This window comes from Sus scrofa, chromosome 5 (genome assembly GCF_054392235.1).
Source record: "Sus scrofa isolate SSC_HxYL_T2T_F1_AM1 chromosome 5, Sscrofa_HxYL_maternal_Yorkshire_Landrace_v2.0, whole genome shotgun sequence".
Lineage (NCBI taxonomy): Eukaryota > Metazoa > Chordata > Mammalia > Artiodactyla > Suidae > Sus > Sus scrofa.
The window spans coordinates 68,962,702-69,023,649 of NC_139387.1; the positions used below are offsets into that span (position 1 = coordinate 68,962,702).

The 60,948-nt window shown below is 40.9% G+C and overlaps 1 protein-coding gene and 1 long non-coding RNA gene across 2 annotated transcripts; one reads left to right on the forward strand and one right to left on the reverse strand.

The window, feature by feature from the left end:
• Positions 1-16,498: 16,498 nt before the first annotated feature.
• Positions 16,499-41,299, reverse strand: CLEC2D (C-type lectin domain family 2 member D). The gene is made up of 8 exons (XM_085024886.1): positions 41,269-41,299; positions 38,723-38,931; positions 33,990-34,131; positions 31,241-31,363; positions 28,059-28,234; positions 27,393-27,499; positions 19,781-19,872; positions 16,499-17,312 (listed from the first exon to the last, which is right to left on the reverse strand). The coding sequence occupies exons 1-8, from the start codon at positions 41,297-41,299 to the stop codon at positions 17,197-17,199; spliced, it is 996 nt and encodes a 331-aa protein (XP_084881012.1). The 3' UTR covers positions 16,499-17,196.
• A 3,356-nt stretch (positions 41,300-44,655) lies between these two features.
• LOC146403427 (uncharacterized) lies at positions 44,656-49,851 on the forward strand. Its single transcript, XR_014803863.1, has 2 exons — positions 44,656-46,363; positions 46,649-49,851. It is a non-coding gene; the product is annotated as an uncharacterized LOC146403427 (long non-coding RNA).
• Positions 49,852-60,948: the final 11,097 nt, after the last annotated feature.

Here is a 60,948-nt window from a genome sequence, read left to right on the forward strand (position 1 = left end):
TTTGTTCTTTCTCAAGATTGTTTTGGCTATTTGGGGTCTTTCGTGTTTTCTTACAATTTTTAGTATTATTTGTTCTAGTCTGTGCTATCTTGGTGAGTATTGCATTGAATCTGTGGATTGCCTTGGGTGGTATTTTCATTTTAGACAATCTTAATTTTTCCAATCTATGAACAAAGTATATTTTCCTTCTGTTCAGATTCTTTCATCAGTGTCTTAGAGTTTTCCGGGTATAGATCTTTACCTCCTTAGTTAAAGTTATTCCTAGTTATTTTATTTCTTTTTATACGACAGTAAACGAAATTGTTTTCTTAATTTCTCTTTCCGATAGCTCACTCTTAGTGTGTGAAATACAACAGATTTCTGTGCATTAATTTTGTACCCTGCAACTTTACCAATCATTGATGAGCTCTAGTAGTCTTTTGGTACCTCAGATACATGTATTATTAAATTATTCTTTCATTATCGGCATCTATCTTAATTCCACTATGGATGGTAAAAAATACTCTGAACTATTTTATCCCTTTAAAGTATATTAAAACTTGCTTTATAATAGCACAGAAAGGGAAATTTCTCTCTTTCTCTTTTTGAGTTCTTATGGCTGGATTGATTATAAAATTAACACATGACTTTAACAAGAGAAGGAATTATTTTTTGTTTGTTTGTTTGTTTGCTTTTCAGGCCTAATCTGTGGCATATGGTGTTTCCCAGGCTAAGGGTTGAATCAGACTCACAACTGCCGGCCTACCCCACGGCCACAGATGTGGGATCCAAGCCACATCTGTGACATATACCACACCTCATGGCAATGCCTGATCCTTAACCCATTGAGCAAAGCCAGGGATCTACCCTGCATCCTCCTGGATGCTAGTCAGGTTCATTTCTGCTAAGCCACAATGGGAACTCCTGTTTGATTTTAAAATGAGGGTATTTTTAGAGAGGAAGAAACTATTTCAATGGATATTAAATTACGACTCTGTTAATTGAGGACTTGCATTTACTGTTTTGAGGCCCATCTCCCGGATGGCTCCTTCCTCATAGCTGGAGCAGAGTGAGTCAAGCTACTTGTTTGATCTTATTCAGTAGAACAGTATAAGAACTCAGAATAATTATGATGCAGTTAGAAAATTAATAGGTATGGGAACTGGGACCAAAAGCCTATGTTCAATTACAAACTAGATGACAACAGAGCTAAGTCAGGTTCTAATAATTGTAGATAAAGAAGGAAAGAGAGGAGTTCCCATCATGGCTCAGTGGTTAACGTACCTGATTAGCATCCATGAGGATGCGGGTTCAATCTCTGGCCTCGCTCAGTGGGTTAAGGATCCAGCATTGCTGTGAGCTATGATATAGGTCACAGATGCGGCTTGGATCCTGCATTGTTGTGGCTGTGGCATAGGCCAGTGGCTACAGCTCCAATTGGGACCCCTAGCCTGGGAACCTCCATATGCCATGGTTATGGCCATAAAAAAAAAAAAAAAAAAAAAAAAAAAAAAAAGAAGAAAGAAAAGATAATTGTGCTATTTACTAAAGATTCTAAGAAACAGTCCCAGTCCAAGGCTGATGAGCTCTGTTCCACAATCACCCCTTATCACCCCAGTTCAGCAGGAAGTAGCCAGAAAGACCATCACCCCTTTTCCCACAAGACTGTGGAATGGACATGGACAGTGGGGAATTGTAGTAGGGAATAACAAATCCGATTCCATATTATATCCGTTTCTTTTCCTTTAACCTTTGTACAGCTTATAGTATATATAATTGCCCATTTCAGGGAACCTGCCCCACCCCCCAAGCTTGACTCTAAACTAAAATAACTTTGTTCAGCTCACAGAGAACATTCTAATCCAGCCCACCCATGAATAGCTGCAGGAAAGAAGAAATTAAAACATCCTCTCTGGAGTTCCCGTCGTGGCGCAGTGGTTAACGAATCCGACTAGGAACCATGAGGCTGCGGGTTCGATCCCTGCCCTTGCTCAGTGGGTCAAGGTTCCGGCGTTGCCGTGAGCTGTGGTGTAGGTCACAGACGCGGCTCGGATCCTGCGTTGCTGTGGCTCTGGCGTAGGCTGGCAGCTACAGCTCCGATTCGACCTCTAGCCCGGGAACCTCCATATGCCGCAGGAGCGGCCCAAGAAATGGCAAAAAAAAAAAAAAAAAAAAAAAAAAAAAAAAAAAAACATCCTCTCTGAAGCCAGGAGATATTTGCAACAACTTATGACATATTGCCTGTTTTAGAAAATTGTTGCTTCTTGCATTGACAAATGTGTGACTGAGCCTCTGATAATACATAGTTGCATATGAGATCCATGATTGTAATTGTGTAACTCTGGATATGGGAAGAAGCAACAAGAAGGACTATTTTCCTGAACCATAAAAGACTTGTAAGATAAGTGGTCTAGAGTTTTTTTGCTACTTTTTCTTTTTTTTTTTTTTTTCTTTTTTTTTTTTTTGGCTTTTTGCCATTTCCTTGGCCGCTCCCGCAGCACATGGAGGTTTCCAGGCTAGGGGCTGAATCGGAGATGTAGTCACTGGCCTACGCCAGAGCCACAGCAACACAGGATCCGAGCCGCGTCTGCAACCTACACCACAGCTCACAGCAACACCAGATCCTTAACCCACTGAGCGAGGCCAGGGATTGAACCTGAAACCTCATGGTTCCTAGTCAGATTCCTTAACCACTGAACCACGACGGGAACTCCTCTCCACTGTTAAATAAGGCCTAGTCCAGTAATAACACACTGAGTGGCCTTTCAAAGCAATGGTCACCTGACTTGGGAATGAGCACTCCTGGCACCATGGGATGAAAGGCCCCCCAAACCATGGTCAAGTTTATGACACTAAAGGGGCCCTGACAACTAAAATTTGGCACTTGTCATCTGCCTCTACAAGGATTTCGGTCACTAGCCACTGCAGTCGCTGACCTTCAACACCCCCTGAAGGGAATTCAGGGTGGGTATCAGGAATGAGGCACTCTGTGCGCTCAGAAGAACTGATAGAACCAGCCTTCAGATAGCTAGATAGTTTCAGGAGAAGATTTTATGAGCCCCAATTCTTGCATCTTCTCTTATCTAGAAAAGCACTAAAATCATCAATGGTAACATCTACTTTGGCCATTGAGGAGAGAAATGCATTTGGAAGTAAAAATGGAGTAGCTGTGTTAGACTCAGGTGCCACCAGCCACTCTCAAAGCAGTGTCTGCTGATAAAACGGAGCAGGACCCTATGCGTATCTCTGTCAGGTTTGTGATTAACTTCTTTACCTAAACTTGTATTCCCTTCCTTGTCCAACACTTGTTCTCAAGATTTACCTCAGCAGGACCCTATGGGGTTTCCCTGGGGCAGGCCCTTCCCACATTTCCTGTGCTTTAGCTCCTCTCTGAATCATAACCTGTATCCTGTCAGAGGTTGACAGGAACGGCCCGACCTGACCTCCTTGGACAGCGACAGGAACAAAGGATTTCTAAACCAGGAAGTTTGCAACAACCAACCATACCCTTCCCTTCCCTTGCCTTTAAAAATGCTTTGCAATTTTGGTTCAGGAAGTTCAAGATATTTGGGAGGCATAAGCCACCCATTTCCTTGCGTGGCTCTGCAATAAATTTTCTCTGCTCAAAACTCTGATGATTTGATTTGTTTGGCCTCACTGTGTGTCGGGCATACACAGGCTTGTGCTAACACTTCTGGGAAAGTATCTGCTAGTGTGGCCCTCTGCCCAGATTCTGAGCACTTAACCCATCCCCAAGGTACCACTATGAGAAGAGTGATTCCCCAAATGCTTACTTACTTCTCTCCTGTTTCTCCAGTTCCTTGAAAACTTTCCAGTCCCTTTAGAAACATCTTGTTTTTTTTGTTTTTGTTTTTGTTTTTTTTGGTTTTTTTTTTTTTTTTTTTGGTTTGTACCCAGCTCTTCTCAGTATCAACTTGGTCTCTCTCAATTTGTATTATTATAAACAGAAGTACATACAAACTTTCAGGTTTATCCTTTTAACATTATTTCCTGATTTCTTTCTTTTTTTTTTTTTTTTTTGGTTAAACCGAAAAGGAAGTAAATTTTGATAAATTGCATGTTTTCTTGGAATTCTCACACAGCTGACAGAATGAATAACATTACTTTTACTATCTTGATCATAGCATGAAAACATAAAGCTACAGTTTATCACTCACTGTGATCCAGAAATATTGCAAAAAGATTTCAATAGGTCTCATTTAATTGGTCCAGCTAGATAATGAGGCTGATATTATTACTTTTATTTTAAGATGAGCTCTTTGAGAGAGGGACCAAGTAAGCTTGTTCTAAGTTCACTGTTGTGACAAGAGCCCACAATTAAATGATTTGATGTGGAAATTAGTTTGAAATTAAGGTAAGAAAAATAAAGGTCAAGTGTTGGCTCATGTGACATTTCTGGGTTAGTCTGTTAGCATAAAATCCTAGATTTCTATTTTAAACTGTGTAAATGTCCTTATTAGATGGATTGTGTGAATCCTGAGGCATATCATCCTGCTTTCTCTAAGAATTCCCCTCTTTAAGAAAACTGAAAGCTGAGTGGAGTCACAATGATATGGTCACTCATGTACCATTTTGGTACATATTTTTGAAGCTTCATACCTTTGAATCACCATGCAAAGTCAGTTGCGAGTGCTGGAGAATGACAAGCTATGGTCTCTTTCAGGAAACCGAAAAGTTAAGTGGGTGTATATGATTCATTATGACAAAGTGCAAAAGGCAGCGAAAGGAATGATTATGAGAGCACGGAATGAGGTACTTACCCCGGGGACATTTTCCCACGGAAATGTTTAATAAATCTGCAAACTGAAGAACTGAATAGGAGATAGCTAAGAGAAAAAGTGAGGTGTTTGAGATGGAAGGAGAAGTGTTCCAGTTGAAGGACACTTGCATTAATTTATGCCCAAAGAAAAGAAACTCTGTCGTGTAGTTAGGAAACCATGGCTTGAGCACAAGTCATGAAAGGAGAAGTATGAGAAAATAACTTTCTAATGAACACAAGGGCTTTTTGTTATACTGTGTGGATTTAGATATCCTAACCCATATCCCTGTTAACTTATGAAGACCTGTATCTGATAGCTGATACCACACATAAGATACAGTCGTATGGTTTTACATGGTGTTTAGGGAGTTGCCATGTGAGGGGAGAGAGAGCACAGAGAGTTATTTTAATTCCACTGAGGAAAAGGGAATTTATTTTTCTTTTCCAAAAGAAAAACCCTTTTTCATTGGACCAATATTTAGTAGACAGAAATGAGTGACTCATTGACTGGATGTGAAAAGAGAAGAAAAAGCCCCTTCAAAGTCTCTTGAGACAGTCACTACGTCACTCAATAGAAGGAACTGTCTCAAGTGACTCATATAAAAGTAATATAATCAACGATATGAAATTACTCAAATGAGCTCATTGACAGCAATAGCTCATACACATGTATTCCCATTTGACCGCTGCCCACAGTCCCCTTGGACCTTTCTGCCTTTGACAACAGAATGGATAGTAGATGTATTTAATGAAAGAGGAATGCATTTGAGGAGAGAGATGGAAAAATAACACAGTCTTTGGAGCAAAATAAGCCAAATAAAATAACACGTCTTTAGCCTGGTAGTTGCTTGACTTTACATATATGTGGTAGACAGAACAGTGGTTCCCCCCAAATATGTGGTGTTCTAACCCTACAAACCTGTGGATATGTTACCTTACATGAAAAAAAAAATTAAAAAGAGTCTTTGAAAATGTAGCTAAATTAACAATCTTGAGATGGGGAGATTATCCTGGATTAGCTGGGTGGGCCTAATTTAATCACATGGCTCCTTCATAGAGGAAAGTGTAACTGAGCAGAATGCTGTGAGGGCTTCCCAGAGTGGATCCCCACTCGAGTCGTCCACCTGCCTTTTAATCTATAGAAAAACTTTAGTCAAAGAATCAATTTAATCAGACAAGTGAGAAAATACAAAGAAAAAGGAACACCACCAAGCAAGACAGATTAGTAGTTGAACCACTCCACAAAGTCAAGGACTTTAAGTAGTTCTTCTTCAAGGATTATAGGTAGGAGTTCCCATCGTGGCTCAGGGGTTAACGAATCTGGCTAGGAACCATGAGGTTGCAGGTTCGATCCCTGGCCTTGCTCAGTGGGTTAAAGATCCAGTGTTGCTGTGAGTTGTGGTGTAGGTCACAGACGCGGCTTGGATCCCACATTGCTGTGACTGTGGTGTAGGCCGGTGGCTGCAGCTCCGATTGGACCCCTAGCCTGGAAACCTCCATATGTGACAGGAGTGGTCCAAGAAAATGGAAAAAATACAAAAAAAAAAAAAAAAAGAGAGAGATTATAGGTAATATTCTAAGCCATGTCCTTGAAGTTGTTTTGCAGGTGCTAAAGCCCCCACTAGGCGGAAGAAGTTAACTGGATGCTACCCACAAACACATAGACGCTAGACCTTTGGAACCAGAAGGCTGATGCTGCTGACTCCCAATTACCTCACCACTAACCAGTCAGGGAAATATCCAGGAGCTTATCACACCCCGGTCCTTGAACACAGTAAGACTCCTCAGTGCCCCCTCCAAGGCGGGCACAGTCCTTTTTGCCTGGCAATTAAACTACATTTTCTGTTTCCTCCAACTCTGTCTCCATGTTTCTATTTGGCATCGGTGTACAGAGGCAGCTGATATTTCAGCAATAAAAGCAATAGTGTCACAGTCAGAGAGACGTGTGAAGATGTTATGCTATTGGCTTTGAAGATGGAGCAAAAGGCCACAGCTGAGGATTGCAGGTCACCTCTAGAAGCTGTGAAGGACAAGGAAACAGCTTCTGCACTGTGCTCTCCAGAAGGAACCCGGCTCTACCAATACCTTGACTTTTGCTCAATAAGATCCATTTTTAACCACTGACTTTCAGAACTACAATATAATAATTTGGGTTGGTTTTAGACCACAAAGTTTGGTAATTTATTATAGAAATTATCTCAGCCTATTAGTTAAATCCTCTCACAATCTATGGTGACAGGTATACACAGAAGGAGAAAACCCATGATTTAGGTAAAGGTATTCAAACAACTTCAGCTGTCAGCATACTTATTATTCAGCTACCAATAATGTTACCCAACCAAACTTGGGTCTGCTGGCCCATATGCATATGGTCAATCTATAAATACCACATTATGGAGGGAGGAAAGTACAGTGTTTATTGTAGGTGCCAGACAAGGGGTCTGGGGCTGCTAATGCTCAAAGAACCCAAACTCCCTGATGGGTTTCAGGAAAGCATTTTAAAGGCTGGGGTCATGTGATCTCAGCATGATACCCGTGGTCTTCTGGGTTATCATATCTTGATTTTTCCTAAAAGAAAAATACTTGCCAAAACGACATATTCATCAGAGATTAGAACAATCTAGGAAAGTCCCTTAAAAAAAATGCTTTTTCAGGAAAGCATTTTAAAGGCCAAGCATTTATCAGGCACAATGCTTGATAGTGAGGTCACAGGGCGGGTTCATGGGGGTTACCACTATGAATCCGCGTTTCCAGTAGGTCTGGGTGCTAAATGCTCATAGACTTCAAGTAGTTAACGTCTTCCATTTGGTGGAGATTTTAGTATCTATAAAACAACTCAGGAAATGTGCATTAGATACTGTTATCCAGGTATATAATATACTAGGAGTATCTAGTATGTTCCTACTTCAGAGAGGAATTGAAGGTTCTGTGACTGCCATATGGCTAATTTACTGAATGGGAAAAAGAGAAGAAAAAGCTCCTTCAGATTAACCATCACTCAATAGCAATGACTGTCTCAAGTGATTCATATAAAAGTAATATAATCAATGATATGGAATTGTACAAATGAGCTCACTCCCAGCAAAAGTTCATGCAAATTTATTCCCATTTGACCCCATTTGGTACCAGTTCTCTTGGACCAACTGCTACTTTTTGTAGTTATCACTGCATGTTTACATTCTTTCAGTCATTAGCTCTTGAGCCAGACTTTTGTGACTCAGGGGAGGCCTCGGAGACCATAGCTTTTCCACAAACAAGAGGTAGGCTGAGGACGAGGAGGAAGGCGTTGTTGCCAAAACAACTTGGCCTCTGTCCGCCACTGTGGAATAGAAACTCAGAGACAGAGTTTGGGGGGAAGGAGAAGAAAGTTTTTATTGCTTTGCCAGGCAAAGGAGGCCACGGCAGGCTAATGCCTTAAAGATTGCGTCCTCCATTGAAAGAATTGTAGGGAGTTTTACAGTAAAAAGGAGAAAAACAGGGTTCCAGATAACAATCAGGGTGAGGACAAATATGCATTTGTTGGGAGAATGTTAGTCATTAAAGCTGGGGTCATGTGATCTCAGCATGATACCCGTGGTCTTCTGGTTATCATATCTTGATTTTTCCTGAAAGAAAAATACTTGCCAAAAGGACATAGTCATCAGAGATTAGAACAATCTAGGAAAGTCCCTTAAGAAAAAATCATGTGCTTATAATCTTTGACCCAGAGACAGTTGTACTCAGGGCGCCTAATCTGTAGCTCATGGGTTGTTGTGTTTAGGGTGCAATTAAGCCAGGGAAGGGAAGCACAAGGAAGGGCTCTAAGCTATTTTTTAAACTGGTCGTTTCTAGAAGACACAGAAGGAAATATATGTATCTATTTACTTTTTAGGACTGCCCATGTGGCATATGGAGGTTTCCAGGCTAGAGGTAAAATCGTAGCTGCAGCCACTAGCCTAAACCACAGCCACAGCAATGGAGGATCCAAGCTGTGTCTGTGACCTACATCACAGTTCATGGCAACCCCGGATCCTTAGCCTGCTGAGCGAGGCCAGGGATCGAACCCACATCCTCATGGATACTAGTTGGATTCATTTCCACTGCGCTACACTGGGAACTCCTGGCATATATCTTTTCTCTTAGGTGTATGAGGTGCCTGCATCAGTGTATGTCCCAGGAAGGCTTTATAGGATCTTGCTCAGTTATAGTTATTCATACTTGCTTAAGGAAATGTTATGTACTTTAGTACCTAAAATCTTCCTGGTGAAGCTTTAATCTGGAGAATCAACCTTTTTTTTTTTTTTCCCAAGGCTCAGATAAAGATGTGCCCGCTAAGTGTACACTTGCAAGAGATTATTCTGATTGACCAGTGCCTGGGTTTAAATACTCTGAATACTAGTGTCTCTTCAAGCATAGCAGAAATGATACATTTCATCCTAGTGCATCATGAAAAGGATCTCAGAGAAATAAGTGAGGCCTGCTAAGGAAAGCGATACTATTAGGTAGCTCAGTAGAGAAAAGTACACTCTTCAAGAAGCAAGAACACAGAGCATGAACAGTCAGTGGGGAATTGTGACTAGGCTCAAAAATGATTCTGTGTGAAAGATCAGCTGGTTGGACATGCAGACGGTGCATGCACAGTTCTCCATGCTGAAAAGGACCCCCTACTTGCCTTAATGCCCTGCCATCAATGTCTTGGAATTATTAATAATTTTTCAACAAAGCACTCCACATTTTAAATTTTGCACTTGACCCTGCAAATTAGGTAGCTTGTTCTGACTCTATGTGCATGAAAGGGGTGGCCTGGTTTTTTGCTTCATCTAATAGAGATTTTATCATACACAGTTTTTGCAGGAAATACTTCATCTCAGATAGAGGTATCTGCTGGGTTTTTTTGACTTGTCACTAACCTCAAATGAGTCACCCCATGCTGTGTACATATCTGGCCCTAGCACACTTTTCAAATCTTTTGATCACACAATCTCTTGCCTAACCTATTGATCCTTTTTGTAGATCAAAAAAGTAGAAATGAGAAATAAGAAATTTAGCAGATAACCAGACTTTTCCCCTAACTTCCTTTTTCGTGACCTCAGGAACAAACTGTGTGAACAAGAAGTCGACCAGCCTGTCCAGAGTAGAGGACTCTGACTCCCATCTCAATGAATAACTGAGATAACTTCACTTTTTCATCTTCAAAACTCTCATGGCGGTTGCGGGTTCGGTCCCTGGCCTTGCTCAGTGGGTTAAGGATCCGGTGTTGCCGTGAGCTGAGGTGTAGGTGGCAGACACGGCTCAGATCCCTCATGGCTGTGGCATAGGCCAGCAGCTACAGCTCCGATTAGACCCCTAGCCTGGGAACATCCATGTGCTGTGGGAGCAGCCCTAGAAAAGGCAAAAGGACAAAAACCCTCTCATGGCTGAGCAGAATCTTTGGTGGTGGTTTTACAGGCACACTGTGTCCACCCTCATCCCAGACTGCTGGCATTCTGATGAAGAGCAGCTTTCCTTTCCCCCAACATTTGCCTCCCTTGAATATTGAGTTTTGCAGTGTTGAGCAGCTGGACCTGATTCAGTACCGTTATTTTAAAAGTCAACTTAAAAAAATTTTTTTTTCAGGGAGTTCCTAGAGGCCTAGTGGTTAAGGATCTGGCATTGTCACTGCTGTGGCACAGGTTCAGTCCCTGGCCAAGGAGCTTCAAAACACAGGTGTGGGAGTTCCCGTCGTGGTGCAGTGGTTAACGAATCTGACTAGGAACCATGAGGTTGCGGGTTCGGTCCCTATCCTCACTCAGTGGGTTAACGATCTGGCGTTGCCGTGAGCTGTGGTGTGGGTTGCAGACGTGGCTCGGATCCCGCGTTGCTGTGGCTCTGGCGTAGGCTGGAGGCTACAGCTCCGATTCGACCCCTAGCCTGGGAACCTCCATATGCCGTGGGAGCAGCCCAAGAAATAGCAAAAAGACAAAAAAAAAAAAAAGAATGTCATGAAAATGAAATCACATAGTATGTAAACTTTTGTGATTGGCTTTTTGACTTAACCTTGATTCAACCAAGTTGTTCCATGTATCAACAATTCATTCCCTTTATATGGCTGAGTAGAATTCCTTCGTGTGGTTGTAATAGCATTTGTCTATTCATTCACCCATCGCAGGACATCTGGTTCTTTTTGGGTTTTGGCTATTACAAATAGAGATGAGGTTTTAGTTTTAAAAGAAACTGTCAAGAGTCAGAACAGGAGGTTCTGGACTCTTCTTTCCCTCCATGACACACTAATTCAAAAGCAACACAGTAATTAATTATTAATTAATTCCATTCGTGAGAATACAAAGCCTGGTGGCGAGGCTCCACGATCCGATCTGATCCCGGGTGCGTGTGAAACAAATGCAGCCAAAACCAGCCTCTGTATACCATGACCAATTAAATCTCAGAGACAGAGTTTTGGGTGAAGCAGAAAGAACAGCTTTATTGTTTTGCCAGGTAAAGCAGGCCACAGCAGGCTAATGCCTCAAAACTATGTCCTGTCTTGGAGTTTCTGTCGTGGCGCAGTGGTTAACGAAACCATGAGATTGCGGGTTCGATCCCTGGCCTTGCTCAATGGGTTAAGGATCTGGTGTTACCGTGAGCTGTGGTGTAGGTCATAGAGGCGGCTCGGATTCCGCGTTGCTGTGGCTCTGGCATAGGCTGGAGGCTACAGCCCTGATTTGACTGCTAGCCTGGGAACCTCCATATGCCACAGGAACGGCCCTAGAAAAGGCAAAAAGACAAAAAAAAAAAAAAAAAAAATGAATAATTTTAATAAGCCCAGATTCACATTTTCCCACACAGAAAAGCACTAATATCAGTGAGATGTATGTTTTTTGTGATTAGCAGTAACCTTTTGATGTTCAACTACATGTTTTTTTGTTTTTGTTTTCCGGTAGATAGTGTTTTGTATGAGTTGAATTCTTTTCTTTTTTTTTTATTTTTAAGGGTTGTTTTTGTTATTATTATTTTTTTTAAATAGGTATTTCCCCAATACAATTTTTTTTTCTACTGTGCAGCATGATGACCCAGTTGCACATACATGTACACATTCTATTTTTGCAGATTATCATGCTCCATCATAAGTGACTAGACATAGTTCCCAGTGCTACACAGCAGGATCTCATTTAAGCTTAGAAGATGATGATATTTTTCAGAAACTTTCCTAGTTTGTTCTAATCTCTGATCAATATTCCCTTTTCTCAAGTACTGTTATTCTAGGCAATAAACCAGAAGACCACCAACAAGCTCATGCCCAGCTCTTCTAAGCCAGGATCAATGACTAAGATTCCCCCAAAGAAAGAAGAATGCATGTTTGCCCCAATACTTTTTCTTACATGAAACCCTGTTTTTCTCCTTTTAGACTTTAAAAATCCCTGCAATCCTTCCCTAAAGGGGGGCACAGTCTTTAAACATCAGCCTCTGCTGCCTCCCTTGCCTGGCAAAGCAATAAAAGCTATTTGGTTCTCTTTTGCCCAAAACTCTGTCTCCATGTTTCTATTCCTCTCTGGTGGACAGAGGCTGAGTTTTGGCAACAATTGCATTAACCTTATAGATCACTTTGGAAAAGAACTGATCTATTTACTGTAAGTTTTCAAATCTATAAACAGAGTGTGCATCCCATTTATCTAGGTTTTCATTCTTTTTACATCAGCACTTTAAAATTTTAGTGTTCACATCCTGAATGTTTTAATTTTGTATATAAGTATTTCACTTTCTACTGAATGAGTATAGATACTATTAAGTTTTTCATTTTTTCCTGCATGTTGTTAGTATATAGTAAGTGATTAGTGTTTGTGTGTTGAACTTGTATCCTGCAATCTTTTATTAATTGACTCATTCATTCTGAAAGGTTTTTTTCTTTGTTATATTTTGGGGGGTTCTACATAGACAATCTTGGGATCTTCAAATAAAGGCAGATTTCTTTCTAATCTTTGTTCTAATCTTATTATTATTTAAAATAATAATAATAGTATATATTATTATTTTATTTTAAAATTTATCTTACTGCATTAATAGAACTTTCACTGCTGGAACTGACAGCACTAATAGCGTGAACCTAACCAGAACCCAGATTGGGATTTGAATCCACATGCTGGGACTCAAACCCTTATGCTGGGACTTGAAGACAGCCTAAACTCAGATTGGGACTTGAACCCATGGTTTTTAAATTAAAATAACTCACCCGGTGTCTGGACTTACTGAGGTTCAGGTTCATTGTGTCTCAGCCCAGAAGGAATTCAGTGAGAGGCAAAGTGATAGGCGAGAACTAGATTTATTAAAATAGGTCGCTTGTCTGAGGTGCAAGCAGGAGGGCAAGGAGGCTCTGCCCTGAGGATTAGGTGGGCTACAGTTTTATAATGCAAGGGGAGTGGGGATGGGAAAAGACTGCCTCTTCCTCTCTTTTGGAGTAGTAGCTCCTCCTTGGTATCCAGTAAGAGTATTTGACCTGATAAGGTCAAACTAGGACCCTCATGGTGCTCATTCAAATCAGCAGAAGGGTGGTCCTAAAATTCCAGCCCTAGGTCTGAACCTGAATGCAGGCCTCACTCCATCCCCCACCCAATGACCTGAGGCATATCTCCACTAGTCAAGGAAGCCTGCCTCCCTCTGATGGCTTTCTTGAGCAATAATTAACTTACAGTCATCTCCCAAAGTTTCCTAGGCTTCCCACTCTGTCTTATGGTCCCTTATTGGGACTTCCACAACTACCTATGTAATAGTAACTATCCTATTCCATCCCTGTCATTATGACTTTGAATACTGGTGGTGAGAGGAAATAATTACCTTTTTCCTGGGATTAGGGAGAAATCATTTAGCCTTTCATCATTAAATATGAGGTTAGCTGTAAGTTTTTTGAAACTTTTTATTGAATTGAGGTGTTTCCCCCATTCCTAATTTTAATACTTAGAATTTTTATCAACTTACTTCCCTGGTTCTTGATAGTATGGATGATTTTCTATTCTATCCTAGACATTTTGGCTATTTTGTTTGGACATACTATTTTTTATTTTATTAATTTTTATTTTAGCAGGTAGTCATCCCATTTTGATTTACTGTGCATGTTCTTTTGTTTGTCTTTTGTCTTTTTAGGGCCACACCCATGGCAAATGGAGGTTCCCAGCCTAGGGGTAGAATCGAATCAGACCTGTAGCTGCTAGCCTACACCACAGCCACAGCAACTCAGGATCTGAGCCTTGTCTGCAACCTACACCACAGCTCATGGCAATGCCAGATCCTTAACCCACTGAGAAAGGCCAGCAATCGAACTTGCATCCTCATGGATACTAGTTGGGTTCATTAACCACAGAGCCACGAGAGGAACACTTCTTTTTTTTTTTTTTTTTTTTTTGTCTGCTCCTGGGGCATGCTGCAGATCTTTAACCTGCTAAGCCACCAGGAAACTCCTTAATGTGAATATCCTGCCCTACTTTTGTGATCTATGATTCCAATGAGTCTAATTTTCAGAGCTTTTCCAGTGTTATTTTGGTCATCATGGTTTGTGGTAGGAAGAAAAAATTACTGTTAATAACTGAAAACTAGATATCTAAAGCTAAGGAATTTAGCACTTTTCTAAGTATGGGACAATGCAAGGTCTAAGCTCACTGAAATCTTTCCTTCAATCTGCACCTCAGCTTTCTAGGGCCAATATCCTGTGTTTTCCCACATCTGAATTCACTCAGGGCTCACCTGCAATCTAAAGGCAGATAGTGGCCTGTATTCTTTGTTTCCTTCCTTAGTTCACTGGCTCAAGGTGACTGCAATGCTGATGAATCTAACATCCTTTGTTTACTGATATGGCAGGCAATGTTTTATTTCTCACCCTCATCTTAGCATCTTTTAAAATTCTCCACTGGTTATCCCTTGTGTTAGTAACCTCTATTATTTCCAGATGAACATGAGGGACAGATGGGTCTCCACCAGTTTGTCCTGCAGGAAATTGTGGTCCCATCCACATTTTCCATAGGAACTCCTGTTGCAATAAATCTAATCTAATCTTTCTTTGGGCCTGGCTTCTCTTCTTTTCCATTTTTACTACTTTGCATTTTTCTATTTCTTGCTTTCCATCTATTTTTTTATTATCTCCACTTGTGAGGTCTCAGTGCTCTCTCTGGTTATTACATTATATTCTGAGAAGGACCAGACATCCAATTCTAGCTCTGGTGGGAATACTAAAAGTACCCAGTTTGCAAACTATAGTATCCTCCATAGGGATTCCCACTGAAAAGATTTATTGGCACTAAATTTATTTCTCAGATTGAAAAATAGCTGTACAGACATCCTAGATTCCTTTCCAATGAACACACACTGAAATAGATTTCCAGTTTATGTATTTCATAATCAGAACACTAGTACAATAAACAATGACCTTGGAGTTCCCATCGTGGCACAGCAGAAACGAATCTGACTAGGAACCATGAGGTTGCAAGTTCAATCCCTGACCTCGCTCAGTGGGTTAAGGATCTGGTGTTGCCGTGAGCTGTGGTGTAGGTCACAGACTTGGCTCGGACCCTGCGTTGCTGTGACTCTGGCTTAGGCCGGCAGCTGTAGCTTGGATTAGACCCCTAGCCTGGGAACCTCCACAAACAAACAAACAAAAAAAACAAAAATAAAACAAAAAACCATGACCTTGAAGGTGCTTAAGCATAAGTTGCTTCATTGTTGTGTTTAAAATAGACACTCTATCTCAAATTGTAAGCAAGTAAGACCCTACTGTGCTTTCTGGGGCAGGCTCTTCCTCCACTTCCTTTGCCTTATAACCTAGTAAACAGTATCTGATGCATACTTCCTGAGTTGTTTTATAAATGTGAAAATCTCCCCAACCAAAAGGAAGAAGTTCAGTCCTTGAGAACCACTAGCACATAGCCCCCAGGCCCCCTGGGACCTAAAGACTGAGAATATTAACCCCTGTGATACCACCTTGTTCCCTCACCATCAATCAATCAAAGAAGTGTGCACAAGCTGATAGTTTATCCTGTGACCCCCCAACCCCTGCTCCACCTGGCTTTTAAAAATACCTTGCAATTTGGTTCAAGGAGTTCAGGATACTTTGGGGGCAAGAGCCACCCATCTCCTCACATGGCCCTACAATAAACCCTTCTCTGCTCCAACCTGACATTTCAGTTTCTTTGGCCTCACTGTGCAAATGACAAGTGAAGGACAAAACGTTTCCAAGTTATTTTCAGGAGAGTTTTTTTTTTTTTTCTTTTAAGTACACTTTCCTTGCATCAAAGCCAAGACACTCAGAAGACAATTCAGTATATCCACTGAGGCAGAATATTAACTGGGGAAGTTAGTGTAGGAGCAGGGGCTCCCATACATTCTTTTGATATGGATATTGATTAACCTTTGTGGCTTAAGGGGCTCCAGGGAGTAACACCTCCACAGGCCTTGTTTTATTATAGGAAATGCAAATTCCCCATAGACGTTGTTGACTGCAGGAAATGCGAATCTCTAGCCCACTCCTCAACTGATAATAAAGGAATGAAAGGAAAGGTGGCTTAATCTAAGGAAAGAAAAGGACAAAGAAATCATAAAACTTATGGGACATTTCCAACCCTAAAACCCCTACTGGACAGGGACTGATAGAGGTAATAGAGCAAGGCCAATGAGAGAAAACCACATCTTTCTAGACCCCACGTTGGTACCCCTCCCCACTTTTAAGAGATAAAAACCCCTAAAGGACAATAGAGAAGGGGGGGGGCGCTATTTGCTTTTCTTTAATAAAGACTTTGCTTGCTGTTGCCTGTGTGTTCTCAGAGTTTATTCTTCGACTGCTGTGAACAAGAACCCGGATTCCGGCACCATCTTTCCAGTATCACTATGATATCGGAGAATTACATATCTTTTTAAACAAATTGGACACAGACTATTATGAGCAAATATGATTTGCATACACAACAGAAAAAAATGTTTACTATATACAATGTATATACATACAGATGCATATCTATATGTAGAGCATATAGTAGTCAAAGAGATTGCCTCATAGAATAAACAGTAATTACAGTTCACCATCTGATAGAATAAACAGTAATTACAGTTCACCATCTGCCAGGGATCACACAAAGCACTGACAACAAAAGGAAGGACAAGTCATTGTAGTTTCTCTCTACAGGCAGCAATGAGAAAACTGGTGAAGCAATTGCAACACAATAGAATGAGCTTTAGATTGGGGCAGTAACTGCTATGAAAACACAGAAAGCCATCCAGTAAAACCAGAAAGCACATCCCTGGGAGGTGATGATTACATTAAGACTAAAGATGAGCCAACCAAGTACGCCTCTATGGTTATGGCTCTCTGTTAACTCGCCACATCCAAAGTTGATCTGTTCCATTAGAGTCTTCATCCTCCACACTGGACTTTAGCTCTTTGAAACTGTAGCTGCTGATGTGGCTAGAACTCCAGCTACTCAGGAATAGCTATGCCTTGGTGGCTTCTAGAGTTGCTGAAGAGTCATATTATTTCCAATGGGCATGAACACCATGGAGTTTCCATACAAGATCTGGTCTGACAAGTGGCCTGAAACATCTCCACAAGCTGAGGTTCTGTACACTAGCAGAGAAATTATTTGGTATATAAGTTCTTTTTTTTTTAATTATTTTTTGGTGTCAAATTGGAGGTGGAGGAGAGATGTTAGACAAAATGATGTAAGAAAAAAGGCTGAAAAGAAAGTAAAGACATAATTATATTATATGGCCTTGATTACCATCAGGGGTTTGGGTTGTATGCTGAAAGTAAAGAAGTCATTCACAGATGTTATTCAAAGAAGTGACCTAATCATACTGTGGATTAGCGTGATGGCTTTGGTGACCATGCAAAGAATGAATCAGAATGAATTTAAAGTGGAAGAATGGGTAAGTCCCCAACTATGCAGATTTTTTCTGTATGATAGGCCAAAGACTTCTGTAGACTTGTTCCTATGAAGAAATGTTTCCTACCTGAGCTTTGAATGATTAATACAAACGAGCATGAATTTCCACTGACACATTAGATGATTTTCTAATGGTGACAGGAAATGACAATGAACTTCACACCAGGTAGGTGTTCCCACATGGGTGGGAAAACACTTGCTGTTATTTTTACTTTATTTCCATACCATAATAATGGAAGAAAAACAATTTACTAAATATTTACTGTGGAGTCAGGTCTATGGGCAAGAGACTTTTATCTCTTCTCTCCTCTGGACTTAAACCAGTAAAACTGGTAATCTTATATTTATTTTTCATATGAAGAAACTCTGCTTTGAGGGGCTTTATAATACATCAGGGTCACACCTTGTAAGAAATGGAATCCGTGCTTTAGATAGATGGCTTGTGAACTCGTTTGTAAAAGAAGAGTAGGTGCGTCAGGGTAACCGTTTGACTCAAATTTCATTTGTCACATCCAGTTTATCAATATAATTTTTTTTTAAGTTTCCATATTCCTGTGGAAACTTAACTTTCTTCAGGAGAAAGTTAGCAGAAACTAAGGAAAGAGAGTAGAATTTCATGGTCGTGAAGGCATATCCACAGCTATGTTAGAAACGCATCCTATATTTGGCATACTGTGCTGATCTGCAAGGATGTAGAAGTGAACTAGACTTAGTTCCTGCCTCTTAGAAAATCTAATGCAAAATGGATTATGAGGCAAAAGACATCAAGCACACGGTTTCAAATACATGTAGCATAGAGATACAATATATAATATACAAAAAATTTCAATGAAACGAAAGAAATTAAAGTGTAGAGAGAGGAGAGGTGCATTGTAAATTGCCATTTCATCCTTTTTGGGACTCATCAGCACAGTGTAGCTGATGCTCTGAAAAGTTAAAACATTTTGTTTCTAAAACTCAGTCATCTATCAATAGTTCTGAGATTGGGGCATCAAATGCCTAGAGTTGAGGTAATTAACTATTTGGGATTTAATTGGGATTAAATTATAGGATGTTTATTTTTTATTTTTATTTTAAATTACTCAATGAGTTTTCTTACATTTATAGTTGTACAACAGTCACAACAACCCAATTTTACAGTATTTCCATCCCAACCCCCAGCCCATTCCCCCAACTATCCAAACTTTGGTCAGTATTATAATACTGACCCACATTGGAATATTATAATATTATAATATAATATATAATATAATTATATATATAATATATAATATATAATATATATAATATATATAATATATAATATAATATAATATAAATATATAATATATATAATATATAATATAATTATATATATAATATATAATATAATATTATAATATAATATTATATATAATATAATATAATATAATAATATAATATAATATTATAATATAATATTATAATATTCCAATGTGTATATGTACTACATCTTCTTTATCCACTCCTCAAAAGCAGAGGATTTTTAAATCCAATAAAGGGTAAAATAAAGATGGGTATTAGTACAGAGGTACACTATTTTTAAGTAATCTGAAACCTAAATACTTATAATGTGTAAAAAGTACTTTTTCAGTGTTTTCAATGTTTTAAAATACAGAGTCCAAAATAAATATTAGTCTTAGTACTTTTTAAATTTCCTCATATATTTGTAACTGACAATAAGAGGATTTTGAATGTGCTAACCATCTGTAACAAGGTACCATTTGTAACTTTCCTCATTGGTTATTAAAATCACTCTGCATAGTTTCAGCTATCATGGTCATTTTTATGGTTTCTCATGTGTGCAAATAAAGGCTATCTGTATAGAAAAGGAGGAACTCATTCATATTGACTGGGTTCAAAATATAAATATCAACTGATTATTTAACACCTATTTAATTTAGACTCATGCTCTTCCAAATTCCTGAATCATATCCGTCAAGGATAGCTTGCTTTTTTGCTGTCAACAAATGTTATAAATGAAGATTGGGAATATTTTTGGTAAACCTAACAACAGAGCAGCAGCAACTGTGTATACCAATTTACAATGCACCTCTCTCTTAGGTGTATGAAATTTCCTAAAAATTTCTTAAAGTAAGAGGGTACATGGAGACATAATTGTTTGGCTTACTACAAATCCAATTCCTATCTGTGTAGGTCCTGGCACTACTAACTCCAATGTCATTCAGGTAGGCACATTCTCCAACTCCTCTGATGACAAACCTAGAACCAAACACAAAAATATTAAAAAAGCATAGGTTAGGTGGGTGGATCAAGATGGCAGAGAAGTAAGACATCACATTCACCTTCTCCCACAAACACATCAAAAAACACATCTTGGAGTTCCCGTCATGGTGCAGCGGAAACAAATCCAGCTAGGACCCATGAGGTTGCAGGTTTGATCCCTGACCCCACTCTGTGGGTTAAGATCTGACATTGCTGTGAGCTATGGCGTAGGTTGCAGACCCAGCTCGACTCCTGTATTGCTGTGGCTGTGGTGTAGGCGGGCAGCTGTAGCTCCAATTCGACCCCGCTAGCCTGGGAACCTCCATATGTCACAAGTATGGCCCTATAAAGCAAAAAAAAAAAAACCGTCTACATGTAAAACAACCCTCACAGAACATCTATTGAATGCTGGCAGAAGAATTTAAACCTCCAAAAAGGGCAAGAAACTCTTGACATAACTGGGAAAGAATAACGAAAGAAAGAAAGAGAGAGAGAGAAGGAATCAGGACAGGACTAGTGTTCCTGAGAGGGAGCTGTGAAGAAGAAAAGGAACCTACACCCTGGGAAGCCATCTAACCAACCAGGAGATCAGCTGAGACAGAAGGATCTCAGAGTCGCTGAGAAAAGCACAGCAGCTGGACTGAGGAGGGCAAAGTAGAGTGGGAGCCGCACAGATCATTGGCACCACCACCTGGACACCATGGCCTGAGATGCTTGGGCGGGGGCTGGGCACTGAGACTTAGGCTCTGGAGGTCAGTCTTGGGGAGAGGACTAGGGTTGACTCTGTGGGAACAGCCTAAGGGGCTAAGGAGCACTGTGCCTTGGGTGGGGGAGTGGTGTGTTTCTGACTGGGGAGTGGAATGCCAGGGCAGAGGGAACCCAGGAGAAGGTCTGGGCCCACAGGAGAAGCAAGGCACCATTGCTGGGGATGGTGAGAGCAGGAGGGGTAGACCACCATAGGAATTTCCCTGTGCATGCATGCGTGGGTTCTCAGAGGGTGGGTCACCTCTGGTGCTGCCTACGGGTGGCTAGAGGTCCCTTGCTCAGGCTACAGAAGACTGGGTGCTTCTGGCACAGGCTATGGGTGGCTGGGCACCTCTTATGTGGGCTAAGGGCAGTAGGGGGCTAAGTGCAACGTGGTGCCTCTTGTGTGATCTACAGGCAGCAGGAATGGACCTTGGTGGTCATTTCAGAGGTGAGAGGGAGGCGTGGCCTGCCACCACTGGGGACCTGTGAGTGGGCTCCACCTATGGTCCCTGTCACCTCAGGAGTTGGCAAAAAAGGAAGGCACTGCAACCAAGCACCACACATTATTGCTCTCATCCCCCTGAGAGCGCACCTGCCCTGCTGCTGCCACTACCAAAAGCTCTGGGCAGTGCCCAGTCACTTTATCACTGTCCCTTCCCAGGAACTGACTACTAGGAGCAGCTGGTGCAACACATCCTATGGGGGCTAAGCATGATAGGTGCTTCGGGTGTGGTATACAGGTGGCAGGGGCAAACCACTGCAGTCATCTCTGACTCCAGAGGTGGGCCTGGCATGCCACCACTAAGGGTCCTTAAATAGGCACCATTCATGGCCCCAATCACCTCAATGGCACCATAGAGGAGGGCATTGAGACTAAACACCACCTGTTGTTATTCTTGCACCCCTGGGAGTACACTGGCCCTGATGCTTCCACTGCTGAACTCTCTAGGTAGTGCCCACACGCTTGATCTGTCTCACTTCTCAAGATCCTACACCTATGAGCAGCCTGTGCAGCACCTTCTATGTGGACTAAGTAAGACAGGGTGCTTCCTGCATGGTCCGCAGGTGGCAAGAGCAAAGCACCACAGTTATCACTGACTCCAGAGGTGGGTGTGGCCTGCAGCCAATAGGCATCCCTGAACAGCCACCACTTTGGGCTCCAATCACCTCAGAGGAGGGCATTGCATTTGAGCATGACCTGTTGTTGCTCTCACTCCCCTGGGAATTCACACAACCTGCTAGTGCCACTGCCAAATGTTCTGGGCACCTTGTAAATCTTCCTAAGACTCATCACCACTTCCCAGGGCCCTGAAACTAGGAGTATCTTGTGCCACCTTCCTGCAGGTCCTTGTTGCTATTAAGAGCCCAGCAACCAGGCACCGACTACTAGCCCTACCCATTGCCTCCTTCTCCCCAGAAACACACTCAGTACACTGAGGGTAACAGCCTGCTCACACCAAAGAAAGAGACAGCAAATATTCAAACTCCCATGCCAAAAATAAATAGTAACCCCCCACAAAATACAAAAGGGTGCTCTTGCGTAGAAGTAGCCCTCAAAGACTACAGTTTGGCTTCCTTAAACTCACAGAAAGAAGAAAAACATAAGCAAATGGAGAAGCTCAGAAACCATCCCAAGTTAAAGGAACAGAATCCACATGCAGCAGCAAACAACAAAACAGACCTCTGCAGTCTGAAGACATTGAGTTCAAAAGGGAGACAGGAAAAATACTGAAGGAATTAAGGCTGAATATCAAGGAATTAGGAGCAGATATGAATGGTAATGCAGATTCCTTTAGAAAGAAACTAGAAGATATAAGGAGGAATATAGAAAAATTAGAAAATTCATTTTTAGAGACACGAACTGAGCTAAAGGCCCTAAAGAGCAGAATGAATAATGCAGAGGAATGAATTAGTGACTAGGCAGATAAAATAATGGAAATCACCCAATCAGGACAGCAGACAGAAAACCAAATGAAAAAACACAAAAGCAATATAAGAGATCTATGGGATAATATACACATAATAGGAATTCCAGAAGGAGAAGAAAAAAAAGGGGGGGGGGATTGAAAATATATTTGAAGAAATTACATCTGAAAACTTTCCAAATCTAAAGGAAACTGATATCAAGAAACAGGAAGCAGAGAGGGCCCCAAATAAGTTGAACCCAAATAGGACCACAACAAGACATATTATAATAAAACTGGCAAAAGTTAAAGGTAAAGAGAGGATTCTAAAGGCAGCAAGAGAAAAACAAAGTGTTAATTATAAGGGAACTCCCATAAGGTTATCAGCTGCTTCCTCTACAGAAACACTACAGGCTAGAAGGGAGTGGCACAATATATATAAAGTTCTGAAAGGAAAAAAATTGCAGCCTAGCATACTCTTATCTAGCACGAATATCATTTAAAATAGAAGCGGAAATAAAGAATTTCTCCAACAAACAAAACTAAAAGAGTACAGCAATACCAAACCCATTCTAAAAGATATACTGAAAGGGCTTCTCTAAATAAAAAAAGAAGTAAGAAGAAATAGGATAGAGGAAACCACAACTGGAAAGCAATCACTTAAATAAACCAGCATACAGACTAAAAGAGGGGGAAAAAAAAAAACCTACTGTAAAAGTGATGATAAACACAAGGAACAGCAAAAGGACAAACACAGAGATATTAAAAAAAAAATTTAAAAATCATAGAATGTGGGGAAGGAAAGTAAGAAAATATAGATTCTTTTTTTTTTTTAAATAATGTGTTTGAGCCTATATGACTATCAGGCTAAAGCAAGCAGATATAGGAAGGGGTTAACATACTTAAAACAACAGGGCAACTACAAATCAAAACCAAACATTACATTTACAAAAACTAAAAAGAAAAGTATTCAAGCATAAAAAAAAGAAAGGAAGAAAGGAGAAACAGAATCAACTGGAAAACAAGGTTTAAAATGGCAATAAATACATATCTTTCAATAATTACCTTAAATATCAATGGACTGCATGCTCCAATCAAAAGACACAGAGTGACAGACTGGATAAAAAAGCAAGAGCCTACAATATACTGTCAACAAGAGACTCACCTTAGGGAAAAGGATACATATAGATTAAAAGTGAGGGGATGGGAAAAGATACTTCATGCCAATGGAAAACACAGGAAAGCAGGAGTTGCAATACTCAATAGATTTTGAAATGAAAGCCATAAAGAAAGACAAAGAAAGACGCTATTTAATGATAAAAAGATCCATTCAAGAAGAGGATATTACAATCATCAATATATATGCCCTTGATATAGGAGCACCCAGATACCTACAATAAATACTAATGGACATAAAAGGAGAAATTGATAGGAAAACAATAATAGCAGGAGACTTTAACACCCCACTCACATCAATGGACAGATCCTCTGGACAGAAAATCAATAAAGCAAAAAGATCCTGACACAATAGAAAAGTTAGACTTAATCGACTTATATATGTTGAGAACTATAAAACATTAATCAAGGAAATTAAAGAGAATGCAAAGAAATGGAAAGATATTCCATGCTTCTGGGCCGGAAGAATTAATATTGTAAAATTGGCCACACTACCCAAAGCGATCTACAGATTCAATGCAATCCCTATCAAATCACCCATGACATTTTATTATAGAACTAGAACAAACAATCCAAAAATTTATACGGAATGACAAAAGACCCAGAATTGCCAAAGCAATCCTGAGGAGCATAAACCAAGTAGGAGGCATAACTCTCCCAGACTGCAGGCAATATTACAAAGACACAGTAATCAAGACAGTGTGGTCATGGTACTAAAACAGACAGACAGACCAATGGAACAGAATAGAGAACCCAGAAATAAACCCAGACACCTATGGTCAATTAATCTTCAACAATGGAGGCAAGAATATAAGATGGGGAAAAGATAGTCTTTTCATCAAGTGTTGCTGGGAAAACTGGACAGCTTCATGTAAATCAATGAAACCAGAACACACCCTCACACCATGCACAAAAATAACTCAAAATGGCTTAAAGACTTAAAGGTAAGACAAGACACCATCAAATTCCTGGACGAGAGCATGAGCAAAACATTCTCTAATATCAAACTTACAAATGTGTCCTCAGATCAGTCTCCCAAAGCAACAGAAATAAAAGCAAAAATAAGCCAATGCAAGCTAATCAAACTGACAAGCTTTTGCACAGCAAAGGAAACCATAAAAAAAAAAAGACAGCTTACAGAATGGGAGAAAATAGTTTCAAATTATTCAACTGACAAGGGTTTAATCTCTAAAATATACAAACAACTTATAAAACTCGACAGAAAGAAAAGCCAACAACCCAAATGAAAAATGGGCAAAAGACCTCAATAGACATTACTCCAAAGAAGATATACAGATGGCCAACAAGCACATGAAGAAATACTCAACATCACTGATTATTAGAGAAATGCAAATCAAAACTACGAGGTACCATCTCACACCAGTCAGAATGGCCATCATTAATAAGTCCACAAATAACAAATTCTGGAAAGGGTGTGGAGAAAAGGGAACACTCCTGCACTGTTGGTGGGAATGTAAATTGGTACAACCACTATGGGAAACAGTATAGTGGTACCTTGGAAAACTATATATAGAACTACCATATGAGCCAGCAATCCCACTCTTGGGCATATATCCAGACAAATTAAGAAAGATACATGCGGAGTTCCCGTCGTGGCGCAGTGGTTAACGAATCCAACTAGGAACCACGAGGTTGCGGGTTCGATCCCTGGCCTTGCTCAGTGGGTTAAGGATCCAGTGTTGCCGTGAGCTGTGGTGTAGGTTGCAGACGCGGCTCAGATCTGGCGTTGCTGTAGCTGTGGCGTAGGCCGGCATCTACAGCTCTGATTAGACACCTAGCCTGGAACCTCCATATGCCACGAGAGAGGCCCAAGAAATGGCAAAAAGACAAAAATTTAAAAGAAAGACACATGCACCCGCATGTTCATTGCAGCACTATTCACAATAGCCAAGACATGGAAACAACCCAAATATCCATCGACAGATAATTGGATTAAGAAGATGTGGTATATATACACAATGGAATACTACTCAGTCATAAAAAAGAACAAAATAATCCCATTTGCAGCAACATGGATGGAACTAGAGAATCTCATACTGAGTGAAGTAAGTCAGAAAGAGAAAGCCAGATACCATATGATATCACTTATATCTGGAATCTAATAAACAGCACAAATGAATCTTTCCACAGAAAAGAAAATCATGGACATGGAGAATAGACTTGTGGTTGCCAAGGGGGAGGGGGAGGGAGTGGGAATTTAGGATTAGTACATGCAAACTATTGCATTTGGAATAGATAAGCAATGAGATCCTGCTGCAGAGCCCTGGGAATTATACCTAGTCACCGATGATGGAGCATGATAATGTGAGAAAAAATAATGTATACATGTATGTGTGACTGGGTCACATTGCTGTACAGTACAAAATTGACAAAACACTGTAAACCAGCTATAATGGAAAAAAACAAAAATCATTGTAAAATTAAAAAAGCATAGGTTGGATATCTATAGTCATTCCTCTCTGTTCTTCAGCATCCCTTCCCCATGTATTTTTAGCATGAGCAAGAGGAAAGTGAAAAATGTGTCACTCATATAGTTTCTTAGCAAATGGACACCATTTCTGTATTTAGCTCCTTTGATATTCTCCAAGTCCTTGCTGAATATCACAAAACTGTCATCATCCGGTTGTGTCCTCAATTAGGATTTAACTGGTACTTGGCTGCGGTGGCTAAGTGAACTGCTGCCACTGGTGGCCTTCAGTGGAAGATTATGTTCAGTGTTCTTCTGACTTATTTCATACATGCATGAAAATAAAAGTATTTACTAACTAGTAAATTCCTAAAAGGGCTTAGCTTTGATTGATGGAAGTGATTGGGCCCCAACATTATCTGTTCTAATGTATTGGTTACATTCAAAACACCCCCACTGCAACGTTCATGATCCAAAGAATGCAACAAAGTTCCTTCTGGTGATAAAAATTTAGAAGGGATTCCCATTGGTTCCCTGATGATCTTCTTTTTTAATTTTTATTTTATTTTATTTTATTTTGCCTGCATCTGCAGCATGTAGAAGTTTGCAGGCCAGGGACTGAACCTGAGCCACAGCAGTGACAATGGCGGATCCTTAGCCCACTGCACCACAAGGGGACGTCCATCTCCTTCCTTTTATAAATGGATGCAGCCACTGGAAAAGTGGATTTAAGAGTCTGTGGATGTCAATTCTTCTGTGATTTTCTAGGATTTTAGAAACCCTGCTGTGCATCAGCTACTCTCTCTATATTCTCACTTTGTGAGTGTGTGTGTGAGTGTGTGTGTGTGTGTGTAGGCTGTGCCCGCAGCATATAGAAGTTCCTGGGCCAGGGATCGAACCTGAGCCACAGCTGTGACTCAAGCCACAGCAGTGACAACACTGTATCATTAACCCCTAGGCCACCAGGGAACTCCTCTCTCCCTATTCTTACTAAGGACTTCAGCGCAGTTTAAGTCAGTGAATAAAAGTGGAAGAATTATGTCAAATGTCATCATCATGTTAAAGATTTCAACTGAAATCACAGTAAGTAAACTTCTTCCGAAAGGCACAGCTAGTAAATGGAAGAGCAGACAAAGGATTTATATGTCCTTCCAGCCAGTGCCATAAGCCTCCCATGATATTTAATGCATTTCTCATCAACACAACTCCCATGCACAACCACACGTAAACACAACAGAAGGAAAAGAACTCTCGAAACGTACGAGGCATTATATTCAGTGTTGTCCGTCCACCTCCAAACGTGATGTGGTGACTCTCTGCTAAGGCCAATCCAATGGTCAGACGGGCCTTTGTATCTTTTCAGGAACTTCTATTGTAAAACACAGAAAGTAAAAACATGTGTCTCTTTCTCTTATATTACATGTAAGCCTCTCTTCCCTCCAGCCTTCTCTTTGATGGCAGCCTGATATCATTGAGAAGCTTAGACTTTGGAGGACCCAATTCTCTGCTTTAATTGCTCAAATGTCTCTGATTCTAAGTGACTTTAAAGTGACCAGACATCCCAATTGACTGGGAAAGTTGGTGCCTGCAGTTCCAGCATCAAATTAATATTAGTCACATTCACTCCTTTGAATGTCCCCATTTGGATGACAAAGTACATAATTACCATATTTCTTTGTACAGTGGGAACAATCATCTAATCTTGCAGGTTAACCAAGAGGATAGCATGAAAGAACACATTTAACTTGCCTCACAGGGTTTTAGGCAGAGAATATACCCCTAAAAAATAATAGGCACCAATATGCCTCCCACACCCCCAAGTCTGCCTAGGGGATCCTTCCTGGTCTTTCAGCTTTCACCCTATCCAGGCTTTATCCTTCTCAGGGGCTAAGTATTCAAAAAGAATAAGATCCAAAAATATTTCTTACCAGCTCCTCTTCGGTTTCAAACTGAGCCAGATGAGCTTCTAATGAGACACAGAACATCTGGCTGACTGTCCAGTTCTTTGCGTCTTCAGAAAAATAAAAACACTTACTTCCAAATCCAATCCATCCTTTTGGGCAGGTAACATACCGAATGTACTCTTGCCGATCTGCCCCTCTCACTAAAAGTTGGACAGGCACAATGAATTACAACAAATAAATATTCTCCTCCCTTTTATCTATTTTCCACTTATCATCCAGAAGTCAGTCTATTTTTTTAACATATGCATGTATACACATATATATACAGCGGGTATGCATGTCTGTATGTATAACCAAATTCCAAAGTGTGGGATTCGAAGAAAAACATGGCAAAGTATCAACCAGACTCTTGTATTGTAATGGCCTTTCATAACAGCATTTTGTTTTTCTTAAAATCTGAACAGGGGCCTACTTTTTTTAGATACACAGAGCACTGGAAATGTCTTCCATGCCCCAAAGCATTTGTTTTTCCCACTGAATAGCTTTCCTTGGGTACCTGTTTTGGCACCATTCATTATATAATTTCCCTCATCGCCATCTCATTTTTACTTCCAGAAACATATTCTCAAGTGCTTGGCTGTATTAATAAATACACTATGGGTGCTGCCCAACTCTTGTTTATGTGCAGAATTGTTGAGCTGTAATATGCTACAGACTAATATTTCTAGTGTCTCTTAGAATGCTACCAGCATTAACCATTTATAGTATACCAACAGCTACTCAATATGGAGAAATGTCATTGCATTTCGCTGCTTGTCAAAACAGCAGGTCTTTGTGAGATCATTTTTCTTTCTTTCTTTCTTTTTTTTTTCCTGCTGAGCCTGTGGCATTCATAAATTTCCAGGCCAGGGATTGGATCTCCACCACAGCAGTGCAGTAACTCAAGCCACAGCAGTAACAATGCTGAATCCTTAACCCTCTGAGCCACCAGGGAACTCCCATTTTTCTTTTTTTGGTTTCTGGGAGAATACAATCTTGATATTCATCATCATTTACCATGCGGAAGATAGCAGTAGATTTTGCTAAATGACTTTATTGCTTTGAGGATTTGCCTTGGAACAAAATGTTCTACAGAAATCAACATGTGAATAAATATATATATTTCTTATATGGTGACCTTTTACCCCTGAGGTTAGTCTTGCAGTAGGTACTTTTCGTTGTGGCCTTCCTAAGTCATCACCAAAAGCCTTACCTCAGGCACAGTGGTCATTAGACCCCTGGACAACAAATGGTATCCCTGTGTGACGTTCCTGGAGGTACGCAGACACTCATGGTTTGAAGGAAATCGATTTCTATCACATTTACTTTCTAGTACTCATTCTCAGTATTAGACAGAGCCCTTTCTCCCACATCTGCCTCCATACCAGCCCCTTTTTTTAATTTTTTCAAGTTTTATTGAAGTGCAGTTGACTTACAAGGCTGTGATCATTTCTGCTGGACAACAAAGTGATTCAGTGATACAGGAAGACACACCTAGTCTCTTTTGAATTCTGCTCTCACATAGATTATCAAAGCTCATTGAGCAGAGTTTTCTGTGCTATACAGCAGGCCCCTTTAGCCAGTCATTCCATATACCTCAGACGCCGATGCCCGTCCCAAACCCCCAGGCCATCCCTCCCCACCGCCCAACCTGTCCCCTTGGGTAACCAAAAGCCTGTCTTCAAAGTCTGCGTGTCTGTTTCTGTTCAGAAAGCAAGTTCATTTGTATCCTCTTTTTAGATTCCACAGATTAGTGATATCACGTGATGTTTGTCTTTCACGGTCCGTCTAACTTCCTGTAGTATAATTTCTAGGTGCAGCACTTCTTTTTCTTTTCTTTTATTTTATTTTATTTTATTATTTTTTTAAATTTATTTATTTATTTATTTATTTACTTTTGCTTTTTAGGGTCACATCCGAAGCATATGGAGGTTCCCAGGCTAGGGGTCGAATCGGAGCTACAGCTGACGGCCTACACCACAGCCACAGAAACACGGGATCCGAGCCTCATCTGCGACGCACACCACAGCTCACGGCAGTGCTGGATCCTTAACCCACTGAGCGAGACCAGGGATCGAACCTGCAACCTCATGGTTCCTAGTAGGGTTCATTTCCGCTGCGCCACAACAGGAAATCTAGCATTTCTTTTTCTTGGTAAAAGAAAGGCAACCTCTTTACATTTCCTAGATTTTAGTGTGATGCATTTCCTAGGAGGTATCAAATCTTCTAGTGAACAAAACATAACACATTCAAATACTGAGTTTAGTACCAAGAATACAATGTAGGGTCTCCTGTAGTTTTCTGTTTTGTACATATTTCTGTCAAATATGTATGCAAATATCTTGGTCCTTGTCAGATGTTCTGCAACCTGCAAGATTTCAGAGTGTAGGCTGTGGGAAGAATAGATGTTTTTTGTTCCACAATCTGACTTTTTCCTCCCTTTTCCAATCTGTTAGTAAATACTGTTGACTCAGCTTGCAAAATATCCAGCATCTGACAACCCTGTCCCACCTGCCAAGCCACAGTCAGGCCTGGATTTCTACGAGACTGACCTCAGGGGGCATCCCTGGTTTGACCCTTTCCTTCTAACAATGCATTCTCAATACATCAGTTAAAAGGATTATCTAACAATGACAGTCACATCAGGACTTTCCTCTCCTATCACTTTCCCTTTCCTGATGGTCCTCCACTACATTTCAAAATAAATGCCAAGATCTTTAACTGACTCCAAAAGCTATGATTAAGTCATTACCTTCCTGACCCCCAGCTTATTACTCTTCCGCATTCTCATCTTGCTTTAGTTCCCTCCCTCTCATCTTGCTGTTCCTCAGACATGCAGAGGTGATTCTACTTGGTCCAGAATGCTTTCTCCAGACAGCCACATGGCTCCTTCAAACATTTGCTGAAAGGGTGTCCCCTCAAGCAGGCTTACCCTGGCCACTCTATGTCTACCACAATTTATTCCATCTCTGCTTTATTTACAGGATCTGTGTCATCCTGCCAGAATATAAATTCCCTGGGAGTAGGGATTTTTTGTGTGTATATTGTTCATGGGTATAACTCAAGAACATCACGCAGGGGCTGGCACAGAGTGGAGCTCAATAAATATTTATTGACAACATAAATGTGTGAAGAACATTGTCAAGTGTGGAGCACACGTCACTTACCTGCCAAAAAAGTGGAAAGTGCAATCACAGCTGCAGCTAAGACTGCCATAGGGATGATGAAACAAGCAAGCTTGGGAAAAGGTAGAGATGTAATGGATAGACATTTTCTTTGGAGATCCTCCCCTGTGAATACAAATGTCATAATCTCAATCACATGAAGGCATTAGGGAGAGAAGCTTACATTTACCACAAAATCAACCTGTACAGTCAGTTTTCTTATTGCCTTCCCTATTGCCAACCCACTTCACAAAAATTCAGGTCCATAAAGGATGACCATGGCCCAAAGAGGGCTAGAGATAAGAGAAACTGAATTATTTTCCCTTAGAGAATCTTCCAGTTATTGAAAGAAGAGCTAATGAGAGAGTAAGAAAAAAAAGAGTAGAAATCAGGATGAAAAAGAAACATACAAATAATTCAGATTTACCTCCATAAATAAGAGATCTGGTTAGAAGTACTGAGGGGAGCATTAGAAAATTAATCAATATAATTTGTCACATTAACAGAATAAGAGGAAAAAAGCACATGATCATCTCAATAAATACAGAAAAAAATGTGAAAAATGTAATATTCATCCAAAATGACAAATCCCAACCAATTAACCAATTAGAAAATGAAGGGCTTTCCTTTTAAAAATTTGTTTTTTCTTTCAGCTGCTCTTGCAGCATATGTAAGTTCCTGGGCCAGGGATCGAATCCAAGCCAGAGTTGTGATATATGCCACAGCTGCAGCAACACCAGATCCTTAACTCATTGAACCAGACTAGTGATTTTGAACTTGCCCCTGCATAAAGATAAGCCAGATCATTAACCCACTGAGCCACAGCAGAAACTCCCAAAATTTATTTTAATTGATTCTTTTGGGGGGTTTTTTTGGCTGCACCAGTGGCTTGTGGAAGTTCTTGAGGTAGGGATCGAACCTGTGCTACAGCAGTGATCTGAGCCAATGCAGTGACAACAGCAGATCCTTAACCCACTGTACCACAAGGGAAATTCTGAAGAACTTTCCTTAACCTGATGAATGTCATCTATAGAAAAAGTACAACTAGCATGATACTTAATGGTGAAAAAGTAAATGCCTTCCTCCAGAGGTCAGGAACAAGGCAAGAATGTTAGCTCTTACCAATCCAACTTAACATTTTCCAAGAGATTCTATCAGCAGCAATAAGGCAAGAAAAAAATAAATAAAAGGCAGGTAAATTGGAAAGAAAATTGTTTCTAGACGTGACATATGCTCATCTCCCCATAGAAATACCAATTTAAAAATTATCTGCTTGTGAAAATACTTTGCCAAGAGCCAAGGATTCCAGGTACTCCCACCTTCCCACCTCCACCCCATGCCTCATCCCAGCTCTTGCCCACTCCAGCAATTCCAGGAAAATAAGGCAGCCTCAGACAGCTTCCATGTAGGACTTCCAGTGGGCTCCGAGGAGCCCAAGCTCCTGCCTCCTCCAACAGGAAGATCAAGTCCACACTGTCTCCTTATTTCAGTGTGTCCCAGCAAACATTTATTCACCAAATACTTGCTTTTCCATTTCTCTGTCAATTATCTCCCCCCACTTTCAGGTTCCAAACCACTACCCCAAACATCTTTTGTTTTTTGCTGGAGAGGTTATTTAAGGTGAAGTTTATGGCCACTTTGGGGAGTTACCAAGTTTCCCTGGGTTTCTCCCATGTATACATATTATGATTTTTTTTTTTTTTTGGTTTGATTTTCTCCTGTTAATCTACCTTATGTCAATTTAATTCTGAGACCAGCCAGAAAAAGGACAGGAAAATTTCTTTCCCTGATACTTTCCTATGGTGTGTCCTCCTCTTGTCTCCCTCCAAATTCCTGCCTTTAATATTATCTTCAAAGAACCACAATAACCTTCAAATTTCTCATCTGAGAAGTGCTGTTGGGAATGGTCTCACAGAAGAACAAAAAAACAAAACATATTACTGGTCTACTGGTTCTTTTAGTTTCATGATCTAAAAACCTTTGTTAACTTACAGGAAAGTTTCAAAAAATAAGTTTGAAGAGTTCCCGTGGTGGCACAGTGGTTAACAAATCCAACTAGGAACCATGAGGTTGCAGGTTCGATCCCTGGCCTTGCTCAGTGGGTTAAGGATCTGGCGGGTGCCATGAGCTGTGGTGTGCGTCACAGACGCAGCTCGGATCCTGTGTAGCTTTCCTGGCTGTGGTGTAGGCCAGCGGCTACAGCTCCAATTCGACCCCTAGCCTGGGAACCTCCCTATACCGTGGGAGCGGCCCTAGAAACGGCAAAAAGACTAAAAAAATAAAAAATAATAATCACAAAGGATCTAGACACAAAAAATCCCAGTTTTTACCGGCAACTTTTATTAGCATATGTTATTACAAAACTGTTGGTGTCTGCTGTCACTCTGGGGTATACTAATCTGTTAATTAGTATCGTAATGTGGCTTGCCAGAGTGCAAGTTGCCAATAACCTGGGGAAAATACAGAGACTAGCAATATAAAACCAGAGAATATGTTTCTCTTAACCTCTTAGAACCTAACTCACTGTGCATTTCTCCTGCCCCAGAAGGGTTTAAGTAACATACACAATACACACCCATCTAACCATCCACCTTCTCCCTCTAGTCCCTTAAAACAGAGTCCCTCTCCCGCCGAAGCTGACCGTGAAGCATTAAGAGCCCGGACAGGAAATTTCAATCATGCTGCCGATGGTTAGTGGAAAAAGAGCCCTCCCCACCCAGCATTTTGTCAAAATTTATCGATTTTATATTACCAGATTGCCCTTCAGACATGCTTTCTCTGCAGGTATGACCTGTCTGTAAGAATTTCAAAGCCTCCAACGAAGTCATGTTCAGGCTCCTTTCAGCTTGTTCCCGGAACACGACTGATTTCTGAGATGCAAAAGCCAAGAAGAACTACAAAAGCGAAAGCAACAGACGGACACATCAGAGAAACACCCTATTTCTCTCAGAGGAGTGGCTCATTTCAAACGAGGTATATTGAGCATACATGGACTTTATGCATTAATAGTTTCTAGCATCAATATTTTTTATGCCTCAACCCTGTCCAAAGGACAAGTAACTGGCTACCTGAGAAAAAGAACACATCGGAATAAGAGGCAGAATATCACAATGAGTTAAGTGGGCTGTAAAAAGAAATGATGCATTTGATAAATTTTTAACTTAGAAAGAGCAACTCCACAGACTCCTGTGCCCTGTCAAAATAGAAGAGCAGGGACCCAATTTACTCCCCTGCCTGAATCAACTAAAAAGAAAAAAATAAAATGTGTGGGAAAAAAAAGGAAAAAAAAACCTATATAGGGAGAAAGAGTGGATACAAGCATATGTATAATTGATGGTCCTAAAACTAATACAACATTTTAAGTCCGTGATACTCCAATAAAAAAAAAAAAAAAAAGGACTGGGCACCACTCAGTGAAGGGCAGTGATCCTCTGAAACACATTTGGTGAGCCCTGCCATTGCCCCTGATTACTGCCCAGCAACAGTCATTCTGTGCGTTGAAGGAAGGAAGCTCAGAACAAGACCTGTGCACACAAGTCAGGAGAGAGTGAGACATCACACAGTGTGCTCCCTGGGTGCTCAGCAGTGTACTGATGAACACTTGTGTGTGAGGATGGAGGGGGAAAGCACAGGAAATGATCAGAAGAAACAGTAACCAGTGTACTCACCTCCCCATTTGGAGAGGGTGACCATTTGGATCAACCAGGCTGGAAATACCCCATCATCTGTGGGGCATTTTAAGAGTAGTCGGAATGATTAGCCATAGACTAAATGGCGACCTGATTCCCTCTGACAAACTGAGATAACAGAAAAAGATGGATATCTATCCTATATTATATTTACAAGGATTTTATGAGCTTTGTGCTAGGAACAGGAACATTTTATACTTATATATGTAATATATCTTATATATTTCTTATATATTCTATTATGCATAATATAGTACATATATTATAATATACATTATATTATATATTATACTTATTATATTTTATAATATATTATCATATATTATACTATACTATATAATTATTTATTATTTTTATAATATATTATCATATATCATGCATAATATATAGTACATATAATATATAATATGTTATAATATAATATTCTATAAAATGTTTATGTAACTACTACCTATAGTTATAGAAGATATTAAAAAATAGATACAAACCCAACATCTAGTGATAAAATTTCATTTTTCATCTTGAGATGAAAAATACATTGGATGAATTAATGGCAGATTAAACGTGCAGAAGAAAAGATCAGTGAACTTGAAAATATAGCAATAGATGTTTAAGGGTAAATTCTATAATAAATTGTCATTGAATCCCTAAGGGAAAGATTACTCACCTTTGACAAAAGTTACTGTTGATAACTTTAGTATGAATCCTTATTATTAAGGATTGTTTTGTGGAACTTCCAGAATTTTTCAATACCAGAAAACATGAATGACACTTACTTTACCTGAATATAGAAAAAAAAAAAAAAAAACAAGGAAAATATTCCATAATATCACCAAACATATCACTAAACATTCACTGTAATGGATAAATGAAAAAGAATAGTATGTAATTTATTAGGGATGGTGTAAAACAACTGGAACGCTTATCCACTGCTGGTCGGCTTATAAACATTTACAGCAATTTTGGAACACTCTTTGATATAACTATCAAAGTTGGTCATAACTAAACCATGACCCAGAAATTTTACTCATGTTTTCTAAAAACCACACACATATGTGCATGAAAAGACACACACAAAATGACTATAAAAAGAGTTATTTGTAATAGACAACAACTGAAAACTGCCATGCCTATTAACAGTCGAATGGTAACACACAGTAGTATATTGATACAATGGAATACTATTTAGCAATGAACATGAACAAACTCTTGCCATAGGCAACAACATGGGTGAATCTCAAAAACATAATGTTCAATGTAAGAAGACAGACACAATAGAATGCATCTTGAACAGTTCAATTTATATAGAGCTCAGAAACAAGCAAAAATAATCTGTGAGGTTAAGAAAGAAGATTCTTTTTTTTTTTTTTTTTTTTTTTTTTTTTTTTTTTTGTCTTTCTGCCATTTCTTGGGCCGCTCCCACAGCATATGGAGGTTCCCAGGCTAGGGGTCTAATCGGAGCTGCAGCCACAGGCCTATGCCAGAGCCACAGCAACACAGGATCCAAGCCGCGTCTGTGACCTACACCACAGCTCACGGCAACGCTGGATCATTAACCCACTGAGCAAGGGCAGGGATCGAACCCGCAACCTCATGGTTCCTAGTCGGGTTCGTTTCCACTGCGCAACGACAGGAACTCCAAGAAAGAAAATTCTTTTGGTAGCAAGAAGGAAATAGTGATTGGCAGGAGCACAAGAAGGCCTGAATGCTGCCGATAATACCCTATTTTATGATTAGGGTGCTGGTTATCACTATGTGATAATCAAGTATAAACTTGTGATACAAAACTGTTCACTATACAAAAGGAATAATATTTGCTGAATATATTTATGTGAAAAACAGTATCTGTTTAAAAAAATAATGCACATTAAATGCACAAGAGTAGGTGCCTATGGAAATAGGACTAAAAAAAATCAAAACGAGAGGCTTTATAAGGGTCAATAATGATAATATGACATCAACTTGGTCTGAAACTAACTTACTGACTATACTGCTTATGGCCCAAGGTTGGGGGCAGAAAGTGTTTTTCTTTGGGAGAAGACTTCATGGGGGTTGACAGCACTTGCACAAAACCTTAAAGGAAAGGTAGGATTTAGACGAAAGTTGAACTTGCCATTTTAGCTACAGGGAATGAGGTAGAATCTTGATTCTGTACACTGCTAGGGGATATATATTTTAGGGCCACACCTGTGGCATATGGAAGTTCCTGGGCTAAGGATCAAATTGCAGCTGCAGCTGAGGCCTACACCACAGCCCACAGCAACACAGGATCTGAACCACATCTGTGACCTACACTGCAGCTTGCAGCAAAGCCAGATCCCTGACATATTGAGCAAGGCTAGGGATCAAGCCCACATCCTCACGCAGCCTATGCTGGGTCCTTAACCCAATGAGGCACAACAAGAACTCCCACTAGGGATTTTTATAAAAAGATTCTAATGTACCACAAGAACCTGTTAAATCAGGGTCTCTGGGGTGGTATCTGAGCATCCATTTTTCTAAGAGTTTCCCTCCAACCCAACTGATTCTAAAAGGGAGATTATACTGAAAATTGCTCGTCTAGAGTGCATCAATAAGGAAATTTTAATAATCGATAACAGTGGTGATGGGTGTTATAAAGGTAGACTGTTATAAATGGCCATGGATATAACAACCGGGGACCCTTGAAAGGAAGCTGGGCAATGGGGCATCAATAATCAGAATGGAACTTGAAGGGGATCTAGTGTGCCAGTGTCTTGTAAGACAGGGCTGGATGGATGTTCCAGAATGGCCCAGGCAAGGTAGCTGTCTGCTTTGGTGTCTATTTAAGAGATGGACATTTTAAAAGATCATGTTTATATAGTACCAAGAAAACCCTGACGTTGCTGAGCATGATGACAAATTGAAACTATAATGGAATACCCACAGTTCCAAGTACAAAAATGGAGCTACAAGGCCACTGAGGATCTGGTTTTAGAACTGCAGAATTTGAACTTTGTGTTGTACCAGATCCAAAGATAGTGCAACAGTTACCAACTTTTGAGCTCAAGGCCCCGCCTTGTAGTTATGCAACTACTATTACCAATGTAACCAATCATTGCTTAACAAGCACCCCTGCTTCTGGCCAGCTCCAGAATTAAATTCTTAACAGATATATTTACATTACAAAAATATGGCATTGCATGTTTTTGCTGTCATAACCAACCTCCATTTTGTAGCCTGGTAGACAATTCCAGTGCTTCCTGAATCTGAGTCTCTGAGCCACAGCTCTAACTACCCGTTCCTGATAAATGCCTCTTTATCTCAAATCAATCTCCATTTCTGAAATTTCAGTTAATAAGAGCAGTATATTACAAAAACATTGGTACACCTAACCCACAGGAAACGGAAGGGAACTTCCTTTTTTTTAAAATACTTGCTTATTCTGCCAGAGGCTGCTTCAAGATATTCAGACCGAGTCTAAAGACAAGTCTCCCCGGAACGTTTGTATTCCTAGAAATGGGGCTGAGTAGGGGCGGGGGGGCAGGGAGAAGAGACTCAGGCCAGTTCCAAATGGATCTCTACTTTCCAATTAAAATAGCGATGTGGGGGCAGGGTGGTCTGAGACATAAAAAGAGGGAGAGACCCTGAACCAAGTCACTAGGTAAGGCCTGCTGAACCTGCAGCCTTTCCCAAGCCTTTATCCCCAGACCACAGGACCTGTCCTAAGGAATCTCCCACCCATCACTCCAGTGAAGAGAGCGGGTCAGGGCCCCAGGCAGCTGGAGTGAAATCAAGTTGGGTTTTTGGAAATTGCCTGTTTAGCCTGGACGCTCACCCCCACATTGGGAAAGACCCGGCAAGGCCTTCCTCTTCTTAGTGGCGGTTCCTCCTTCACCATGACCAGGCATTGGAGCAGGGGCGGTGGAGTGGGGATGGAGGGTCTCAGGACTGCAAACTCCACTGTCACTCCCCATGCACTCTCCAGCAGCCCTCCAAATTCCGAAAATTGCGCTGGCCTGGGAGCCTGCATCCCTCTGGAGGCAGCTGTTTGCAGAATGCCAGGAAGTGACTGGAGCACTAGACTGGCTGCCAGGGGTCCAGAAGCAACCTGCCTCACCCTGCGTACTTTGACACATGGTTTTGCTTCCTATTTCTTTTCTCGGAAGGAGAAGCAGAAGAGAAAGCTTGAACTCTGGTAAACCAGATGTGATTCAGGGTTCATGGGCTTGGTTCCATAGTCCCACTTCTGGACCCTGAAACCTACCCTGACCGGTAGTGCCTGACTTGGGAGTGGGGAGGAGAACTGACAGTGGGTCAAAAAGAACCCCTCTGTGTAGCCTTTCTCCCAAACTCGGTCCCTCCCTGGCAAAGTAGAAGAAAGTCTGCAGAGGGTTCCAAAGTCTGGGAGCCGCTCTGGCCTAACAGAGATGGAGGATAAGGCTCTGTCTCTTTGTAGTTAACCTGTGATAACCAAGACTTCTAAGAACAGAAACCCTTGTCGAGGCCCCCCCAAAAGGCATTCATTTGTGGTTGTTAGGACTGCAGGAGGTACAGATGGAGAAGCAATGAATTGTGTCCCAGGGGACTACAAAATGGGGGAAGTTGATAAATGCCAAAAAAGCTGCAAGTTTACACAAAATTGTCCAGAATTAACATAGGAACTGGTAAGAAGAAAGGGTGCTTGTCTAAATAAGGATTGCTTGGGTGGGGAGAGGCTTTTTGAAACTTAGTTTGCAACTGGTAGCTGCTTGCAGGTGTTATTTTGAAAGTGGGGGGTGGTGCTCTTGGGTTTAATACAGTTCAGAAAATTCAAGTTCTTAGTAATGCAAGAATGTGTCTGAAACCACATCTACCGATCTGACTCCATTTAGATGCCTGAACCATAGTTACTCCATTTTGAGTTTTAAGTGATCTTAAATATGCCGTTTCCTGAATCCACCACCCTTTCTTGGACTTTCTTGGGGTGGTTAGATTTCAAAGCTGAGGATCTGGCCACAGTGAGATTGATCTAGTTGGAATAGAGTTTATATACATATTGTGAAAACAAGACAGTAACTGTAGAAATCAGTCTTTGATCAACAACATTTTTTTTCTAGTGGATTGTTTTAATCCCTGAAGTGATTTAGAAGTTTCACCAGGTATTGATAATAAAAAGCAAATGACTCTTTGGAAAACAGTGTGGCGGTTTCTTAAGAAAGTGATGTACTTATTATATGATCCAACAATCCCCCTTTTTGGCATTTACCCAAGTGAGTTGAAAACTGACTGCTTATGCAAAACCTGCGCAAATGTGTTTACACAGCTGTATTCATGACTGCCAAAACTTGGAAGCAACCAGGATGCCCGTGATGGCTAAACATATGGTAGAACCTCCAAACAGTGGCCGAATAATTAGGGACTTAGGGAAAAAGAAAGTTCTCAAGTCAAGAAAAGACATAAAAGAGACTTTAGTGCAGGTTACTAAATGAAAGAAGACCATTTGAAAAGGCTGCATACTGTAAAATTCCAGCAATGTGACATTCGGGAAAAGGCAAAACTATGGAGACAGTGAAAAGATCTGTCTGGAATACTGAGAAGGGAGGTTGGGAGGGATGAACAGGTGGAGGCCAAGGGATTTTTAAAACAGTGAAACTATTCTGTATGATCCTGGAATGATGGATTCATGTCAATATACATCTTTCAAAATCTATAGCATATAGGAAAGAAAGGATGAACCCTAATACAGACCATGGACTTCAGTTAATAATAAGACAGCAAAATTTGCTCTCAGCTATAATCATGTAACACATTGGGTCTGCCTAGGGAGGAACACACAAGGCCAAGTCAGAAAAGCAAGTGAGGAGTTCCCATAGTGGCTCAGTGGAAATGAATATGACTATTATCCATGAGAACGAAAGATCGATCTCTGGCCTTGCACAGTGGTTTAAGCATTTGGCGTTGCCGTGAGCTGTGGTGTAGGTTGCAGATGCAGCTTGGATCCTGCGTTGCTGTGGCCCTAGTGCAGGCTGGCAGCTGCAGCTCCAATTGGACCCCTAGCCTGGGAACCTCTATATGCCACAGGAGCGGCCCTAGAAAAGGCAAAAGGACAAAAAAAAAAAAAAAAAAAAAAAAAAAGAAAAGAAAAAAGAAAAAGGAAAAGAAAAGCAGGAGAGATATAAGAAGACATCTGAAATGAATGGGCTGAGCCCAAGATGGCATCAGCAACAATTGCAAGCAGGCATTCTGCTTATAAAGGGCTGGTGGCAGGAGAAATGTAGTGGGACATGATGGGAACAATGTGCAAGAAAGGGGGTGGCAAAGAGTATGTGTCTCCTCTCCAGATTTCACGTCTGGATAAGTGTTGAAACTGTGCTGCCCTTAGTAGGGTCAATCATGTCTCACCAGCGACCTTACATGTGTCCTCCTTGTCCATGTTGCTCAATCTAAACAATTACATCTGCCCACATTCCCTAGGACCCTATAAACACATGCATGCAAGGTGTTAAAAATAGAGGAAGGTGGAGTTCCCGTCGTGGCGCAGTGGAAACGAATCTGACTAGGAACCATGAATTTGTGGGTTCGATCCCTGGCCTCACTCAGTGGGTTGAAGATCCAGCATTGCGGTGAGCTTCAGTGTAGGTTGCAGATGCGGCTCGGATCTGGCATTGCTGTGGCTATGGTGTAGGCCAGCAGCTACAGCTCTGATTGGACCCCCTGGCCTGGGAACCTCCATGTGCTGCAGGTGCAGCCCTAAAAAGGACAAAAGACAAAAAAAAAAAAAAAAAAAAAAAAAGAGGAAGATGTGTAGGAAGAAGAAAAATGCCTGAAAACTCTGTATTTTCTGCTCAATATTTCCAAAAACCTAAAAACTGCTTTTTTCCTTACTTAAATCTAAAATGAAGTCTACTATTTTTTTTTTTCTTTTTTAAGAGTTGCATTTGCAGTATATGGAAGTTCTCAGGCTAGGGGTTGAATCAGAGCAGCAGCTGCAGCCACAGCCACAGCCATTCAGGAACTGACCCACATGTGCAACCTACACTCCAGCTGTGATAAAGCCAGATCCTTAACATACTGAGCAAGGCCAAGGATCGAAACTGCATCCTCATGGTCACTAGTCGGGTTCATTTCACCTGAGCCACAATGGGAACTCCCAAGTCTATTCATTTTCAAGAAGCAGATGACTTTTAGTCAGGATTAGAATTGTTTGTAGCTCAGTGCCACAGGAATTTACAGTCAACCTTAACCAAAACTGAAAGTCACAGGTGTGACATGTATAGAGCTCTAGAGCATGCACTCTGAAAGTGTGACATGAGTTAAGGATCATAGTCAAAGTTCATGTGCTGCCAGAACCCTCTAAATGAAAATGTGAAAAAGGCACCTTAGAAACTGCGGGACCCTATGTGACACAAATTAAAGCACTAACCTATAAAGAGCAAAAGATTGAGGCTGAAAGCTGTATTTTTGCTTTGCTATGACCACAGAAACTTTTTGAAGAGAATATTTATCCATCCACCTATCCATGCTGAAGGGCAAACATAAATTTAGTTTTTTTTAATTGAAGTACAATTGATTTATAATAATATTGTAAAGTTGATTTACAATGTTAGTTTCAGGTGAACAGTAAAGTGATTTGGATACATACTTATATATGTATATATACACACACATATATATTCATACATATATCTAAATTCTTTTTCCATTAAAGATTATTATAGGATACTGAATATAGTTTTCTGTGCTACACAGTGGGCCCCTATTGTTTATCTGTTTTATATACTGTAGTGTGTATCTGTTAACCCCATACTCTTAATTTATCCCTCCCCTGCTTCCCCTCTGGGTACCATAAGTTTGCTTTCTATGTCTGTGATTCTGCTTCTGTTGTGTAAATAAGTTCAATTGTACTATTTTTTTAGGCTCCACATATAATTATCATACAATATTTGTCTTTCTCTATCTAACTTTCTTCACCTAGTATGACAATCTCTATGTCCACATATGTTGCTGCAAATGGCATTATTTCCTTCTTTTTTATGGAATATTCCTTTGTAGTACCACATCTTCTTTATCCATTTCTCTGTCAATGGACACTTAGGCTGCTTCTATGACTTGGCTCTTGTAAACAGTGCTTCTATGAACACTGAGGTGCATCTATCCATTGGAATTAGAATTTTAATCTTTTTAAGCTATATGCCTGGAAGTCGGATCGCTGGATCATATGGCAACTCTATTTCTAGTGTTTTAAGGAACATCTGTACTGTGTTCTATAGTGGCTGCCTCAATTTATATTCCCACCAACAGTAATGCTCAACATCACTAATTATTAGAGAAATGCAAATGAAAACTACCATGAGGTATCACCTCACACCAGTCAGAATGCCCGTCAAGAAAAAGTATACAAATAATAAGTGCTGGAGTGGCATATGGAGTTTCTGGGCCAGGGATCAGATCTGAGCCGCAGTTGTAGCCTAAGCTGCAGCTCTGGCAATGCTAGATCTTTAACCCAATGTGCCGGGACGGGGCTCAAACCTTCATCCCAGGTCTCCCAAGATGTTCCCACAGTGGGAACTCCATTTTAAAGATGTTTATCTTACAACACAGGGCCTAGCTAATGGAGCATGGGTCCCAACTTTGTCTATCAGAATTACCAGCAGGGTAAATAAACAGCAGCAGAAGGAGCAGCAACATGACTGGGCCCTGACAAGAGCAAGTGTGGAGAAGGTCAGGAGGGGGATGAGCAGATTATCTTTATGAGCAAGGAAAATTGACGACCTTTCCCTGAAGTTACCTAATTAGAGGTAACAATAGTATATAGACGATCCAAATTACAGCACTTAATAAAGCAAACAAAATTTTACCTTAACATGAAAAAAAAAGTATAGTATAAAATAGGAAATGGCCATATATATAACATGTCATATATGTTATATATGACATATATTAAAAGATGACATAGTTTAACAAATTGAATCAATAAAAGGGGTACTTATGGAAATTAGACTCCTATTCTTCCACTGATTGGAGCAAAAGGGAAACTCTTTTTTTTTTTTTTTGGTCTTTTTAGGGCCACACCTGTGGCATATGGAGGTTCCCAGGCTAGGAGTCAGATCAGAGCTGTAGCTGGTTGCCTACGTCATAGCCACAGCCACCCCAGACCCAAGCTGAGTCTGCAGCCTATATAACAGCTATGGTGTAGGTTGCAGCTTTGACCTGGATTCGGTCCCTGGCCTGGGAATTTCCATATGCTGTAGGTGTGGCCATTTAAAAAAAAATCAAGTTCATTGAATTTGAGAGTATCAAGTTCTGTGTGATGGCCACTGCCAGATGAGATGCCAGATTCTTTCAAAGCAGTAATGCAGGAAGGAGGCTTGAGACAAAAGAACCGTCTGGAAATATATGAGACTGGGAACAAGTTAACTTCTTTTTGTTTAACATCTATCAGATCACACTCTTACCTCAGGGAAAACTAAACCAACCCAGCAACCCAACAAGCACACTGAAAAACAAGATTTCTGGGAACAAAATAGAAGGAACAGAAAAACAAATTAATGGTTTTTTTATTAGTTTTCCATTTTCTTTCACTTTCTAACAGATAACCTAACGGAAGATTTTGTTTCAGTGTGCAATATGGATCGCATTTTGCATGGCAAGCAGTTAAAAGACTCTTAGCAAACAACCCAATAAATATTGTTTTCATCCACTTGAATTCAAACAGATTGCTTACCCAGGAGCAGAACTACCATTTGCGCTCCTATAGCCAGCCTTGTGCAAGATCTTAGTTTAGTTTAGTTTTTTTTTTTTTTTTTTCTATATGACTTGGTACTGTGGTGTTACAAGAGCAACAATCCTGGATTTTGGGGATAGGAAGCAGATGGTCAGTCATGTTCTTTATTCATCCATAAAGTCAAAAAAACATATAGCTGGATAACATAGGTATTGCTGTATCAAATGAAATGATGTGGGTTGAAGCATTTACCCATTAAATTTGACTTTCTGACATCAGTATATAGGTTTAAGGACCAAAAAAGAAAGGTTTCCAGTGCTCCCTGGTAGGAACTGTTAGTAAATTAACTCAGATTTTAAAAACAAATAGGAGTTTCCATTGTGGCGCAGCGGAAACGAACCCGACTAGGAACCACGAGGTTGCGGGTTCGATCCCTGGCCTTGCTCAGTGGGTTAAGGATCCGGCGTTGCTGTGAGCTGTGGTGTGGATCGCAGACGTGGCTCGGATCCCGCGTTGCTGTGGCTCTGGCTTAGGCTGGTGGCTACAGCTCCGATTAGACCACTAGCCTGGGAACCTCCATATGCCGCGGGAGCGGCCCAAGAAATAGCAAAAAAAGACCCCCCCCCAAAAAAAGTGTGGACAAACATCAAATGCAAACTCATGATAAGTGGCACCAGTGTTCATCCCCTCCCCTTTCCCATGGCATGCATGAGAGACACACCCACACACAGCCAGGGGGACTTTTTAATAAAAACCTCAAAACAGTTGATGCTGTGTCATCTACAGCAGTGGTTTTGTTCCTGAAGGGAAGGTTCTTGTCTCATCTCAGAAAGAATTTGGAAATGAGACAGAAATGGAGAAAGAAAAAGTGAGGATTTATTTAAGTGAGAAATAGACCTCTTAAAGAGAGGTGGGCAGAGAGGTGAGTAGCTGCCCTGAGTTTCTCTAGCACACAGGTTCTAAAAGGCATCCAGTTGCATGGGCGGGATAGTCACTGGGAAGAGGGGGGTTTGGGGTGGGGGTGTATTCCTTAATTTTCATTCCAGCTCCGCCTTCCCAAATGCAGGAAGAATTTTTGTCCTCATTTAGCTTTGATCGGAAGAGTCATGGCACCAGTGCATGATGGGTACTTCTTGTCGGCTTCGCTAACTTTTTTTTTTTTTTTTTTTTTTTGCTTTTTAGGGCCGCGCTCTCGGCATATGGAAATTCCCAGGCTAGGGGTTGAATCGGAGCTATAGCTGCCGGCCTCCACCGCACCCACAGCAATGTCAGATCCAAGCCTTGTCTAAGACCTACACCACAGCTCATGGCAATGCCGATCCTTAACCCACTGAGCAAGGCCAGGGATTGAACCTGCATCCTCATGGATCCCAGTCGGGTTTGTTAACCGCTGAGCCACAAAGGGAACTCTGACATTGCTAATTTTATTGTGACTTTATTATAATGAGGGCATAATGAGCAAAAGCTTACCTTCAGAAGCTGGAGATTCACGCCCTCTTCCACCTTTCTTTGTCTGCCTCCAGGGCATTTATCATCCTAAAATGTGTGGTTTCCTGTCGGTCTAGATATTCCTGCTTTTCCTTGTCCACCCATGGACACTGCTGTTTGCATGAGGAGGGGTTTTCTGCCATCTGGCCCCATACCCCCCTTCTCTGCTCACACCTAACTATTTGCCTGCTGTAACAGTTTAAACACGTTAATATACCTGCCCCTCTGTTAATACGCCTGTTAAACTGCAGATTTGAATTCACTGGGTCTGGGGTGAGACCTGAGGTTCTGGTTTTTTTTTTGTTTTTTTTTTTCTGTCTTTTTTGCTATTTCTTTGGGCCGCTCCTGCGGCATATGGAGGTTCCCAGGCTAGGGGTCGAATCGGAGCTGTAGCTGCCAGCCTACGCTGGAGCCACAGCAACGCGGGATCCAAGCCGCGTCTGCAACCTACACCACAGCTCACGGCAATGCCGGATCGTTAACCCACTGAGCAAGGGCAGGGATCGAACCCGCAACCTCATGGTTCCTAGTCGGATTCGTTAACCACTGCGCCATGATGGGAACTCCCAGGTTCTGTATTTTTAACAGTCTCCCAGTCAAGGCCTCTCCTGCTGGTAATGGACCCACCCAACGCCTTCCAGCCCTGGCAGGTGTGCAGGCAGAAACGCTCACTGCCAGGTCAGTAAAAGGGGCAGATTCCTGAGATCCTTAGGAGAGTCCCCTGTCAAAGAAGGAGGTGGTGGAGTTGATCAGGGGAAGTTTGCTTCAGGTAAGTTGGGGGGTACCACACAACATAAAGGGGAACCTGCCCCCAGGAGCAAGCAGCTCTTGCTTTCAGGTACCATCACCCCCCACCACACCACCACCCTAAACTGAGGTACAAGAAAGAGGGCAGGTGTTCCCATCGTGGCTCAGCCGTTAAGTAACCCAACTAGGATCCTTAAGGATACAGGTTTGATCCCTGGCCTCGCTCAGTGGGTTAAGGATCCAGCATTGCTGTGAGCTGTGGCATAAGCTGGCAGCTGTAGCTCCAATTTGACCCCTAGCCTGGGAACCTCCATATGCCACAAGTGTGGCCCTAAAAAGACAAAAAGACAAAACAAAACAAAACAAAAAGGAAAGTAGACCACTTATCTGGGACAGATTTAAGAATTTCTACTCAGACTTCCTCAAAGTCTAAGGAATTATTCTTCCTAAAATGTCGCTTCTTCTGAGCCTGGCATTGGGGAAAAGATGGAACAACTGAGTGGCTTTGAAAGTAACTGAGAGAGATGAAGTGACTTCTCTGATTTGGAAAGGGGTGGTGGCTACCTTCTCTGGGTACCTCCCTCTTGCCTCTGGTATGTTTGGAAGGGGAATAAAGGGAAATGCACGGCAAACGTAGCACAGGGAACTCTACCCAATGTTCTGTGATAATCTATAGGGGAAAAGAATCTGAAAAAGAATGGACGTGTGTACATGTGTAACTGAATCACTCTGTTGTACAACATTGTAAATCAACTATACTTCAACAAAACTTTAAAAAATTAAAAAAAAAAAAGACTAGGTGGAGGGAATTAGGTGTTCACAGAATAGTGTTCATGGTGTTCAAAAACAAGACAATAGGCCCCAAATGGAGTCACTTGGGCTAAGTCACTTGGGACCATTTTACCAAACTGAGACTTAATTAGTTTTGGCTCTCCCAGAAATGAGATCTTAAACCAGTTGATCAAGAACGGCCTGACCAGGTACATAATGTGCCGAACTGACCCCTGCTGTCCCCTAAAGGAAAGCGACTTTGCTTTAACCGACCCACGTTTTTGACAAGTGAAATTTCCTTGACGCGATCTCCACTGTCAAAAAGGTTTTCATTTTGTACATGCCCTTGGAGCTCCTCCTCTCTGTCTGCTCAACTGGAAGCTGCCCGATTTGAATCCAGTCTTTCTCAAATAAGCCCTTAACATTTCAAATAGTCCTCGGTTTATCGTTTAACAATGAGACGATGTCTGCAGGGAGCGGGTCCTGGAAGAAGGTAGGACTTTTAGTGGCCAGGATAATAAGTCCACTTAACTACCTATTTCCATAGTGTTGGAAACTACAATAACTCTGGCTCAGGTCCTCAGTGTGGAAAGTGAGACATGTGGACAAGGAGAAATTGTGACCAGGCTCTTGACTTCTGCAGAAGGGCGTGGGCACGCCAAAAAGTGTGCACGACAAACAAAGAAGCCTCCCCTATTTCTCCCTAACGCAGGTGATGCACCTGTCCCCTTCCCGTGGGTCAGGTCAGGGCGCACACTCTTCCCCATTGGCTAATTTGAAACACAGTGTTACTGGGAGAAGAGGGAAAGGGAAGGGGTGGCGATCACAGGAAGGCAAAAGCGGAGCAAAATGGAGTCACCAAGATTTCCTTTGATAGAAAAGGCATTATGGTACGTCCCAGAGTAGCATACAGACAACAGCCAAGTCGTGGACTGAAAGGTCAGGCCTTATGTCCTGTGATAAACTTCAGTGCTTCCAGTGAAAAACTGAAAATAAGAATCCCTTTGGAAAAATCTGATACAAGGAATAATGGCTTTTCCTCCTACTTCAGGCATTACTTTAATTGTCACAATTGCTTTCTGGAAAACAACTGGCATAATGTCAAGAATCTTACATTTTTTTCCGGACATTTAGATAGACCCATAAATAAACAATGTGGGACAAAGGTCCCTTCCTCCTTATTTGTTTCATAGATACAACATAGATTCTATCATTTACATAGTTTTTAAAAAATGCCATCATTGAACGTACATTCAGAAGTATTAAGTATTCGATTGCTCTAGATTCCAGAAAGCTCTAGGGGACTGTTAGCTGTGTTATAAATATATTTAAAAGCTATTTATACATATATTCTGTAGTTTTGTTTTGTTTTTCTTTCCAGGGACATGGCTGAATGACACTTCTCTGCCTCCTTGAACTCAGGCATGGCCATGTGACTTATTTCAGTCAATGGAATGTATGTGATATCTTTAGCTTAAACCAAAGTGTAATTATATTTAGACCAAAGTGTAATTTGTCACATCCTCTTTCCCCCACTGCAGTGCACAGCAACATTCTCAATGATACCATTTCTGTGCCCCTGGTTCCTGGAGTGAAGTAGACACAACAAAGGGTGCAGATAACTCTGAATGGACATGAAGTATGAAATAAATAAAAATAAATATTGGAATTTGGGGGTTAGCAGTTGCTACCAGGTTTAACAATGGACAATTTTCTATTGCTCACTTACTCAAGAGATAAAGGTCTCACTAAGGTAACATTTATTCTCAGGCTGTGAAAAAATCTGATATGTTTCAAATTCTGAGAAACATCTAACAATGTCATATTGAGGGCATACTCTTACGAGACCTACAAAGTGTGAAAAATATCTAACTTTAGCATGGCTTTTAAATTCTAAGAAACAGACTTGCAGCACAATTTAGATTGTCCAGTCTGATAAGGGGAGTTTTTAGGTCAGTATTGATTATATCAGTAGATTAAATTTAATTTTTTCAAATCCTATTGTATTCCATTAGTAAACATCACAACATCATTAAGAATATTGGCTAGGAGTTCCCGTCGTGGCGCAGTGGCTAACGAATCCGACTAGAAACCATGAGGTTTCGGGTTTGATCCCTGTCCTTGCTCAGTGGGTTAAGGATCCGGCGTTGCCATGAGCTGTGGTGTAGGTTGCAGACTCAGCTTGGATCCCGTGTTGCTGTGGCTCTGGCATAGGCCAGTGGCTACAGCTCCCTTTAGACCCCCTAGCCTGGGAACCTCCATATGCCATGGGAGTGGCTCAAGAAAAAAAAAGCAAAAAGACGAAAAAAAAAAAAAAAAAAAAAAGAATATAGGCTACGTCCCAACATTGTTTTAGGCTATGGTGGCTATATTGTTGAATAAATCTAATTCTTATCCTCAACAATGTAATGATAGATATAGATAAGAACCCCTTAAGATGGTCCAGAATTATCCTAGCCTCCTGGTATTGAGACCATTGTGTACCATGTGTCATTCTTTCTCTTTGATTGTGAACAAAAATCTTGAATGTCACTTTTGAGATCTGTCAAAAGAAGCTATGCCTTCTGTCTTGCTATTGTTTTTTCTTTCTCTCTCGTTTTTCCCCCTAGGGTGCCATAACAAATTACCACAACCTGGACAGCTGGCAAGAGACTTTTATTTTCTCACAGTTCTGGAAGTTAAAATTCTGAGAGCAAGCTGTCAAGAAGATCGTGCTCTATTGAAGTCTGTCAAGGAGAATCTGTTCCCCGCCTTTCTCTTAACTTCTGGTGTCACCAAGGATCCTTGGCATTCTTTTCCTTGTGTCTGCATAACTCGAATCTCTGCCTTAGTCATCACATGGTTTTTCCCCCCCTGAGTCTGTGTTAGTGTCCAATTTTCCCCTCTTATTATAAAGACAACAGTCATTTTGGATTAAGGGCCCGCCCTATTCCAGGATGGCCTCATCTTTTTTTTCTTTTCTCTCTCTTTTATTTTATTTTTTAGGGCTGCACCCACAACATATGGAAATTCCCAGCCTTGGGTTTGAATCAGAGCTGCAGCTGCCAGCCTATGCCATGGCAATGCAGGATCTGAGCCACGTCTGTGACGTACACCAAAGCTCACAGTAACACCAGATCATTAACCCACCGAGTGGGGCCTGGGACCAAACTCGAATCCTCATGGATACTAGTCAGATTCCTTACCACTGAACCTCAGTGAGCACTCCCAAGATGATCTCATAGTAATGAATTATATCTACAATAACCCCATTCCTTAATGTGATTATATTCAGAGGTTCTGGGGGTTAGTGATTTAACATATCTTCAGAGAGTTTTAAGGCTGTAACCCACAGATCTTGTCAACCAAACATAGGACTTTTAGGATACCTCCAACATTGTCCCCCAATGTCTCAGCAGGGGTCCAAGCCTAAAAAAAGGCTTATCTTGAAGAGATTATGAGTTGCCTTTGTTTGTTTGTTTGTTTGTTTGTTTAACAGCACACACCATAATGGAAGTCACAGGAGACCCACAAGGTTTTTAAGAGAATGGTATTGGCAGAAATATTGCCAATTTAGATTGAAAGGTCAGAGAAAATAAAAAATGAAAGAGACATTGTATTGTCTCTTGACAGTAAAGTTGGACACCCAAACCTCTACTCTCCGTGAAGCAGACAGAGAACATTTTTCAGCCACAAATATGTGCTACCTTTTGTGATAAAAGAAGGATGGAGTAGCAAATGGAAAAAAAGAATGCAAAAAGTGGCACTGACAGACAGACAATTATTCCTATATATTGAGACACAACCAAAGAACTTCACATATTTGTCTGGCTGGATATTAGAACTGCTATGGATCAATCACTCCTGTGTGCCTATGACCTTATACTTTTTTCAACAAAAATGTCTATTGTGCTTATTCTATATCCCACCATTGTTATGTTGAGTGTGTGGGAAGCAAATAACCTGTCTTTTTAGTTTCTCAGATCTATATTTCTATAGAAGCTGTACTCAGAGAACTGGAAATGTCCACTTACGAACCTGACTTATGTAATAATATTCTGCACTTGGAGATAATGTTTTAATGTGATTACATGTTTGGGGACTTTGGGAAGGTGAATGTATTCTGCATGAAGAAGTGATGTGAATTACTGCAGGGCAGAGTGAAATGCACTAGGCAGCCCCTAGCAGTGACCCTACATCTTTAAGTTCATGCTTTCGTGTAATCCCTCTGCTTGAGTCTGGACTATACCTAGTAACTAATTTCTAATGAATATAATACAGCAAAATTAACACATGACATTTTTGAGATTAAGTCACTAAAAAACAAAACCAAAAACAAAAACTGTGAACCCTGTCTTGTGTGAAACTTTCTTACTTTTTTATTTCTTGGACACAGAGATTTCATGTGTCCAACAATTAATAATTACAGCCAAGGAGTTCCCGTTGTGGCGCAGTGGTTAACGAATCCGACTAGGAACCATGAGGTTGTGGGTTCGGTCCCTGCCCTTGCTCAGTGGGTTAACGATCCGGCATTGCCATGAGCTGTGGTGTAGGTTGCAGACGAGGCTCGGATCCCGAGTTGCTGTGGCTCTGGCGTAGGCCGGAGAATACAGCTCCGATTAGACCCCTAGCCTGGGAACCTCCATGTGCCGTGGGAGCGGCCCAAGAAATGGCAAAAAGACAAAAAAAAAAAAAAAAAAAAAAAAAAAAATTACAGCCAACAGTCATCAAGAACCTGAGGCCAACTAATAGCCATGTGAGTGAAGCTAGAGATTTTCCCCAGTTGAGACTTGAAATGACCACAGACCTGGCCAGCACCTTGACTGAGAAACCTTAGGTTAGAATATCCAACTAAGCTGCTCCTGGATTCCTGAGCCACAGATTCTCTGATATAATACATGCTGTACATGCTGGTTTTTGTTTTTTGTTTGTTTGTTTTTTTGTTTTTTTGGGGTTTTTTTTTTTGGCCATGCCTAAGTCATGAGGAAGTTCCTGAGCCAAGGATTGAACCCATGCCACAGTAGTGACCTGGGCTGCTGCAGTGACAACACTGGATCCTTAACCGACTGAGCCACCAGGGAATTCCAAATGCTTGTTTTAAGCTGTGAAATTTTGGAGGTAATTTGCAAAATAGCAGTAAAGCCAATAAAGACATCAGACATTGAATCAACAAGTAGGGGGAAATGTGGAGTGTATTTAGGAAAGGATTGAACATAGATAATACTGAACTAGACTGCTGAAATTCCCAACTCAGAATATTATTATCAGAGTTCCCATTGTGGCTCAGTTGTTAACGAATCCGACTAGGAACCCTGAGGTTGTGGGTTCGATCCCCGGCCTCGCTCAGTGGGTTAAGGATCTGGCGTTGCCTGTGAGATGTGGTGTAGGTCACAAACGTGGCTCTGATCCCACGTTGCTGTGACTCTGGCGTAGGCCGGTGACTACAGCTCCGATTAGACCCCTAGCCTGGGAGCTTTCATATGCCGTGGCAGTGGCCCTAGAAAAGGCAAAAAGAAAAAAAAAAAAGAATGTTATTATTAATGCTTAAAATATTTTTCTAATATATGATATATTACACGTTAAAAAATTCACGTGGGGATCTGAATGTGGAGTCTGTTTACCATCAGAAAAATATTTTCAGAAAATCAGCTGAGATTAGAGTTTGACATGAATGTTTAGAGCAGGCAAATAATTTTTCTTCTTATCAATTATTTGAAAACGAAATTATATTTATCTATATGTTTTCTCCTTTTGTGTTCTACCCAAATTCTACCTCCATTATTCTTAATGTGTGCCTATATTGTTTACCTGTTCTTCTAATCCGTTGACAGTTTCATATGACACCTAGTGTAAAACTGGAAATTCCCGGATCATCCTTGTTACTATACCCATCCCTTCCAAAACTATCTTTGAACAAATGACTGGCTTGGAAAGCTTCCCCCACACACAATGAAGTTCCAGAAATAATTTGCAGGGGACCTATGCATAGATGCTCCCTTTGCACTGATTTACTGCCATCCCAAAAGCAGTACAAAGAATCTGTATTTAAATAAATGTTTCAGGAGAAATAAGATAATTTCATATCAATACTTCTTCATACTTTAAGAGATCATGGATAACTTAGACTGAAAAAAGAACCTTTCTAATAAATGAACTTAAAAGGATCAGACACAATACAGAGATGAGAAATAAGCTGGTGGCACAACACTGTAAATCAACTATACTTTAATAAAAAGAAATAACAACAACAAGTAAGCTGGTATCACTCAGCAAAGAAAAGTGAAAAACATCTCTGACACTTCTATTAGAAATGAAGGATATTCTGGAGTTCCCGTCGTGGCGCAGTGGTTAACGAATCCGACTAGGAACCATGAGGTTACGGGTTCAGTCCCTGCCCTTGCTCAGTGGGTTAACGATCCGGCGTTGCCGTGAGCTGTGGTGTAGGTTGCAGACGCGGCTCGGATCCCGAGTTGCTGTGGCTCTGGCATAGGCCGGTGGCTACAGCTCCGATTCGACCCCTAGCCTGGGAACCTCCATATGCCGCGGGAGCGGCCCAAGAAATAGCAACAACAACAACAACAAAAAGACAAAAAAAAAAAAAAAAAAAAGAAACTGAGTTGGGGAGTTCTCTTGTGGCTCAGGGAGTTAAGGATCCAGCATTGATTGTCACTGCAGCGGCTTGGGCTGCTGTTGTAGTGGTGGTGTGGGTTTGAGCCCTGGCCGGAGAACTTAAAAAAAAAAAAAAAAGAAATGAAGGATATTCTTAAAGAAAGGAAAACCGTAGAAATATTATGATATAAAATGAACTGCCAAACAAGTCAAAGCATTTAGAAAGTGATTGTTACAAAATAAGGACTAAGGAAATTGGACTGACGTGTAAAATTAGTATTTCTGAAGACTAGAACACAGGAGGGAAAGGTTCAGCATCAATTGAAGAAAACTCTACTCAATAAAGAGGACAACTTAATATGAGCATTATAGAAAGTAAAACACGGCCTGGTAATGTTCCCTTTTTTTTTTTTTTTCAGTATAAAGAAAAAATATGCAGCTTACTGGAAATATCAACCTTAACTTAGACTTTGCCCCAGCCCCATCAATGGCTGACAATAAAAGAATAATATTTACACTGTCTGAGGAAAACAGCAAGTAAGCCAAGCTCTTACACCCATCCTGTTCTCAGGCAAATGTAATCTCAAAACTTAGCATCAGGAACTTACTGAATACAACATATGTAGACTTTTTCTGAAAATAAACTCCTTAACAAAGACATCCAGACAACCCATAGGTACATGAAAATAAGAATCTCAGAAAACATGAAAACAATGTATGAAATTACTGGAACTATAGATTCTCCCCTAGGGCTAGTGACTGTATTTAATGTTGAAGTTTAAGCTAAGGAGCACATAATTAACATTATACTGTATATGATGAAGTATAGACCTGAGGCTAAAGCACAATTGAAATTATTATTACCCCCCTCAACAGGAAGCAAATGTAAGAAATATAAATGTGGCCAAGTTCTTCCTCTGACAAGGTAGGAATTCATTTCATAGACTTAGATTCAACCAATAAATATAAAATTACAAACATTAAATTATAATACTTACGGAGTGATGTTGTGATGGCATAAGACATCCGCGGTCACTGCCTTTAACTTTTAAAATTTGTCATCTATCCATGATGAAAACTGCCTCTCTGGGAGCTGTGGCATCCAGCACCACACACCAAGGTACTAAGGAGGAATCTCACTCACTTCTGCATTGGGTAACAGGCAGACACACCCCAATACAATTGCAGAATCAGCAGGAGCCTGTGAACTGGCTTCAACCTCTAGAAAATGCTGACTTGCCCAGATACATTTGGATAATTTCTAGGAATTCAGGTTTCTAAAGAAGTTCAAGAACTCCGTGGAAACAAACAAACAAACAACAACAACCTCCACTGAAGAGGAACTTTCTGAGCATCACCCTGCCCCCATGGTGGCATCGCTTAGAGAAGAAGTGGGCTGAGAAACCATCCCAAGGGGGAAAGGAACAGTGGTGAGTGAGCCCTTGGTTTTCCCAGCTGTGAGGGCTATTGCTAAAGAAACTTTTTGAGGTAGAATTTGAGTGTTGTTGTGAAGGAGGCGTCAACAACAACAGAGTATTAAACAAGCGCTCCATGACTTAGGGGAAGGGAAACATGGGGAGAGAGGCAGACAAGAATAACAGAGGGAATTAAAGGGATGTCTGCTGACTGTGTTCTAGATTCAAAGCAGGAGACCTGCCCAAAACCTGCTGGGAAATCTTCACTTGAGGATCCTACCATCTGCCTGTGGGAATCCCCAGTGCCGCAGTGCCAATCCCACACTTCCCCTTCTCTGTGGCTGGTTCCTTGTGTGCACTCCTGAGGGCAGTGGTGAGAGCAAGCCTGGACAGACAGAGAGGATGCCCAGAAAACAAGCAAAGTTCTGAGCACAAGGAAGAAACCACAGTCTTGAGCTACAGCACCACCTTCTAGAAGAGAAAAAAGAGATTACCAACAGTCAGCCTGGTGGGTTGTAAAGTTGAGAGAAGACATACAAGCTTAAGAATTTGCCATGGAGTTCCCACCATGGCTCAGTGGTTAACATATCCGACTAGGAACCATGAGGTTGCGGGTTTGATCCCTGGCCTTGCTCAGTGGGTTAAGGATCTGGCGTTACCATGAGCTATGGTGTAGTTTGCAGACGTGGCTTGGATCCAACGTTGCTGTGGCTCTGGCTACAGCTCTGATTGGACTCCTAGCCTGGGAACCTCCATATGCCGCAGAAGCGGCCCAAAGAAATAGCAAAAAAAAAAAAAAAAAAAGACAAAAAAAAAAAAAAAGCATAATAGGCAAATAATCAGGACAGACTGAGGAAAACTGAATAACAAATAAAACAGCAGGAAAGACTAGGTCACCCGAGAAACAATCCATGTTCTCTGGCGCAAACATGGAAATTGTTTGCCCAGGAAAGCCCCAATTCTTCCCCATCAACATCAAAATGAGAGCCGTGTAACCTGAGGCCTGCCCTCGGCGTGTACCATACAGGCAGGCTTTTATCCTGACCGGAATCCCACCTTCAGCATGCACCCCTTCAGGTGAGCGCCCTTCCTTGGTTAGGAACCTGCCTTCAGGTTTTTCTGCCATGAGGCAAGGTCCTTTTTTTGATTCCTTGCATCTCCTAGGCTCCCCACATCTCCCCCTTTTTTATTTTTTAAAATGAATGTATGATGTTCAGTTGAAAGATGTCAAACATTACGACCTATAAGTTTAAAGAGAACTGGGAGAGACAGCAATAGTAGAATCAGAGGTAAAGCAGACACAGCAAGACTAATGAGCACAGAGGTAAGAGATTGGTGACTCACAAAACTGCTGATGTTATTAAATAAATCTGATGCTGGAGTTCCCATCGTAGCGCAGTGGTTAACGAATCCGACTAGGAACCATGAGGTTACAGGTTCGGTCCCGGCCCTTGCTCAGCGGGTTAAGGATCCACCGTTGCAGTGAGCTGTGGTGTAGGTTGCAGACGCGGCTCAGATCCCGTGTTGCTGTGGCTCTGGCGTAGGCCAGTGGCTGCAGCTCCGATTCAACCCCTAGCCTGGGAACCTCCATATGTCGCAGGAGCGGCCCAAGAAATAGCAAAAAAAATAAATAAATAAAGAAATAAATTTGATGCTATATTTTGAGCACTGAAGGCTCGTTGCCCCTGATTTATATCCAATATCTCCTGATGTAATTTCGAAATATCCAATCCAAAGTCAGAGTGATTCCAAACTCCTTCGAGATGATTTTTAATTTTATCCCAGGTGTGATGAGACTTATGTACCTGGAGAGGGGTGACACAAATCCATTTCAAATCTGCATGGCAGCAAAGAGCCAAAATGATTTTAGGAGAAACTATTTTCTGTTTCATTGCCATAACTGCTTCTTCCAAAACATCAACCTTGTCACTTAATTTTTTATCAATAATCGCTTGTGCAGTTAAAGCTAAAGTAATATTTTTAGATAATTGATCGGCCAAAGTTGCAGTATGTACCTGTTTTGTTAGAGCAACAGCCGATACAGTTAAAGAAGTAATTATAGAAATCAAGGCAATAATTCCTAATATAAGAGTAGCAACAAATCGTTGGGTTTTAGTTAACTGACTATTGAGCAATTGTAAGGTTCTTAACTCCTGATTATCATACCAATTATCAGTTACATTTACAGGAATTATTACATATGGAGGCTGTTTTACAATAAGCAAAAATTTATAATTATCAATATTAGAACTAATACAATTTGTTAAGGTACAATTATCACATTGAGTAGTAAAAACATTATCTTTTTTATGAATTTTTACATTAAAAATTTTGAAAGAAGCAAAGCATAAGGAACTTGTAAACAAGCTTTCAGAAAATAAGTATCAGGAGTTCCCGTCGTGGCGCAGTGGTTAATGAATCCGACTAGGAACCATGAGGTTGTGGGTTCGGTCCCTGGCCTTGCTCAGTGGGTTAACGATCCGGCATTGCCATGAGCTGTGGTATAGGTTGCAGACGCGGCTCGGGTCCTGCGTTGCTGTGGCTCTGGCGTAGGCCGGTGACTACAGCTCCGATTCGACCCCTAGCCTGGGAACCTCCATATGCTGCAGGAGCGGCCCAAGAAATGGCAAAAAGACAAAAAAAAAAAAAAAAAAGAAAGAAAGAAAGAAAACAAGTATCTTAGCCAGAGACATTAGTTGGTCTAGGACTATAAGGAGTTGACGGCAGAGCAAAACAAATCGGCAACGCTGCAGACCTTTTGAGGAATGAATAATTAGAGGAACTGGCTGTAGGAATTTCAAAAGGAGGAGGAGGAAGCCCTGGTCCCCCTAATAGTTTAGACTGATTTATATGTACTTTAATTATTTTATTTTTTCAAGTAGCAGGCTGAAAACTGGGCAGGTTAGGGGGAAAAAAAAGCCCAATGTGACTTAGCAGAGACATCATTTGTTTGAATAGCAAGAATTATAAGCATAGCAATGAACATAGTTGTAAGATTTAAATGTTGATTTTGAGCTCTCACCAACCCCTCAGCATTTTTAGTAGGTCTCTCTATTTGGTCCCGGGTAGGCGGTTGAGCAGTTCATGCCCATCTTGCAGGGCGGCCCAGTCGGCGGTTGAAGTTTAAATCTCTCAGCCGTGTAGAAAGGAATTTTGTCACCTGTTTATTTGGGGGTCTCCTTCCCTTTGTGTCCTCAGGACAGCACTTTATTTTTGATAGTGGTGGTGGCGACATGTCTAATCAGATGATCAGGAATCCCGATGGGCCATGATGAGTTCTGAGAAAAAAACATAAGCAAAACCTCTCCTGCAAGTTAGACAGGGAAAATCAGATTTTTTTTTTTTTTTTTTTTTTTTTTTTTTTTTGTCTCCTTCTTTGCCTTTAAAAAACCAGACTCAGGGTGAAATCCTGGGCCAATAGGAGGTTGTTTACCGAATAAAGAAAAGTCCTCAGATTTAGGTGTTTTCTCCACCGGTGCCTGAGGTGGAGGTTTATATTTTAAAAAAACAAAATTTTTAGTAGATGTTTTAGGAAAGGACTATCCTCCTCCCAATTTATTTTTCTATTACCTTTTTTTTAAAAAAAAAAAAAAATCCTATCCTGTGTCTCTCTCTCCAGTCTCACCTCTTGACTCTTTCACTGTCTCTAATCTCTGTTTCTTTCCATTTTTTCCCTACTTGATCTCTCCTCTGCAGCTCCTCCACCCCCTATATTCCTTCTTGTTTCAATCTTTTGTTTTTGTCCCCAATTTTTTTTTGGGGGGGGGGCTCATAGGCTCTTTTTTAAGTCTCCATACTCTTGTGTTTTTTTTGCTGTCCCCCTCTCTGTCTTTTTACCTCCTCTTTACCCTCTTTCACTTACTTAACTTTTTTTTTCTTTTTGTCTCTCCTTCTCTCTGTCTTACCACTTACCTATAAGGAGGTCCATCCATTTTACCTGAGGTTTAATAGTGTTTTTAGGATTTCAGTGTCTTGACTTCGGTGAACTTCCACAGGAATCAACATTTAGGTGATTAATAACAAACATTGTATGATTAACCACATGATGAGGAAAGCTATATATAAATTCTCCTCCCTGTAATTTAGTTATTTGATTTTTAATATTTGGTGTGCCCTTTTTACTATTGCTTGTCCTTGAGGGTTATAAGGAATCCCCCTAGAATGAGAAATATGAAACTGGGCACAAAAATGACTGGAAGGATTAAGATGTATAAGCTGGAGCATTATTTGTTTTAAGTTGTTTAGGTATTTTTAACTGTGTAAAACAGAAAAACAAATGTTAAATAACATTTTTAGAGGCCTCACCTATTTTGGCTGAGGCCCAAATTACACTGGAAAACTGGAAAAATGAGTAACATCCATTTGTCAAAGGGCATTTAGTTTGAGTCCCCGTCAAAAACCATTGGGAAGTACAAAGAGAAATCCATATGACCCTCAACTTTAACCCTCCGTCTGGCAGCCCTAACCCCAGAGAATTGGGCCCTCTGTGTTTTTGTCACAGGAGGCGAGTATCCAGAATGTCTTTGGCCAAATCGTTCCCTATGGGGAGACTAAAGTCAAGGGACCCTTATTAATTATAGGATATGTTGTAAAGGCGTGGAAATCTTCCCTATGGTATCTAGCTGTAGCATCTTCTAACTCCTCCTCCTCCTTTGGGGATAATACATTGCCATCAGCAGGTGTTGTGGTAAGCATTACTTGGGAAGGAGCAGGGGGTAATAGGGAAATATTTTCTCCTGGTTCCCGTTTAGCTTTAAGGGGCATTTTATCAATTTCTTGTTGAGGATATAATACATCTCTAATTATATACCATGATGCAGAAGCATCTACAGGCACCTCTTCTGGACTGTGATGAGTATAATAAAGCTTCAACTGTTTCTCTACTTCGGTCCAAGTTTTAAGATTAACGGCGCCTTCTTCTAGAAACCAGGGGCATTGTTCTTGTACGAGGTGTAAAAATCCAGCAATCTGAAAATGAGTAACTTTTACAGCTCATTTATTTAACATGTGTAACAAAAAATCAATGAATAGTTGTCTCTCTTTTGATTTTGTATGACCCATGGTCGTTACAATATCTTTACAGCTATTTTGCAGATTACTTATCTTTACAATATCTTTACAGTTATTTCACAAATTACTTATCTTTACATTGTTACATGATTACTCACCCCTACTCTCCCTGCATCTTTCTACAGGGGGGTCCCAGGCACCCCAGGTGAGATCCTAGCTGTCCCAATACTTACTTTTAATGATTACTCCTTCGGGCCCCTGTTGGGGCGCCACTTTGCCGGAGGCCAGCTCCAGCGGCCAGGGAGTATACATCCCGATCAGAGATGGACAGCGGAGGCC

Coding starts and splice junctions, on each gene's coding strand:
- CLEC2D (XM_085024886.1), bottom strand. CDS start 41,299: ATGGACAAGGAGGACACATGTAAGGTCGCTG. Junction 31,364..33,989: donor CATGTCTGAAGGGCAATCTG/GTAATATAAAAT, acceptor TTGTATTCACAG/GGGAGGATCTCCAAAGAAAA. Junction 27,500..28,058: donor TTGAAACCGAAGAGGAGCTG/GTAAGAAATATT, acceptor GTTTTACAATAG/AAGTTCCTGAAAAGATACAA.